The sequence below is a fragment of the Salmo trutta genome, chromosome 17 (assembly GCF_901001165.1).
Source record: "Salmo trutta chromosome 17, fSalTru1.1, whole genome shotgun sequence".
Classification (NCBI taxonomy): Eukaryota; Metazoa; Chordata; class Actinopteri; order Salmoniformes; family Salmonidae; genus Salmo; species Salmo trutta.
The window spans coordinates 48,140,490-48,212,578 of NC_042973.1; the positions used below are offsets into that span (position 1 = coordinate 48,140,490).

A 72,089-nucleotide genomic window follows, 5' to 3' on the forward strand; every position below is an offset into this window, starting at 1 on the left:
CGGAAAGTCTTTCAGTCAAAACCCATACAGTGCTGTGAAGCGCAGAGCCTGAGCTCTGACGTAATGTATAGCATGTTACTGTACAGCCACTGCTTTCCAATTTAGGATCTTATCAGTGCCCAAATCTGACATTTTTAGCCCTTATACGGTTATGAGTGTAAAGGGTTAACCACTAGAGGAATGAATGCCTAAACAGTTAACCATAGAGTTGTTTCTGTTAAAAAAACTTGTAACCAACCTAAATTGAAACATGCAGAATTATTGCGTCAAAATTTGACGGTAATCCATAATATCTCGAATTTCGAAGGGAAACTGAGATCTTGTGGCAGGACACACACAGATACTTTCCACCCTCAGATATGGCGGCCGTGGCGTGGAGTGGTGATAATGAAGTGGCGGGGCTTGGCAGGACCAGATGTGTGTGTGTATGTGTGAGGTTGGGTAATGGTTGAGAGCTGCGGGGGAAGAGGACATCAAAGAGAAGCTGTTTAATGTGTAGAGAGGCTGCGCTGCAAGTCATTTTTTCTTTCCTTTTTGTGCTTTTTCTTTTCAGTTTAATGGCTAAACTGGAATGTTGGAGGTGTTGTCGGAGGTGTTGTCTACAGTTTAATGAGGGATTTTTAGTGCTTGCAAGTCCTACAAAACTAACTATAATGGCCTGGTGTGGCAGGGATGCATTTGGGGTAATGAAAAAAAGACCCTACAGGTTAAAAAAATAAAGACTACATGTTCACATAGCAGACATGGGCCTAGGGCCTTCGTCTGTTACAGGCAGGTGCTGAGGTAATGGCCCAGAGAAAGGGAGAAAGAGAGAGAGTGGAGAGAGAGAACAAGAGGTGAGACAGACACACACAGAGAGAGCAAGAGAGTCACAGAGAGAGCGAGAGTGAGAGAGAGGGAGAGAGACAAAGAAAAATAGAGAGAGGGGAGCAATAGAGGGGAGATAGAGACAGAGATAGAAAGTGAAAAGGGGAGAGTCAGAGAGAGAGAGAGAACCGTCCTGTCTTATTAAAGGGCAGGTTCATTCATGGCAACAAGAACTTCCTGCCTGGCTCGATTTGTTTCAGCACAAGAGATACGCCAGGCACGGCCCCGCTACTTTAGCAGCAACCGTGCAGACTGAGTAACCAGAGAATGCCCGGCTGGGCCAAGGGAGCCTAACCACTCATTCACACCACACAGGATGGAACACAGAATGTGTAGGGGTTACATAACTTAGCAATGTAGTCTTGGGGAGAGAGAATAAAGTAGACGGCGCACCTATGTCCAGATGACATGTGCATGCCCAAATATGGGCATCCGGTCAGGACATCCTGGCGGGAAGTTATCATGTGCTTATGCCCATATAAGTGCATCCTGTTCCTGTTGTCACGTGTTAGAATGTGTGTTTATTTATGCACATATTGCATCTATTCCTTTGAAGTTGTCATGATGATTGATGTGTAGGGACCTCGTTGAACTGGTGGGGGGATGTGTTTCAATATCTCAAAGAGGATGGCCCCACACCCCCTATTTTATTGCCCTTAGGGCTGTTGTCTATGAAGCAGGAATGTCCGGGGGGATTGTGCTGGTGGCAGACGCATCATAAATAAGACCCAGAAAAAACACAAGCGACCATGATAAACCACTAAACAAATGAAACATGGATTTTGTGATCAGTGGCAAAGCAGTGATGACCATAACAACGGAAGCAGGACCGCGGCTGAAACACAGAGAAAGGTCCGAGTATAAAGCAACAATATACGATGTGCCAAAAAAGCGGTTTCTAAATGTGTATAGAACCCAAATACCGCCCGCAACCGTGCTGAAAGATCAAGTGATGATGTCTAATGGACAGCAATGGGGTATCAGTTTGTTTACCAGGCCTGTAGAGTGAAACTCTATACCGTAGCCAAAGGAGAAGAAAATACAGACCAGACTTTAGGAGTGGACGATGGGCCTGAAGACTGGCAGGTTTTTCGCAAGGTTGTGTGTCCCGAACTGAGAGTTATCACAAAGGGGTATAGCGTGTTCACAGGCTACGAGACCCGTTGGGAAGGTACCCCTGACAAGGTGAAAATACAAAGAAAGAATGGACTTCCATGTGGATGCATGGAGTTCTATATCAGCAACGAGGAAACCCGCAACCAAAACATTTGTGATGGTGGCCTGACTGGGGATTTTAGGTTGCGCATGCTTATTCCTTTTAAAAGTTGGGATCTAATGGAAGTGAAAATGTTAGAGTTGTTGGACGCAATTTTTGTACAGAGCCAACAGCGGCAGAGCATTGTTCGGCTAAGGAAGTACATAATATATACGAATCCTGAGGATTATGATTCAAAGGAACCCCAAGAAGGGTCATTCTCAGAAGGGTCAGCCCCCAAAGAAAACTAAGTACACGGCTGCGTTAACCATGCCCTGATACCCAAAGGACTGGTTCAACAATAAAAGGAGTGCCCATAAAGCCTCCGGTTCTTCATTTCAGCATATACCATGGATATTCATACAACATACCAGGACTCTGATACGTCATGGGTGACAGACCCTAAGGACTCTATGCCTCGCAGCCCACCATTCTACTCCCCCCAGGCAAGACCCCCGACACCCCCTACATGTACACAGCCTGAGGATGTGTTTGATGGGGTGGTCAGTACTATTTTTGTGGACACCATCAAGGCCTCTGTAGCCGCACCTTTAGACGTGGTGATTGGAGAGTATATAAGAGAAAAATGCATCGGTTGTGAGATCAATCACCCCTGTCAACGACGTCATCCGTGCCTATACGAACCCCCAAGGTACTACTTCTTCAACCATTTTGATGAGTTGGTGAAAAGACTGTGGTCCAGCCGGTTTATACCTTCGCTGGTCAGAGCCCTGGGGTCTATGGGTCTTGTGCCGTCTATTCCCAGAGTTTACGGGGTAACCGAGGCTTTCCTACATGAACTGAAGGAGGCAATCTACATCCACGAGAAACTCAAAGAAATCCGACACACCCTGGTGGACGACAACAAATACAAGGAAGCTGTGGTGGCTGATGTGATGACTTTCTGGCTCAATAAACCGCAAGAGACCGAGTAACAATATTTATTTTTATTTAGATGTAAAGCAATGGGTAACTATATGCATACGATATTAGAGAGAATAAATACTTTTTTCTTTTGAGAGAACTTACAAATGTTATGCAGCAAATGATTGAAAATAAAGTGAACAATATATCGTTCTACACCACACACAATACCTGGGCTAATGCAGAGCGTGTGCTAAAAATGGAGCAAATCATGAATCATGTACGACATACTGGCGAGAGTCTACAATGGACACAAATGGTATCCTGTCTTGTGGATGATTCTGAAGAACTAGAAACAACATTGTCTAAGATTTTACTTTATTTGTTTGAAAAAACGTTTAATTGTAACATGTATCATATTTGTTGTCTATATACTTATATAGCGGATGTGTGTTTTAAAAATTCAGCGACACAAGCCTGTAAATCTAAACCAAATATACAGGGTGTTGCATGCCGGGATCATTGAGAAAACGGGGTCAAGTATCCTGCTACGAATCCTGAATTGTCTGTATACGTAATACTTGATGTTTGCAAAAATAAAAATTCTAAATGAAAATGAAATGTTGTTGTTATTTGATGGGGCTCATTAATGTTATTGTACCTCAGAGAGGCAAGAAGGGTAGCGGAGCAGATGTTGAAAAACATTTATTATACCCCCTCTAACCCGGTTCTTATGGGGGTAAGGAGCGTTTACAGAGATCTATAGCCGAAGAAACAGGTAGCCGCTTAGGCGCTGCTCAAGTGAATGAATGGTTGGCAGAGCAGGATGCTTATACTCTGCATAAACCTTTGCGAAAACAATTTCCCCGAAATAGAGTTTTTTCTACTTATCCCTTATCCCAGTTTCAGGTGGATCTATGTGACATGCAGGCCCATGCAGATAAAAATGATGGAAATCGCTACATGTTAACGGTTATAGATATTTTCTCTAAAACAGCATTTGTAAGGGTCTTAAAAAATAAGAGCGGGCAGAGGTGACCCGGGCCTTTGACTCTATCTTGAAGGAAGGAGGAGTCCCCAAGAAATTGCAGACTGACGGCAGAAAATAATTTTTTAATAATACTTTTCAGAAACTCATGAAGAAGCACAATATCCTCTTACATCTAGACGTTCCGCTAGCGGAACACCTGCTCCAATATCCAATGATAGGCGTGGCGCGAAATACAAACTCCTTGAAAACCCGAAAACTTCCATTTTTCAAACATATGACTATTTTACACCATTTTAAAGACAATACTCTCCTTTATCTAACCACACTGTCCGATTTCAAAAAGGCTTTACAGCGAAAGCAAAACATTAGATTATGTCAGCAGAGTACCCAGCCAGAAATAATCAGACACCCATTTTTCAAGCTAGCATATAATGTCACAAAAAACAAAACCACAGCTAAATGCAGCACTAACCTTTGATGATCTTCATCAGATGACACTCCTAGGACATTATGTTATACAAAACATGCATGTTTTGTTCAATAAAGTTCATATTTATATCAAAAACCAGCTTTTTACATTAGCATGTGACGTTCAGAACTAGCATTCCCACCGAACACTTCCGGTGAATTTACTAAATTACTCACGATAAACGTTCACAAAAAACATAACAATTATTTTAAGAATTATAGATACAGAACTCCTTTATGCAATCGCGGTGTCCAATTTTAAAATAGCTTTTCGGTGAAAGCACATTTTGCAATATTCTGAGTAGATAGCCCGGCCATCATGGCTAGCTATTTTGACACCCACCAAGTTTGGTACTCACCAAACTCAGATTTACTATAAGAAAAATTGGATTACCTTTGCTGTTCTTCGTCAGAATGCACTCCCAGGACTTCTACTTCAATAACAAATGTTGGTTTGGTTCCAAATAATCCATAGTTATATCCAAATAGCGGCGTTTTGTTGTGCGTTCAAGACAGTATCCGAAGGGTAAAGAAGGGTGACGCGCCCGGCGCGTTTCGTGACAAAAAAATTCAAAATATTCCATTACCGTACTTCGAAGCATGTCAAACGCTGTTTAAAATCAATTTTTATGCGATTTTTCTCGTAAAGAAATGATAATATTCCGACCGGGAAACCCTGTTTTCGTTCAAAGACTGAAAATAAAAACATGGAGTCGTCTCGTGCACGCGTGCGCCAGTCTCATTGTTCTCAGATCGACCACTATCCAAATGCGCTACTGTTTTTCAACCATGACCTGCAAAGTCATCATTCAACGTTCTGGCGCCTTCTGAGAGCCTATGGGAGCGTTAGAAAATGTCACGTTACAGCAGAGATCCCCTGTTTTGGATAGAGATGATCAAGAAGGCCAAGAAATGGTCAGAGAGGGCGCTTCCTGTTTGGAATCTTCTCAGGTTTTGGCCTGCCAAATGAGTTCTGTTATACTCACAGACACCATTCAAACAGTTTTAGAAACTTTAGGGTGTTTTCTATCCAAAGCTAACAATTATATGCATATTCTAGTTTCTGGGCAGGAGTAAATCGGGTACGTTTTTTATCCGGCCGTGAAAATACTGCCCCCTATCCATAACAAGTTAAATTACATTTTGCTACAGGCTCGGATTTGAAAGCTTCAGTTGTTGAACGCTTTAACAGAATGCTTTAACAGAACCCTGAAGTAGCGGATGTGGAGATATTTTACAGCTCACAACACGCATAGATATATCAGTGTACTTCAAGATTTAGTAAAGGGTTACAACTACAGCTACCATAAGAGTTTACGGATGAAGCCCCCCGAGGTCTCTTCTGAAAACTCTTTTCAAGTCTTTAAAAATCTGTATTTTTAAATTCATAGTGGGGGACTTGGTACGTATATCCAAGTTGAGGGGTGTTTTCGACAAAAAATATGAGCAAGGTTACAGCGATGAGGTGTTCACCGTTACCGAATGTCTACAGCACATACCCCTGTCTACAAGTTAAAAGATTATGAAGGGGAGCTTATAGAGGGATCGTTTTATGAGAAGGAACTACAGAAGGTACAGATGGATAAAGACAAAGTCTTTCACGTGGAGGAGATTCTAGATCATAAGAGAGAAAAAAGGGTAAAAAATGGGTGTTGGTCCGTTGGAAAAACTGGCCCCAAAAGTTAAACAGTTGGGTATTAGAGCACGATGTGGTGGAGACATCGGGGGTTAACTTAAACCCTCATGCATGATAAATACAACATCATTTGCGTGTACACAGGAGTGCATCATGGAACACAGCGGCTTCTAACTGACCCTCCCCAGTAATGTGTCTGCACATATATATCGTAATAACCAAAGTTCGAATTATACAACCAATTTTCCAAAGCCTTTAGAGTTATCCGAGGCCTGGGAAGTAGATCTCAGCGAGATTACATACCCCCACAGTTGGTATAATATCAAGGATAAGGACCAGGATTTTTATTGCAAAAGGATATCGGAAGCTGCAAAACTTATAAAGAGGGTTCTATAGAACCGTCGACAGAATCGTCTCAGAGTTGAATGAACTCCTAACCCTGAACAATACGGAAATACTCTTGATCTACAACCCTATTCATAAACGTGTACAAATCTCAGGGGCTGCGGATAGGGGTATGAAGACCAGCGGTAATTTAGCCTACATTTTGGGGCTGGGTCCCAATAAATGGACGTATGTGAAAGATAAATTATTCTCAGGCTCTGCGGATATACATGCAGGGTTTTACAACATATTTGTGTATACCGACATCATATCCTATCAAAGGGTAGGAGACAGTTGTGTGCCCCTCCTGAGAACAGTTCATGTAGAGGGAAGGATGGGGACGTAGTCACTGTCAACTACGACAAGCCACACTATGTACCTGTAAGCAAGAAATATATTGAAAACATTCTGGTTGAGCTTAAAACGGATCAGAACGAAAACATCAAATTTACATATGGTAAAACGATTGTAAAACTTCACTAATTATTATTATTATTATTATTATTATTATTATATATATATCATTTTTTAGATTTTGTTTATATAAACATAATACAAATGAAATAAAATGGTTATGGAACACAACCACCATCTCGACCCTAACCGCTATGTCTCATACTATGTTGATAAAGTGGGTAATGGGTTACCAGGCAATCATGGATCCCCGACCATGTACGGTTTGGGGATAGGCGGTATATTTCGGAACCTCTTTAGGATGGTTTTACCGTTTATGAAGAGAGGCCTCAGCATAGCCAAACCCCATTTAAAATCAGCGGCAAAAAATATAGTAAGTGAGGTTGTAGCCAATGCTATGACCCGAAGGGCGTCACCAGATGCCGAGCATCAAGAAGGCTCGGGGCTTATGATGTTGTCTCGAAGACCAAAAAAGAGACTTCCGTGTATAAGGCGCAGGCCAGCCCCTAAAAAGCAGAGGTTAACCGTTAAAAGAAACTCAGTAAGTCAAAGACGTGGTAAAGTGAGGAGGTCTGGAACAAAAACTACAAAAAGAATGGCTCTTTTACACCGCATGTCCTCAGAAGCTATAAAGACAGAGCTCGATCTTATCACGGCCCCCTTAACCCAATTTTCAATAGATGGGTCCAGTTATGTGGAGATAGGCCCACTCTCTGCCATTACCGACAACGGTCCTATAGAATTTTTCATACCAGGCCACGGTGACAACTATCTGGACCTCAACAACATCTTGGTGCATTTACGTCTAAAAGTGACCAAAAGAGATGGTACTAATATTGCAAACGATGCCAAAGTGAGTCTCATTAATTACCCCTTGGCCACCATCTTCTCCCAAGTGGATGTGACTTTGGGTGAACGCCTAATCAGTCAAAGCAGTGCCACATACCCTTATAGGGCCATCATGGAGTGTTTACTCAACTACTCCGAAGACACTCTCAAGACACAATTCAGCGCCGGGCTGTTTAGCAAGGATACTGCAGGAGTCTCTATGGAATCGATAGACCCTTCCACAGGTGCAAACAAAGGACTGGAGGCACGCGCTCACTACTGTGCCGAATCTCGAGAGTTTCATCTGCTAGGTCCTATACACTCTGACATTTTCTTTCAACAACATTTACTCTTAAATTTGGTTGATTTAAGACTAAAATTAACCAGGGCCAAGGATGAGTTTTGTCTGATGTCTGCCCAAGACGGTAACTTTAGTTTAAAAGTGTTGGGGGAAACGCTTTTTATTAAAAAAGTGTCTGTATCTCCGGCAGTTCGTCTGGTGATGAAAGGAAATGCTCTTTACCCTCTCCAAAGAATTACCATGAAAACCTTTAACATACCAGTGGGCAGTAGAATCTGCAGTCAAGAAAACCTTTTTCTAGGCCCTTTACACTGCTACATGGTTATAGGATTGGTTGATCACGCCTCTAATACGGGCAGCTTACATAAAAACCCATTTAATTTTCAACACTTCAATGCAGAGTATGTAGCTCTCTGTCAGGACGGACGTCAGGTCCCTGCTAACGCTTTCCAACCGCAATTTAATAACAACATATCTGTGAGAGAATTTTACAATCTATTCCTGGCTACCGGGAGGCATCTAAAAGATCTCTCTTTACCTATTGACAGAAATGATTTTGCAGAGGGTTACACATTGTATGTTTTCATTTTATCACCTGATGATGACACCTCAGGAAATCTGTCTGTGGTGTCCCAAGGTAACCTCAGTCTGGAAATGCGTTTCTGTACACCTTTAGCCTGTACAGTTAGCATGATTGTTTATGCATGGTCTGATTCAATCTTGGAAGTGAATGCCCGTAGACAAGTCTTAGTGGATTATTATTATTAAGGATCGTTAAGCAAAGACATGAATACCGAAGATCTGGAAGGGCTCATGAGCCGCTTGATTGGAAAACAATTTTGTGGAGTGTGAGCTTGTGATGAATTACCTATTGAGAGATGGCCGGAGCGGCCGTCCATGTGTATTGTCAATACCCATCCTAAACACATGCCGGGTGAACTTTGGCTAGCTGTGACATTAGAAGACGAAGGAGGAAGAAAAATCTCTACTTTTTTGGATTCCTACGGCTTTCCCCACGGATTTTCACATTTCCCCAAATCTATTAAAGAGTTTTTGACATAAAAAAATCTAAGATCTACTACAGCATCAAACAAGTACAAGATAACCTTTCCACTACATGCGGTCAACACTGTGTATTCGACCTATGCCAAAGAGCCCGGGGAGTTTCTTTTGAAGATGTTATGTCTCTTTATAATGATGATTTAAGAAGTAATGATAACGTTGTAGCTTGTTTTGTTACAAAATATCAAAAGTGTTCAAATATGTGTCCTTTAAGACTGTGTAATCAAGGCGTATGCTCACGTCAAATGTTTCAAGAATGCCACAAATGTTAAATTGCTTCATTTTTCAAATAATATGTATTGAATTTAATTATAGTCATTCAAAAGTAATTCAAAAGTCTAACCACCCTGAGAGATAGGGATTAGGAAAAGGTCCGGAGACGTTCAGGGGGGTAAATGGGTTATCATCATCCCTTTCAAAGGGGGGAGGTGTTGTTGGGACATCTTTAGGGGTGCTGTAGCTCGTTGGAGGTTTCTGCTTTAAAGTTTGAATCTGTTGACAAAGCTTATATTTGGGTAGACCCTAGAGGGGAATGTTGAGGATTTCCAGGGCCTTAAGGACCTGACGCCACCCGGGAGGTCTTCGGTCATCTGCAACCTTGTGGGCTGCCGTGGTATTTTTAAGCAAGTCAAGCATATGTGAACCCTTGACTACAGCGCCCTGAAGGATAAACTCTCCTTTGTCATTCCAAGTAGTGGTCCCCTTTGAGTCTTTTGTCTTGTTCATAATGTATCTAACATTTTTCCTGTTACGTGCCGGAACATGTGTTAACATGTCATGCATAACATTATCTTCAACAGGCATTTGATCTTCAGCCGGGAAGATCGCAGGTACAGGCATTACAGGGGCTTGGCTCTCTCTAGGCGCATCATCTTTTAAAGGTTCCGGTAGGGAAAGTTTTAAATGGTTGGTCTCTCTCTCACCTTGTTTTACCAAGGCCAAATACATTTGCAAGAGGTTTGTGTATTTTTGGACCTTATCATAGGGGTTCAATCCTTTTCGGTTCAAAATATCCTTCATGGCCGTATCCAAATCATTTTCTGCTGTTTGTCTGATATTTTCAGGACCCTGCATTTGTTTTTTAAGTCTATCCAACTCTTGTTGAGGCACCAAGTACATTTTATTTGCCATCACACTCTGTGTTCAACCCCCACGTCTGGCAGCAATAAGGCTGGTGATGAAGGGCACATCTATAGTTAACAAAGGCAGAAGAAAACCCCCAGACTGTTGTATACTATGTCTTTTCTTTTGAAGACTGGCCCTTTTATTGGCAAATAGTTTGATCGCGGTCTTTTGTCTCTTTAATTTTTTTAATTGGGTCAGGGTGAGTGGAATGCATCCTTTGAGAAGATTCAAAGCAATCTCACATAGGGATAATATGAGATCTGAAGAACAGTGACCCAAGATGGCCTTCCGTTCTTTAGCTGTAGCCCCAACTAGGCTTCTCAAGAAGGGCAGGTTTCTTTTTAAACGCAGAGACATAGTGGTAACTTTTTAGGAATGTACGCAGCCGGCTACTCCCATGGGAACAGGCCGGTCCGGAGCCTCAGGTGTTCTGGAGTATTTCCTTTTAAATCCACGATTAAATAAGAAAATGCCGCTTTGGTAGCGTCCTCATAGCTCTCCATAAAGTAGGATTTCCTTCCCGGGTACATCTGCTGAGCTAGAGTGTTAATTTGTAGTTTGTCTCTAGGGTTTTTGAACAAAACCATGTAATTGGCGTTCAAACTAATGGTACGGCTATTTTTACCTTGGTGAAACACATTCTGCACCAAGTAAAGCATGGACAGGTTTCTATGATGAGTATATTGGGTAAAAGCTCGTGCAACTTCAGGATGTTCTCTACCTGCAAATAGCATATCGTCCAAAACCAGCAGATTGTTTTTGTGAGGAGGTAAAAGTTCATCATCAGACAGGGATTCAGGTATTCCTTCAACAAACTTGATTTTATTTTCTTCAACGGTTCATCATACAAAGGTTGATAACACAAATAACACCAAACAATATTGTCAGGCTTCTGAGATAACACAGGTTCAGAATTCTCTAAAATACTTTTTACAAAACAAGTTTTACCGCTATTGGAGGGGTCTGCAATTAAGGCCGAAAATGGTAGTTGCAACTGGGGGTCAAAACCTTCTACAGAAGCCATTATATCTTAAGCTTTAAGACACACTGGTGCTTGTAACATAAGTCAGCAGCCAAAGGGCAATGTGGTCTTGTCAGGTAAAAGCAGTCTCTTGTCATAGACTACCCTGAATCATCTAGTAAGTGGGGCATTCCTTAGATGGAAGCTCTTTTTATCCCTAACAATTTTTTTGTAGGAGCTCAAAATCTCCAAGTCACTATTCCGGTCGTTTATGAACCCCTCGACCAAGCGTGTGATTGATTCCAAGTTTACACGCGGGGTATTTTCATAGTTTTGAGTCACGCCTTTGGCATTCAACACCACGTGATTGTCTTTAGTCCTAAAAGCATAGCTTTTGGGACCACAGGAGGACCATTCTGTGATATGGTCACCATCTTCGAGTTGACTAGTTAACCTCTACGGGCTAGGGGGCAGTATTGAGAATTTTGGAAAAAATATGTGCCCATTTTTAACTGCCTACTACACCAACTCAGAAGCTAGAATATACATATTATTGTTCAGGTTTGGATAGAAAACAACCTAAAGTTTCTAAAACTGTTTGAATGGTGTCTGTGAGTATAACAGAACTCCTATGGCAGGCAAAAACCTGAGAAGGTTTCATGCAGGAAGTACCCTGTCTGACAAGGTGTTGTTGTTCTTGCTTCTGTTTATTGAAGAGTCAGGATCTTAGCTGTAACGTGACAATTCCTAGGGCTCCAATAGGCTCTCAGAACCCGGGAAAAACCTGAACTATGACGAGGCAGCCTCAGGCTGAAACACAGAATCCCCTTTTCCAAGTGGCCCATCAGAGGACAATGGAATTAGGCGCGTGCCCGCTTCGACCCCGTGCAGTATTTTCCTTCGGCTGTTTAGCTAATTGCAGATTCCCGGTCGGAATATTATCGCTTTTCTACGAGATAAATTGCATAAAAATTGATTTTAAACAGCAGTTGACATGCTTCGAAGTACGGTAATGGAATATTTAGAATATTTTTGTCACGTTCTGCGCCATGCGCACGACCGTGATTTACCATTCTGATAGTGTCTAGAACGCACGAACAAAACGTCGCTGATGGAACATAACGATGGATTATTTGGGACCAAACCTACATTTGTTATTGAAGTAGAAGTCCTGGGTGTGCATTCTGACGAAGAACAGGAAAGGTACGACCGTTTTTCTTATAGGAAATGTGATTTTGGTGAAGGCTAAACTGGGTGGGTGTCTAAATAGCTAGCCCGTGATGGCTGGGCTATGTACTTAGAATATTGCAAAATGTGCTTCATCCGAAAAGCTATTTTAAAATCGGACATATCGAGTGCATAGAGGAGTAATATATCTATAATTCTTAAAATAATTGTTATGCTTTGCTTTTTGTGAACGTTTATCGTGAGTAATTTAGTAAATTGTTAGTAAATTCCCCGGAAGTTTGCGGGGGGTATGCTTTTTCTGAACGTCACATGCTAATGTAAAAAGCTGGTTTTTGATATAAATATGAACTTGATTGAACAGACATGCATGTATTGTATAACATAATGTCCTAGGTGTGTCATCTGATGAAGATCATAAAAGGTTAGTGGTGCATTTAGCTGTGGTTTGGGTTTTTGTGACATTATATGCTAGCTTGAAAAATGGGTGTCTGATTATTTCTGGCTGGGTACTCTGCTGACATAATCTAATGTTTTGCTTTCGTTGTAAAGCCTTTTTGAAATCGGACAGTGTGGTTAGATTAACGAGAGTCTTGTCTTTAAATAGCTGTAAAATAGTCATATGTTTGAGAAATTGAAGTAATAGCATTTCAAACGTTTTAAAAATTGCGCCACAGGATTCAACTGGCTGTTACGTAGGTGGGACGAATTCGTCCCGCCGGTCCCATAGAGGTTAAACCACCCAGATAGTTCCTAAGTGGGGGGTTCCAATCACCCTGTTTACTTACCTAGACCACAGAGTCTGTGTCGTGGTAAAGAACCCACCTCTGAAGCTGCTCCATGAGGGCGTACAGTTCAAGTCGGCCATAGGCCGTGGTAAATGCTGCAAGAAACACATTTACATTACCCGGGGGTAGAACCCACTTCTTGTTACGTCTCCATTGCACCAGGGCAATGTCTTGACTCAAGAATGAAAAATGTGAAATTTCGTATTGGTCTGAAAAAACAAATTCCCAAAATTCATCAGGCGTCTTTAATGATCGACGTTGTTAGCATATTGCATCTCTGGGAAAGCTTCCCCCAAAGAGAGTTTAAGTACAATTTCGACACATTTCTTTTGGTTTTGTTGACCTCTATTCTGTCAGGGTCAAGAAGTAGGCCTTCTCTGTCGTGATAGTCTTGAATGTACTTGTCTTTGCTCTCTTGATCTGTGACCGATGCAGGATAGCCTGAAGCCATTTGCTTGCATCTCAAGAAGGTCTTGATGTACTCTTTAAAAAGAGTGTCTGACACTTCAAAGATTTTGGCCACACGATACCCCATCTCTAGCGGCTTAGAGAATTCAACTGTGACCCATACACCTGTCAGGGCTCTTTCATGATCTGAGTGATCACAAGGCTTTTCCTGTTTGTTGTTTTCACTGCAGGTGCGACAAAGGGGAAAGAAAAGTTTTCCTTGAGGTCCCTTGTAAGGCAACACAGGTATAAACAAACCCCTAGGAGGGTAGACAGTTGCTTTGATCATACCAAAATAGTTTTGGGGTAAGTCAAAGTCGCGGTGAATAATTTCAGGATGCCCCATAGGATAGCATGAGGATAAAGAGATGTAAAATCTACATATCTTATTGTCTCGTCGGGTTGCGCTACATACCGCAATGTCAAAGCATTGGTACGGCCTCCATACAAGGCGTGTCGTGGTTCCAAGGGTTCTGGTGTGTCAAAGCTGGAAAGGAAGGCTTGAACATGAGGATCAGACTTTTTGAGTGCGGTCCACTCATGCTCCCACATCACATTCACTTTCAACCCGTAAGTAGCCTGTAAAGATTCCAATTTGTCTTGGAACTCTTGGTACATTTCCCCAAAAGTATTTTGGGTTAGGACACGCATGGCCTGTGGCACAAAGCAAGATTTACCACCGTGGAAGAAACAACCGTTGTACTCAAACACGGTCTCAACACTGTCAATCTGTGTGTATCCATTTACATGATAAGGCCCAAACGCCTTCTCACCCCTATTCAAAGCATGTTGAATAAAAATGTCTTTATACATTTTAGTCATTTAGCAGACGCTCTTATCCAGAGCGACTTACAGTAGTGAATGCATACATTTCATAATTTCTTTTCCGTACTGGTCCCCCGTGGGAATTGAACCCACAACCCTGGCGTTGCAAACGCCATGCTCTACCAACTGGGCCAAGTACTCCAACCATTGAACGGACCCACTAAAGTATGACTTGAATTGGCGTCGGTAGTTGTCAGGCGATGGAATAGTGATAGATGCTGGAGGTAAAAAGTGTGTACGATAGGTTTTCATGCATGCCGATTCAATAGTTGTACAACTCCTGGGGTCAATAACTCTTCTCTGAATCTGAGGCATCCTTCACGAAGTATAACTGCATTGTTGTCACAGTATGACTCCATCTCTTTGTGGAAATCAAAAGTGCTGTGACATACTGTCTCGTACCATGTCATGAATCTCTCTCGCTCTTTGGGAGACATCTGATCACACCCGTACATTTCGGGGCTGGGATAAGATCCAATATAATGTAGATTCTCCTCAGATGTGAAGAAATGGGGAAACCAGACTTTCAGAGTTCTCAAAACCCAAGGCCTCAGGCATTTGAGCCAATCTCATGGGTAAGAAGCTTAAACTGTCAATGTATCTCTGGTTGAAGGCGAGGTCTACAAAACACAAGATTTTACTACCTTGAGCTATGACACTGGTTGCAACGCCTTGCTGTATCAAGGGGTTCAAAAGAAGGTATGAGTCATAGGCGCTAGAATTGTGAGCTATAAACGTGAAGTTTCGGTACTGGGTTTTTCTAAAGTGTTTTAGAAAGAGGAGTGCACAATTGGGCCCCTCTGCTGACCACTTATCACCCTTGAAAGTCATGATAGATACAAAAATAGACAAATGAACACCTGATTGCTGATTAGTCTCAAAATCATAAAAAACGTATTTCTCTGAATGTTCATCTTCAGCCAAGGGTTGAATATAACACATGTGTGGCACTTCTTGAACCACTTCAGCGTCTTTGCTTTTCAAAGGCCCTTTACAGATTGGGCAATGTATGATTCTACACACATGAGGTTTAGAGCTGTCTATTTTAAGGTTGTAATTGCACTGGAATTTTGGACATTTCTTGTTAATGTCATAACTGCTTACAGATTTACAGGCCTTGGGGTGCCATGTTTCAATTTTGTGTTTTTCGTAGCAGTAGGCCGAACGACATGTGCGGTGACAATCCACACAGGGTGTCAGGTATAAGGGTTGCATCGGACATGTTTCATCCAGACATACTGAACAGTTATAACGACAAGAGTGCCCCCCCTTTCGGGTGTAGCCTGTATGACAGGCTGGACACACATATGGTGCGCCTAAAAACGCTGTGATGTTGGTAATAGCATAACAATGGTCGTTTTGCACATAAAAGTACAGAATTTGAGGATGAGGTTGTGGGTTGTTTTGGAATTTCAAGAGAGCTGCATTAGCTCTACTGTGGTACAAAACCACAATGTTGATGTTCAGAAAGTTTTCAAATTTGACTATGTCAGAGAATGCCACTGCCTCCTGTATACCTAGACCAACGGCAATTTGGAGCTCTCTAGCCTTTTGTAACGGCACTAGATCCGTACATCCAGAGTTGAGTAAATGTCATTCCAGCAGGGCTATAAATTGTTCAAGATCTGCTTCGCCATTGGGTAAAATAAGAGATACAGTGTTTTGCATGCTATCTCCACAAATGTCCAACTGTAAGACATCACAAGGTTCGCCATAATCTCTTCCCCTGTCTAACAGTTCGTTCAGAGAATCCAGTAAATTCACATAAAAAAACGCAGAGTCAAGACTCGGATTCAGCCATGTGAAATTGAAAAACTGTCGAATCTCTGTATTGCTGAATTTATTTCGGTACACAATCCGGACAATTCTATCAAGATCATCTCCCTCCTGATTTATTAGACAATTTTCCAATTCCTCAAAACATCGTATTGCATTTCAGACTCTTCGGACATGGGAGTTAATGGCGGTGTATGTGTGGGGTCCGGTGTAGAAGATCTTATGCTCTCATTAATTTGGTTAATTAACGATATGAGTGCATCAGGGATTTGGGATAACGGGTTTTCATCGGTCGTCCCGGCCTCATTCATATGATTAATTAAAGCTATGAGTTCGGTGGAAATCTGGCATAATATGGTTTCATCTATCGGAATTATGTCTGATGTTACCCCTGCATCATTAATTTGGTTAATTAAGGCTTGGAGTTCGTGCGGTATCTGAGATAACAGGGTTTCAACGTTCTGAATTATGTCTGTTGGCTCATCCATTTGGTTAATTAAGAATGTGTGTTCTTGTGGTATTCTGGAAGGATCCATGTTACATATAGGTTTTTAGCGCTTGTATTTGCGTTTTTAAGCAGATTGTTGTTTAACAAATGTGGCATTGTTCTATGCCAGAAGGATAGATCCTGACTGTATTGCCGCTTGAGTAAAGCCACCATTCGTTTCTGTAGAAAGACATTTCTGGATTTTAGAGCCCTGGAAAAGGCTGTGAGAAACCTAGCTTGTTCTATTTCAGGTTTGGGTGTTTCTACAAAAGAATTGGATGAATCAAGGTTGGCCGCTTCACATAACATCAAGTCGTCTACCTCTGAAATGTCATTTAAAACTTTGAAATCATAAGGTATCAGTGTTTTATTGGGGATGTCCTGTGCGCCAAAATCCTCTGCGTGTTCTCGTTGTGTATGGTCTTCTGTGCCGTTATATGCCGGGGCTGAGTCTGAAAGAAAATAATATATACAAAATAGGTTATTAAACATAAAATATATTAGATAAAAAATTTCAAATACATTTCAGATATAATACTATATATTAACAATACATAATGAAATTACCTCAGCTTTTTTGATGCGGGCTGTTCTGACAAATCGCGGAAACCGTGGGCTCTAGACTTTTTTCACCAGGCATTCCAGATTCTACTGGGCATGTCTCGTTGGAGTCTGAAAAAACATTGTTTGTCATTGTTTTAACATATTCAATCATAAAAATGTATAAATAATAATAGAATATGTATAACTAATAACATACACTGCTCAAAAAAATAAAGGGAACACTTAAACAACACAATGTAACTCCAAGTCAATCACACTTCTGTGAAATCAAACTGTCCACTTAGGAAGCAACACTGATTGACAATAAACTTCACATGCTGTTGTGCAAATGGAATAGACAACAGGTGGAAATTATAGGCAATTAGCAAGACACCACCAATAAAGGAGTGGTTCTGCAGGTGGTGACCACAGAGCACTTCTCAGTTCCTATGCTTCCTGGCTGATGTTTTGGTCACTTATGAATGCTGGCGGTGCTTTCACTCTAGTGGTAGCATGAGACGGAGTCTACAACCCACACAAGTGGCTCAGGTAGTGCAGCTCATCCAGGATGGCACCTCAAAGCGAGCTGTGGCAAGAAGGTTTGCTGTGTCTGTCAGCGTAGTGTCCAGAGCATGGAGGCGCTACCAGGAGACAGGCCAGTACATCAGGAGACGTGGAGGAGGCCGTAGGAGGGCAACAACCCAGCAGCAGGACCGCTACCTCTGCCTTTGTGCAAGGAGGAGCAGGAGGAGCACTGCCAGAGCCCTGCAAAATGACCTCCAGCAGGCCACAAATGCGTATGTGTCTGCTCAAACGGTCAGAAACAGACTCCATGAGGGTGGTATGAGGGCCCGACGTCCACAGGTGGGGGTTGTGCTTACAGATCAACACTGTGAAGGATGTTTGGCATTTGCCAGAGAACACCAAGATTGGCAAATTCGCCACTGGCGCCCTGTGCTCTTCACAGATGAAAGCAGGTTCACACTGAGCACATGTGACAGACGTGACAGAGTCTGGAGACGCCGTGGAGAACGTTCTGCTGCCTGCAACATCCTCCAGCATGACCGGTTTGGCGGTGGGTCAGTCATGGTGTGGGGTGGCATTTCTTTGGGGGGCCGCACAGCCCTCCATGTGCTCGCCAGAGGTAGCCTGACTGCCATTAGGTACCGAGATGAGATCCTCAGACCCCTTGTGAGACCATATGCTGGTGCGGTTGGCCCTGGGTTCCTCCTAATGCAAGACAATGCTAGACCTCATGTGGCTGGAGTGTGTCAGCAGTTCCTGCAAGAGGAAGGCATTGATGCTATGGACTGGCCCGCCCGTTTCCCAGACCTGAATCCAATTGAGCACATCTGGGACATCATGTCTCGCTCCATCCACCAACGCCACGTTGCACCACAGACTGTCCAGGAGTTGGCGGATGCTTTAGTCCAGGTCTGGGAGGAGATCCATCAGGAGACCATCCGCCACCTCATCAGGAGCATGTCCAGGCATTGTAGGGAGGTCATACAGGCACGTCGAGGCCACACACACTACTGAGCCTCATTTTGACTTGTTTTAAGGACATTACATCAAAGTTGGATCAGCCTGTAGTGTGGTTTTCCACTTTAATTTTGAGTGTGACTCCAAATCCAGACCTCCATGGGTTGATAAATTGGATTTCCATTAATTATTTTTGTGTGATTTTGTTGTCAGCACATTCAACTATCTAGGATGTGTTGTTTAAGTTTTCACATTATTTTTTTTGAGCAGTATATAATCATATTTCATGACAGTGTAATGGTTAGCTTTTTTTAAAGAAGGATGAAAGAACACAATATGTCTGTCAGGGAATGCTATTCTGATATGTCAGATGAAGAGTTAGACCAGAAAGTCAGGGCCATTAAGGCAAAGATGCCCCATGTGGGCTTTAGAATGGTCAAAGGAAGTCTCCAAGCAATGGGCCATCGTGTACAATGGCGAAGAGTTAGGGAGTCTTTGCAGCGTGTAGATGTTGCAGGTATCATTGCCAGAATTATCCAGCTTCGTTGCATTGCTCGGCAAAGATACTCTGTTCCTGCTCCCCTGTCTCTCGTCCACATTGATACAATGTCACGTCCTGACCATAGAAAGCTGTTATTTTCTATTTTAGAGTAGGTCAGGGCGTGACTTTTTTTCTAGTTTAGATTTTCTATGTTATGTTCTAGTTTGTATTTCTATGTTGGGTTATTGTTTGGGATGATCTCCAATTAGAGGCAGCTGGTCATCGTTGTCTCTAATTGGAGATCATACTTAAGTATGTGTTTTTCCCACCTGGGTTTGTGGGAGATTGTTTTTGAGTTAGTGTATGTTTCACTGCTGCGTCACGGTTTGTTGTTTAGGTTCTTTAGTTTATTTGTATGTATTACATAGTTTCACAGTTTAATAATAAAATACGTGGAACGATAATCACGCTGCACTTTGGTCCACTCCTTCGTCGTACGACAACTGTGACATACAAATCATACATTGATAAGGTACTAAGATGTATAATGTCTCCAAATCAAATAAGTTATTTTAACTTTTTTATTCCTACTTATTCGTAGACAAATGTTCAATGATGTATTGGAGTTGTTCTTCATCAACTGGTAATACATAAATAATGAAGCAGGTTAATAGGTTGAACATGTCACTTCTTATTCCAATGCATTTTTTCAAGATACAACATTGTCATCTTTGGCGGTATAGATGGATTTTCAAGGAAGGCAAGTATATTATTTTGAATACATATTGCATATTTCCTATCACCTAATGAACAACCACAATACCAGTCTGGTGTTAAGCGTAGGCTACCTCTTGTATAGATGTTCTATCTTGACACTGCGGCCAATAACAACGCAGCAACTGCTTTTGGACACTTTATGGATGGAGTCGGCAGAAATGGATGGCCTTCAAGGAAAATATTGATATAGTAGAATGAAAAAAATTATTACTTGTATTATGCATATTGTATACAGTTACTTTCTGTATACAAACCCTTGACATCTTCCTCATCAAACCTCGTAAGATTGCTTTCTGTTCTGTATTGACGTATCCTGAAAATGACATCTGCTGTTTTAGATTGAACAATCATATCTCAGTTATTGTTTTCATATCTACAAAAAAGAAGCTATTTTCTTTACTTTCAGAGTGCGAGCTGATCAAGGGGTCGAACATATAGATATTGCCAGATGTATGTTCACTGTCCGAGAAACAGACCATGGAAGCTTTATTACTGGCAAAAGTGTCCATAACCAGAGGTAATTAAACTGTTGTGTTTTCTTTTTCTCTCTTTTTCTCCCTTCCTCTCTACCTGTCTTGTTGTACATGGAACCTGTCTCACATGCATTAAATAAACTACATAACCACAACACTCAGCCATTTTTACTGGACTATCAAGCCCCTGTTGCTGCCAAGTCATGATTTCCCTGGGGGTTAGTCTTGCAATAACCAAGTGGTGAGACACATAGCCCTCTATATTTAAATGTTTCAGATACACTCAGATAGGTGTCTGCGTCACATCAGTCAGTAACCACTCACAAGACGCACACACAACTTGCATTTCTATAACCTCGGACCGACCTCAGTGTTCACTGTTCATGGAGGGAGACCACAAGACCACTGTTAGAATGGAACGCTTATGGAGAGATGTTTGGAGTGCTGTGACATGCCAGTACTACAACTTGCTGCACAGTTTGGAGGAAGAAGGCTACCTTGACCTGTCGAATTCTGTCCACCTCTTCTGTGTGGGATATGTGTTCCTACCTCGTCTGCGGGCAGATCAGCAGCATTTCACAGAGAGTTGGAATAATCACTCTTTAAGTACAGAGGCAAACCTGACACCTCACCAGCTGTGGCATATCGGAATGCTCCAAATACATGTGTCTGAGCCAGACTATACAGAGGTATGTGTCTGTGTGATATGTGAATGGCTTGACAGATCTTCCTTTAAATGTATCATCACTAACACAGATTTGTTTGTCTTGAGCATTCCAGATTCAGTAGGTGGAGGACAATCTGGAAACACTGACAATGGGGTCATTGTTCCTGACATCCCATGGCCCCTGTCTACTGAGAATATTGCTGTGCTGCAACGTCAAGTGAACCCTAACACTGACTCCTCATCTTTTGGTCAGGACATATACATTCATGCTCTTCAATTAGTTATGAGTCTCCAGCCTTTTTAGGTGCAGTTGTCCCACACTATGTAGGATATTGTTTTAGCCCCGGTGCCACTCTTGATAATGGTGAAAGGATAGAAGGCCCAGCTGTCAAAGTGAGAGAGTAGGCTATTCTGGATAGAGCAGGTACTTTTGTGTATTATATTTCTTGTGAGGTTTTCTGTCCTCAGATATAGAGAGCTGTGAAAGCCTGTCTGCAGATTAACTTCCCTGGGCTAAAAAAATAACCACACAGCCATTTTCAAAGCAAGCATATATGTCACAAAAACCAAAACCACAGCTAAATGCAGCACTAACCTTTGATGATCTTCATCAGATGACACTCCTAGGACATTATGTTATACAATACATGCATGTTTTGTTCAATCAAGTTCATATTTATATAAAAAACCAGCTTTTTCAAAAAATACATAACAATTATTTTAAGAATTATAGATACAGAACTCCTTTATGCAATCGCGGTGTCAGATTTTAAAATAGCTTTCGGCGAAAGCACATTTTGCAATATTCTGAGTAGATAGCTTGGCCATCACAGGCTAGCCATTTTGACACCCACCAAGTTTGGTGCTCACTAAACTCAGAATTACTATTAGAAAAATTGGATTACCTTTGCTGTTCTTCGTCAGAATGCACTCCCAGGACTTCTACTTCAACAACAAATGTTGTTTTGGTTCCAAATAATCCATAGTTATATTCAAATAGCTCCGTTTTGTTCGTGCGTTCAGGTCTCTATCCGAAGGGTGACGCGCGAACGCATTTCGTGACAAAAAAATTCAAAATATTCCATTACTGTACTTCGAAGCATGTCAAACGCTGTTTAAAATCAATTTTTTATGCTATTTTTCTCGTAAAATAGTGATAATATTCCAACCGGGCAACGTTGTATTCATTCAAAGGCTGAAAGAAAAAAATTGAGAATTCTCATGAACGCGCATCTCCAGTGTCACTGTTCCCAGCCTGACCACTCACAAAATCTCCTGCTGTTCTTCGCCCAGAGACAGGAGACACGTCATTCCACTTTCTGGTGCCTTCTGAGAGCCAATGGAAGCTGTAGAAAATGTCACGTTACAGCAGAGATGCTGTATTTTTGATAGAGATGCAACAGAAGGACAAGAAATTGTCAGACAGGGCACTTCATGTATGGAATCTTCTCAGGTTTTGGCCTGCCATATGAGTTCTGTTATACTCACAGACACCATTCAAACAGTTTTAGAAACTTTAGAGTGTTTCCTATCCAAATCTACTAATTATATGCATATTCTCATTTCTGGGCAAGAGTAGTAACCAGTTTAAATCGGGTATGTTGTTTTATCCGGCCGTGCAAATACTGCCCCCTAGAGGTTCCAATGAAGATCAGCAGTTCTCAGTCCTGGTCCTGGGGACTCAAAGGGGTGCACAATTTAGTTTTTGCCTCAGCACTACACAGTTGATTCAAATAATCAAGTCATCAAGCTTCAAGTAGTATTTATGTATTCATTTGTGACGCTATCCTTGATATGATCCTGCTAGTGTCACATGCTACACATGCACATGTATCTATCCAATGTTATCATAATTTGTTATGAGGGTTATTATTCTTATATTATACAAGTAGTATTATTAGAGATGCTTTACATTGAAATACAGATAGAGCTGTAGTAGTCCCAGAGTTAATGATCCAAGGTCAGTTTTGCATTTCACCTCCTGATGATTATGATGACTGTTCGTGTTAGAATAAAAAAACAAAACTTAATCATGCTCTCTCTATCCATCTGTCTCTCGTCTGCAGGTATGTTTTGATGTGAGAGAGGAAGCCAGTCCCGTCATCGTCAGATTGAACTTGTATTTATAATATTATAATATTTATAATGCATGTATAACACCTGGATAAGCAACTTTCAATAAAGCGTTTAACATTCTCCACTGGTTGAAATTTAGTATCTCATTGGAATACCACACCTATCCTGTGTCCTCAGATTAATGCAGATGAAGGGAATTAGATATGCATAGGAATTATATATGCAAACTGTAGTGTACAGTTTTATTTTCCTTATATATGAATTACAAATCAGCCTTTACTTAAATCATGTTTCTAGTCTATTGCATAGTTTCAATGTGTAATCATTGATGTCCCAGGAGTGGTAAACACTGAAGTGTATAATTGTAATACATACATGCAGACACAGCATCATTCAAAGAATGGAGTTTGACACACCTGGTATTGGATATGACTGAAAAAGAATGTCTCACAGAGATTCATACCTGAACCGCACCTTTATTTGCCAAGGAAGAGTACATGATCAGTGAATATATTCAATGTAGAGGCTACAATGTGGGGAGCTCATGCGTGGTAATAACTACAGTACATGTATATAGGACTTGCATCCTTGGCACAATAAAGTTATTATATTTTACTCAATCCATAGGCTTCATTCAGGCTTGAAGTCGATACAGTTGTGATAGCTGAGTTTCATAGGTTCTGAACTAATATTCATACCAAAAGTTTTAGGGTCCATACACAGATCAGCTACATACTGTAGCTAGCTACTCATCCATAGACATACAATTATTTTTATCCTCCACTACACAATAAGCAAATAAATAGCTGGTTACGTATGTTACTTCAGCTGCATTGCATGGCAAATATAAGCAAGGCAAGCTTACACAATTGTACATTAAATGTGCAGTAAATGCTTTAGCAAGCTAGATTCTTTACATCCACTGTTTCACAAGACGACAGCCTGGTTTGCTGTTTTTTTTCAGGAGTCCCTAAAACATTAAACAACACGATTTACAAATTCATAATGTCATAACACTAGCTGGCTAATGTTAGCTAGTCAGCTAACTTGCTCAATAGCGATTTTTGTAAATGAACTTAATGAAAAATAAATATACACAATCATTTGTCTCTACATTAACAAATTCCTCTCAATTGTAAATGTTTTGCCTGACCCGTTATGACGTATTTACTTACATTTGCTTCCACTGTAATGTTTTGTCAGCCATCTTTGCTGAAGAAAGTTACCAAGGACGGGTGGTGCGCGTCAAATTCGTCATTGGAACCACTCGATATGATTGGTCACATAAAAACCTTTGGACCCAAATGCATAATGAGTGCTCTAACACCCCTTGTGGTGGTCTGGAGTAATGAAGCTGTGACGCTGAGTACCTCTAAGTCCTGCGCTGTAAGCTCGCAACTTTTAAAAACTTCTTCAGGCTAGGGTCCTTTTTTTCTCCATTTTTATAATTGGTACCATTGGATAGAAAACACTTTGAAGTTTGTAGAAATTTTAAAATAATGTATGAGACTATAATAATAGATATGGTAGGAGAAAATCCAAAGAAAAACCAACTGGACGTGTTTTTTTTTTGAGAGCCCATGCTCTTCCAATGGCACGTATAGGGTCATATCCAAATCCAGCTCCCAGATTGCATTTCCTATGGCTTCCACTAGATGTCAACAGTCTTTGTTCAAGGTTTCTGGCTTGTTTCTTCCAAAATGAGGAAGAATTATGAGTTTTAGTACTGGGACTCAGAGGTGGAAATCAGTCTGTGCGCTCGTGATGAAGAGGACGCGCACCTGCCAATATCGCTTTCCTATTGAACATACTTCATACTCCGTATTAAATATTATAGTTTAATTACATTTTAGGGTACCTGAGGATTCAATAGAAATGTATTTTGACTTGTTTTAACAAAGTTTAGCTGTAGCTTTTTGGATTCCTTTTTCTGCATGTTAAACGAGTGGATTACTCAAATTGATGGTGCCAACTAAACTGACTTTTTGGGATATAAAGAAGGATTTTATCTAACAAAACAACACTACATGTTGTAGCTGGGACCCTTTGGATTGCAAATCAGAGGAAGATTTTCAAAAAGTATGTGAAAATGTAATCGCTATTTGTGAATTTATGAAACCTGTGCTGGTTGAAAAATATTTTGATGTGGGGCGCCGTCCTCAAACAATCGCATGGCATGCTTTCGCTGTAAAGCCTTTTTGAAATCTGACAATGCAGTTAGATGAACAAGACTTTATGCTTTTAACCGATATAAGACACTTGTATGTACCTAAATGTTTAATTTCCATAATTTTTATGAGTATTTATTTCAATTGCACGCCCTCCAATTTCACTGGAAGTTGTCGACAGGTGTCCCGCAGGCGGTGTCAAACTAGCCCTATTAAAGGAGGAACCACTGTACATGGCAGACCAATTCGAACTCATCTCCCGGCATGTCCAGCACACCCATTATCTCAGCCAGTCATGGCTAGTGGGAAGATTCATGTCTTTTTCCGTGGCTAAACCAAATAGGCTCATAATTTAACAATTTTATTCATATTTACAGATGGCATACACGTTTGTTATTAATGCACATGAAAGTTGACGTTCCAGAAGGCATTCATGCCAAAAAACTTATTTTGATAAAAAAATACATGTTTACGTTCAAATGCCTCTCCTGTGAAATAGTGATGACACTCAGCTGTACATTTCAATGAAACATGGTGAAGCCACAAAACTGCCTACCCTGGAAGCCCGGGTTTCAGACATCAGGAATTGGATGGCTGCAAATATTTTACTTTTAAACTTGGACAAAACAGATATTCTTGTTCTAGGTCCCAAGAAACAAAGTGATCTGCTGTTGGATCTGACAATGAATCTCGATGGTTGTACAGTCATCTGAAATAAAACTGAAGGACCACGGTATTACTCTGGACCCTGATCTCTCTTTTGATGAACATATCAAAACATTTTCAAGAGCATCTTTTTTTCATCTTCGGGAACATTTTGTCCCAAAATGATGCTAAAAAGCCATTCCATGTTTTTGTCATTTCAAGATTAGACCACAGCAATGCGCTACCCTCCGTTACCCGGATAAGGCACTAAATAAACTTCAGCTAGTGCTAAATATGACTAGAACCCCAAAATGTACACTGGCTTCCTGTTAAGGCTAAGGCTGATTTCAAGGTTTTACTGCTAACTTACAAATCATTACATGGACTTGCTCCTACCCATCTCTCTGATTTGGTCCTACCGTATATACCTACACGTATACTATGGTCACAAGACTCAGGCCTCCCTATTGTTCCTAGAATTTCTAAGCAAGCAGCTGGAGACAAGGCTTTCTCCTATAGAGCTCAATTTTTATGGAATGGTCTGCCGATCCACGTGAGAGACACAGACTCAGTCAACCTTTAAGTCTTTGCTGAAGACTCATCTCTTGAGTAGGTCCTATAGTTGAGTGTAGTCTGGCCCAGGGTTGCAAAGGTGAATGGTAAAGCACTGGAATGACGAACCACCCTTGCTATCTCTTCCTGTCCAGCTCCCCTCTCTCCAGTGGGATTCTCTGCCTCTGACCCTATTATGGGGGCTGAGTTACTGGCTTGCTCATGCTCTCCCATGCCGTCCCTAGGTGGGGTGCATCACGTCGTGCCAGGCTTTTTTCGCTATACTCGACTTGAGTGAGTTGAGTCACTGACTTGATTTTCCTGTCCGGTCTTCGTGGGCTGTACTACGCATTGTCTCAGGGTAGTAAGTTAGTGGTCTGTTGATATCCCTGGCAAAGTGGGTGGGGTTATATCCTGCCTGGTTGGCCCTGTCCTGGGGTAACTTTGGACGAGGGCTACAGTGTCCCCCAACCCCCCCTTTCTCAGTCTACAGTATCTATGCTGCAGTAGTCTGTGCCGGGGGGCTGTCTTATCTGGTGTACTGTGTGATCTTAGGTATGTTCCCTCTAATTCTCCCATCTCTCTCTCTAACCCACATTTACTTCTGAGGTGCTGACCTGTTGCACCATCTATAACCACTGATATTATTATTTGACCCTTCTGGTCATCTATGAATGTTTGAACATCTTGAACGATCTGGCCTTACTGGCCATGTACTGGCTGTGTCTCCACCAGAAGAGGACTGGTCTTCAGAGTTTTGTTCCACTCTAGGTTTTTTCCTAGGTTTCCGTCCTTTCCAGTGAGTTTTTCCTAGCCACTGTTTCTTTACATCTGCAGTGCTTGCTCTTTTGGGTTTTAGGCTGGGTTTCTGTATAAGAACTTTGTGACAACTGCTGATTTATATTTGATTGACACACACACACACACACACACACACACACACACACACACACACACACACACACACACACACAGACACACACACACACTCACTCTTTTACTGCCTGCTGCTGCGCTGGCTGGGCCGGGCGGGCCCTGTCACGTTGCACAGAGAGCTTCTTTATAGGTAACAAACCTGTGACCTCAGTCCCATGACACTGACACATCGCTGTGTACAAAAACACAGGAAGTCAGAGAGTGAGGGAGAGAGACAGATAAAAGGTGGGGGAGATCGTTTTGTCAGTGCAAATATATTCACATTGTCAGTTTCCTTTAATAATTTGTGTGTGTATCAGTGTGTTTGGAGATGTGTTATTGCTAATTAGTGCATTTGGCATCATATATGTTTGGGTGATTGTGTGCAGGGAGGGTGGTGTTTGTTTGTGAGCGTGTGTGTGTCTGTATGTATGGAAATGTCTGTGTGAGGATAGCTGTGTGTATTTGTTTGTTTGTGTCAGAAGAGGCCTGAATGCGTGATTGTTGTGTCTGTCGTGGGTTGCTAGTTCCTGACATTTAGTCGAGTGTCAATATATTGATCCCCAACAGGAAATCGGAACTCCAGTCAACTCCTACACTCTCTGGATGCAGGTAGCAGCAATTTGCACTCAACAAGATGTGCCTCCCTTTCTGTTATCATCCGGCCTTCAGTTTTCCATTACCTCTCCTCTTCTGCCTCCCTCCCTCACTTCCTCCCTTCCTCCCCTCACTGCCCTCAAAGGATGTCATGGGATGCTGAAAGGAAGCCAAATATAACCACGACAGTTCACATGACCGCTAAACAAACGTTGCCATTCATTCATGCACTCCCAAACAGAAGGCAATAACGGATCATATCATGCAATGTATGTGTGTGTGGCCAATGTCTTGTCTCATCTTACCTTGTAGAACAGGGGTGTCAAACATACGACCCGCAAACTCATGATACATTATAATGAATAAAACCAAATGGAAACTGTAAAATGATAATGGACCTACATTCATACAGTTAATTGACTATGTCCAGCTCGCTCATAATCACCGGAATGAAAGCTAGACAGTCAGGGAGCATCGAAAATTCCCAAAACTATGAATAGAGAACAATCTTTTGCTAATTTTGACCTCATTGAAGACAGAATGCAGCCCCCGGGACAAAAATTAGTTTGACACCCCTGTTGTAGAATCTTCTCATTGATATGACAGAAGGTTTTTGACAGAAGGTGAAGCGTTGGGAAACAGATTTGAATCCGTCCAGTTGACCTCCGATACAGTACATAACTGGTTTATTTTTAGTCACTAGTGAAGGCAACCCATCTGACCATTTGCCCGTATATGGCATTGTTCTGTGACTCAGTGCATGCCCCACTGGATCTGGAGGTCAAATGGTTAATGAAAGAGCAGAATTATCAATTGTTTCCTCATCATACAACCAATACATTTATTGTTATTTGAACCCTATTTTTTTCCTATTTTTTTTAACTCAAGATACAAACTTACACATACTGTAAGAATAAAAACGACATCTCATATGCCCAGACCCGCTTGCTTACACCCCCATCCATAGTGCCTGCATTATTGTTTTCCACTTGGCCTTAAATTGTATCAATTAGTTTTTCTCGGCCGCCCATGCTATTTCAATAACAAATCATTTGATTTTTCCATTGTGTTAATTGATTTCCACGTTTTTAGTATACGTTTTTTCAAGATGATTGATGGTCTGACCAATCGGAATCCACGCTTCAAGATTGTTTTGATCACGCGGACTGGGATATGTTCCGTGTAGCCTCCGAGAATAACATTGAAGAATACACTCATACTGTGACTGAGTTTATCAGGAAGTGTATAGGAGATGTTGTACCCACTGTGACTATTAAAACCTACCCTAACCAGAAGCCGTGGATAGATGGCAGCATTCGCGCAAAACTGAAAGCGCAAACTGTCGCGTTTCAACATGGCAAGCTGACTGGGAATATGGCCAAATACAAGCAGTGTAGTTATTCCCTCCATAAAGCAATCAAACAGGCAAAACGTCAGTATAGAGACAAAGTGGAGTCACAATTCAATGGCTCAGACACAAGACGTACAGTATGTGGCAGGGACGACAGACAATCACAGACTACAAAGGGAAAAACCAACCAAGACGCGGACACCGACGTCTTGCTTCCGGACAAGCTAAACACCTTCTTTGCCCGCTTTAAGGATAACATAGTGCCACCGACTAGGTCTGCTTCCAAGGACTGTGGGCTCTCCTTCTCTGTGGCCGACGTAAGTAAACATTTAAACGTGTTAACCCTCGCAAGGCTGCCCGGCCCAGATGGAACCCCTAGCCGCTTCCTCAGAGCATGCGCAGACCAGCTGGCTGGAGTGTTTATGGACATATTCTCTTCCTATCCCAGTCTGCTTTCCCCACATGCTTCAAGATGTCCACCATTGTTCCTGTACACAAGAAAGCAAAGGTAACAGAACTAAATTACTATTGCCCCGTTAGCATTCACTTCTGTCATCATGAAGTGCTTTGAAAGACTAGTCAAGGATCATATCACCTCTACCTTACCAGACACCCTAGGCCCACTTCAATTTACCACCCCAATTGATCCACAGATGCTGTAATGTCAATAGAGATGCAACAGAAGGACAACAAATTGTCAGACAGGGCACTTCCTGTACAGAATCTTCTCAGGTTTTGGCCTGCCAGATGAGTTCTGTTATACTCACAGACACCATTAAAACAGTTTTAGAAACTTTGGAGTGTTTTCTATCCAAACCTAATACTTATATGCATATTTTAGTTTCTGGGCAGGAGTAATAATCAGATTAAATCGGGTACGTTTTTTATCCGGCCGTGAAAATACTGCCCCCTATCCATAACAAGTTAAGCTCGAGAACCTGGGTCTTTACCCTGCCCTGTGCAACTGGGTCCTGAATTTCCTGTTGGGCCGGAAAGTTAGGAAACAACACCTCCACTTTGCTGATCCTCAATACTGGGGCCCCATAAGGATGCATGCTCAGCCCCCACCTGTACTCCCTGTTCACCCATGACTTTGTGGCCACGCACACCTCCAACTCAATTGTCAAGTTTTCACACGACACAACAGTACTAGGCCTGATTACCAACAATCACGAGACAGCCTACAGGGAGGAGTTGAGGGCCCTGGGAGTGTGGTGCCAGGAAAATAACCTCTTACCCAACGTCAACAATACAAATGAGCTGATTGTGGACTTCAGTAAACAGCAGAGGAAGCACCCCCTATCCATATGGACGGGACCGCAATGGAGAAGGTGGAAAGCTTCAAGTTCCTCTGTACACGTCACTAACAAACTGAAATGGTTCATCACACAGACAGGGTGGTGAAGAAGGCGCAACAGCGCCTCTTCAACTTCAGGAGGCTGAAGAAATTTGACTTGGCACCTAAAACCCTCACAAATTTTTACAGATGCAACATTTGGGAGCATCCTATCGGGCTGTATCACTGTCTGGTACGGCAACTACACCACCCACAACTGCAGGGCTCTCCAGAGGGTGGTGCAGTCTGCCCAACGCATCACTGCGGGAAAGCTACCTGCCCTGCAGGATTCCTACAGCACCCAATGTCCAGGAAGGCCAAAAAGATCATCACGGACATCAACCACCTGTCAGGCGGTGGGTGTAGCTGGTGCATGAAGTCAGGCGCAGAAGAGCAGAGATGAGTGAACAATGCACTTCACTAGAGAAAATAACACAAAGTAAACAAAACCAATGTGCGAACAATAATGGTTGCCATACAACACGGGTGAACACAGCACAGAGGGTTAAATACATGACCAGTAATTGGGAAATGAAAACCAGGTGTGTGGGAAACAGACAAAACCAATGGAAAATGAAAAGTGGATCGGCGATGGCTAGAAGACCGGTGACGTCGACCGCCGAGCGCCGCCTGAACAAGGAGAGGAACTGACTTCGGCGGAAGTCGTGACACCACCCGAGCCACTGCCTGTTCATCCCGCTATCATCCAGAAGGCAGGGTCAGTACAGGTGCGTCAAAGCTGGGACCGAGAGACTGAAAAACAACTTCTATGTCAAGTCCATCAGACTGTTAAATAGCCATCACTAGCACATTAGTGGCTCCTGCCCTTTATACATAGACATGAAATCATCACCGGCCACTTTAGTAATGGAACACTAGTCAATTTAACCCTGGTGCTTTGCTGAAAAAGATGACATCCATTGTGGTATGGGTCAGATTGACCCGCACAGTTTAAACACACTCGACAGTCAAAGAATCAAGTAAAAAGAGCCAACACATTGTTTTGTCTTGTCAGACCTTTCAGAAAGAAGAAATAAAGAACATTTGATGTGATTTCAGAAACATATAAAACATACACTGCTCAAAAAAATAAAGGGAACACTTAAACAACACAATGTAACTCTAAGTCAATCACACTTCTGTGAAATCAAACTGTCCACTTAGGAAGCCACACTGATTGACAATAAATTTCACATGCTGTTGTGCAAATGGAATAGACAACAGGTGGAAATTATAGGCAATTAGCAAGACACCCCCAATAAAGGAGTGGTTCTGCAGGTGGTGACCACAGACCACTTCTCAGTTCCTATGCTTCCTGGCTGATGTTTTGGTCACTTTTGAATGCTGGCGGTGCTTTCACTCTAGTGGTAGCATGAGATGGAGTCTACAACCCACACAAGTGGCTCAGGTAGTGCAGCTCATCCAGGATGGCACATCAATGCGAGCTGTGGCAAGAAGGTGTGCTGTGTCTGTCAGCGTAGTGTCCAGAGCATGGAGGCGCTACCAGGAGACAGGCCAGTACATCAAGAGATGTGGAGGAGGCCGTAGGAGGGCAACAACCCAGCAGCAGGACCGCTACCTCCGACTTTATGCAAGGAGGAGCAGGAGAAGCACTGCCAGAGCCCTGCAAAATGACCTCCAGCAGGCCACAAATGTGCATGTGTCTGCTCAAACGGTCAGAAACAGACTCCATGAGGGCCCGACGTCCACAGGTGGGGGTTGTGCTTATAGCCCAACACCGTGCAGGACGTTTGGCATTTGCCAGAGAACACCAAGATTGGCAAAATCGCCACTGGCGCCCTGTGCTCTTCACAGATGAAAGCAGGTTCACACTGAGCACATGTGACAGACGTGACAGAGTCTGGAGATGACGTGGAGAATGTTCTGCTGCCTGCAACATCCTCCAGCATGACCGGTTTGGTGGTGGGTCAGTCATGGTGTGGCGTGGCATTTCTTTGGGGGGCCGCACAGCCCTCCATGTGCTCGCCAGAGGTAGCCTGACTGCCATTAGGTACCGAGATGAGATCCTCAGACCCCTTGTGAGACCATATGCTGGTGTGGTTGGCCCTGGGTTCCTCCTAATGCAAGACAATGCTAGACCTCATGTGGCTGGAGTGTGTCAGCAGTTCCTGCAAGAGGAAGGCATTGATGCTATGGACTGGCCCGCCCGTTCCCCAGACCTGAATCCAATTGAGCACATCTGGGACATCATGTCTCGCTCCATCCACCAACGCCACGTTGCACCACAGACTGTCCAGGAGTTGGCGGATGCTTTAGTCCAGGTCTGAGAGGAGATCCCTCAGGAGACCATCCGCCACCTCATCAGGAGCATGCCCAGGCGTTGTAGGGAGGTCATACAGGCACGTGGAGGCCACACACACTACTGAGCCTCATTTTGACTTGTTTTAAGGACATTACATCAAAGTTGGATCAGCCTGTAGTGTGGTTTTCCACTTTAATTTTGAGTGTGACTCCAAATCCAGACCTCCATGGGTTGATAAATTGGATTTCCATTGATTATTTTTGTGTGATTTTGTTGTCAGCACATTCAACTATGTAAAGAAAAAAGTATTTAATAAGGTTATTTAATTCATTCAGATCTAGGATGTGTTATTTTAGTGTTCCCTTTATTTTTTTGAGCAGTATATTTCCTTTCCCACATACAAGCATTTTCTGTTTCTCCAAGTAGGCACTTAGGTGTGATTTGACCATATTGGTCAAAATGATCTCTTCAGTCTTTCTCTCTACATGTTGAACGCAATGTACGTGTGTGCTTTCTGCAGATGTATTTATTGCATTCTACACAAGTGGTGCTGGTTTTACCGTCTTGTCGAGGGGGGCAGAGCTGGCATCTTTTCCATATCACCTGTATCTACTGGATCCATCAGAGATCTGCTGCTCTCGCACTGAGAAGGAAAAGCTTGGGAAAGCTCATTTTCACCCAAACATAATTATAAAAGTGCAACCAGAACCAGTCCAAACAAAATATATCAAAAACACTTGTTTATCTTGGACCTGTTCAAATATCTATACATATGAAAGCCTTCAGGTCAAAATGACCCACAACACCATGTTTGTATACAAAATCTACACAGATATTCCACAACACATCAGTATGTCCATATTTTGAAGTCAATTTCATGACTATAAATGAAAATACATTTAATTTCATGGAGAAAAAGAGAGATTAACTAGTATTTTAGACAACTCAAAAGTGGAAATGGGTCAAATTGACCAGAAAACGAAATAGAAGGGTTTTTAATAATGTTTACATATTTTGCCTTACTCACCTCATATGTACAGTGGGGGAAAAAAGTATTTGATCCCCTGCTGATTTTGTACGTTTGCCCACTGACAAAGAAATGATCAGTCTATAATTTTAATGGTAGGTTTATTTGAACAGGGAGAGACAGAATAACAACAAAAATAACCATAAAAACGCATCTCAGAAATGTTATGAATTGATTTGCATTTTAATGAGGGAAATAAGTATTTGACCCCTCTCAATCAGAAAGATTTCTGTCTTTTATACAGGTAACGAGCTGAGATTAGGAGCACACTCTTAAAGGGAGTGCTCCCAACCACAGCTTGTTACCTGTAAAAAAGGCACCTGTCCACAGAAGCAATCAATCAATCAGATCCCAAACTCTCCACCATGGCCAAGACCAAAGAACTCTCCAAGGATGTCAGGGACAAGATTGTAGACCTACACAAGGCTGGAATGGGCTACCAGACCATCGCCAAGCAGCTTGGTGAGAAGGTGACAACATTTGGTGCGATTATTCGCAAATGGAAGAAACACAAAAGAACTGTCAATATCCCTCGGCCTGGGGCTCCATGCAAGATCTCACCTCGTGGAGTTGCATTGATCATGAGAATGGTGAGGAATCAGCCCAGAACTACACGGGATGATCTTGTCAATGATCTCAAGGCAGCTGGGACCATAGTCACCAAGAAAACAAGTGGTAACACACTACGCCGTGAAGGACTGAAATCCTGCAGCGCCCGCAAGGTCCCCCTGCTCAAGAATACATATACATGCCCGTCTGAAGTTTGCCAATGAACATCTGAATGACTCAGAGGACAACTGGTGAAAGTGTTGTGGTCAGATGAGACCAAAATGGAGCTCTTTGACATCAACTCAACTCGCCGTGTTTGGAGGAGGAGGAATGCTGCCTATGACCCCAAGAACACAATCTCCACTGTCAAACATGGAGGTGGAAACATTATGCTTTGGGGGTGTTTTTCTGCTAAGGGGACAGGACAACTTCACCGCATCAAAGGGACGATGGACGGGGCCATGTACCGTCAAATCTTGGGTGAGAACATTCTTCCCTCAGCCAGGGCATTGAAAATGGGTCGTGGATGGGTATTCCAGCATGACAATGACCCAAAACACACGGCCAAGGCAACAAAGGAATGGCTCAAGAAGAAGCCTGGAGTGGCCTAGCCAGTCTCCAGACCTTAATCCCATAGAAAATCTGTGGAGGGAGCTGAAGGTTCGAGTTGCCAAACGTCAGCCTCGTAACCTTAATGACTTGGAGAAGATCTGCAAAGAGGAGTGGGACAAAATCCCTCCTGAGATGTGCGCAAACCTGGTGGCCAACTACAAGAAACGTCTGACCTCTGTGATTGCCAACAAGGGTTTTGCCACCAAGTACTAAGTCATGTTTTGCAGAGGGGTCAAATACTTATTTCCCTCATTAAAATGCAAATCATTTTATAAAATTTTTGACATGCGTTTTTCTGGATTTTTTTGTTGTTGTTATTCTGTCTCTCACTGTTCAAATAAACCTACTATTAAAATTATAGACTGATCATTTCTTTGTAAGTGGGCAAGCGTACAAAATCAGCAGGGGATCAAATACTTTTTCCCCCCAATGTATATACTGTATTCTATCCTATTCTACTGTATCTTAGTCTATGCTGCTCTGACATTGATCACCCAAAAATTTATATATTCTTAATTCTATTCTTTTGCTTTAGATTTGTGCGTATTGTCGTGAAATTGTTAGATATTACTTGTTAGATATTACCGCGCTGTTGGAGCTAGAAACAAAAGCATTTCTCTACACCAGCAATAACATCTGATAAACACGTGTATGTGACAAATAACATTTTGATTTGATTAGAATAGAATCATCCAGCCCACTACACCCTCATATGCCATGTCTTGAAATATTTTGTTTGTTTTTTTAGGGCTCCCGAGTGGCGCAGCAGTCTAAGGCACTGCATCGCAGTGCTAGAGGCATCACTACAGACCCTGGTTCAATTTCAGGCTGTATCACAACTGGCTGTGATTGGGAGTCCCATAGGGCAGCGCACAATTGGCCCAGCCTCGTCTGGGTTAGTGTTTGTCTGGGGTAGGCCATCATTGTTCTTAACTGACTTGCCTAGTTAATTAAAGGTTAAATAAAAAATTGTGGATTATTTGGTTTGTTTGTCCTGTTCTACTAATTCCTTAATTCATTCAAAATCAAGTTGATATTAGTCCTGATTTAAGCTATATTTAAACACACCTCATGTGACCACACTAAATTCTCTTTCGGTTGATTTCAATCACTACAAATTCGATATAACCAAATCTGGTATATAGAATCAATTAAAGCATTGCCTTGTTGGATTTCCCAGATTAGGAAAATAACAGATGAAAGACTTATTATTTTGACCCATTGAAAAGGAGTCAAAGGCCTAAATCATCATTGGTCATCCCTTTCCTTTGGTCACAGGGCTCTGTTGTCCTGCCTGCCTGTCTGTTGTTAAGCTTTATTTACTTGAACTCTGGGGAAGGGGTCATCAGCCTATTTGGAGCTTTAGGGCAGAATAGCCCCCTATTTAAAGAGGACCACTTGTGGAACTCCCAACAGACCATACCTGTTATGTTGTTAAGATTCCAGGGCATCCTGTGAACACTGGACTGTTTGTGTGTGTGTGTGTGTGTGTGTGTGTGTGTGTTTGTGTTTGTTTGTTTGTTTGTTTGTTTGTTTGTGTGTGCTAGCATGCGTGCATCTGTGTGTGTCTGTTTGTGTGTGTGTGTGTGTGTGTGTGTGTGTGTGTGTGTGTGTGTGTGTGTGTGTGTGTGTGTGTGCAAGCATGCGTGCATCTGTGTGTGTTTGTTTGTGTGTCTCTGTGTGCGTAAGCATGCGTGCATCTGTGTGTGTCTGTTTGTGTGTCTCTGTGTCTCTGTGTGTGTGTGTGTGAGAGAGCGTACGTGCATTTGTCTGTGTGTGTAGAGGCAATTCAAACCAACCCTCCCTCCTCTCACAGGAAGTTCAAAAGGTCACCATGGATAGGGAGCACTCAGCTATCACACACCTGATAAGCAGCAGATTACCCCTTTGCCCTCATCACCAGGGGTATTGTAGGCTATACTGAATGGCCTTTGAACCTTTCTAAAAGCCTGGCAGCCACACAGTGTGAAGCAGAAGGCAACAAAATTGCTGCCACTACATCTGGTAATATTAACATTCACCCTGTGGACTTTGATAGGGGATGTAGGCTGAAATATATAACCCGGTGATGACAGGATACCATAAATCTTATTACTCTTTATATCTGGAGGGAGGATGAATCTGTTCTCCTTTTTTTAACCATGCAGTTCATCCCTTATGTGTCATCAAACATAATTTCCTGGATCTCATATGAACTAATTTGTTTGTGTTAGGTTGAGCATGAATTAACATTACAGCTAGATAATTCATTATTTTCCCCATGAAGAATAAATGAGCGAGGACTTCATTAAAGTTAACCAACCTACTGCCACTGTATGCTAACATCACCTCCTGAAGATAGAACGTACAGTACTAAAACAGTCAGGAGGAAGCAGAGGGAGTGAAATATTGATACTGTGAAAATAGAAAATAGGCATGAGCTCTTTAACAGTACAGTACATGTGTGGGGGAAAAGAGAGAGTGTGAGAGAGAGAGCGAGGGCGCAAGAGAGAGAGAGAGCGGGGGCGCAAGAGAGAGAGAGAGCGTGTGTGTGTGTGTGTGTGTGTGTGTGCTTAGCTTTATTCACTCATCGGCTCTCGGACCAACAGGTTCCAAGACAGATTCTACCCCAAAGCTATAAGACTGCTAAATAGCCAGACTGCTAAATAGTCAAATAATGCTACCTAAACGATCTGCACTGACTCTGTTTCTGCTATGTTGTTTATTTTACTCTCATTATTATCTATCCTAATACCTAGTCACTTTACCCTGCCTTCATGTAAATATCTAACTCAAATACTTTGTACCTCTGCATATTGATCTGGTACTGGTACTCCATGTACTGTATATAGCTCCATTCTTATGTATTTTATTTTATACTATTTCATTTGTATTTTTTTTAATCTGCATTGTTGGGAAGGGCTCATAAGCAAGCATTTCACTGTAAAGTCTACACCAGTTGTATTTGGCGCATGTGACAAATAAAATTAGATTTCACTCCAATTCGATTCACATCAACTAAATGGGATTCATTGACCAGACACCCAATTCACTAAAAACACAAAAATCTAAGAGATAAATATGTGGAGCCACAGAAACTTGCCTTTTTGAATGGATTTGCTTGAGAGTGCAGAGCTGCCCTGTCTCTTGATACCTTCATTGATATCTGTAGTAGGAGACAGTGATAGTGAGGAGGTTATGTTGGAGTTGGGGTCAGACTGAGAGTGAGTGGCGGTCAGACTGAGGGTGACAGCGTGACAGAGGGATGACACCCAGAGGGAGGGAGAAAGTCTCAACTTAAGACACCACGGGGCTGCATCATAATATTGTTTGTCAGGAAACATTAGTCCCCCATTCATTCAACTCAAACACCCCATCTACGCAACACAATCTCACACTCAATTCATGCCAATACAGTGGGGGGGAAAAGTATTTGATCCCCTGCTGATTTTGTACGTTTGCCCACTTACAAAGAAATGATCAGACTATAATTTTAATGGTAGGTTTATTTGAACAGTGAGAGACAGAATAACAACAAAAAAATCCAGAAAAACGTTTGTCAAAAATGTTATAAAATCATTTGCACTTTAATGAGGGAAATAAGTATTTGACCCCTCTGCAAAACATGACTTAGTACTTGGTGGCAAAACCCTTGTTGGCAATCACAGAGGTCAGACGTTTCTTGTAGTTGGCCACCAGGTTTGCACACATCTCAGGAGGGATTTTGTCCCACTCCTCTTTGCAGATCTTCTCCAAGTCATTAAGGTTTCGAGGCTGACGTTTGGCAACTCGAACCTTCAGCTCCCTCCACAGATTTTCTATGGGATTAAGGTCTGGAGACTGGCTAGGCCACTCCAGGACCTTAATGTGCTTCTTCTTGAGCCACTCCTTTGTTGCCTTGGCCGTGTGTTTTGGGTCATTGTCATGCTGGAATACCCATCCACGACCCATTTTCAATGCCCTGGCTGAGGGAAGGAGGTTCTCACCCAAGATTTGACGGTACATGGCCCCGTCCATCGTCCCTTTGATGCGGTGAAGTTGTCCTGTCCCCTTAGCAGAAAAACACCCCCAAAGCATAATGTTTCCACCTCCATGTTTGACGGTGGAGATGGTGACGGTGGAGATGGTGTTCTTGGGGTCATAGGCAGCATTCCTCCTCCTCCAAACACGGCGAGTTGAGTTGATGCCAAAGAGCTCCATTTTGGTCTCATCTGACCACAACACTTTCACCAGTTGTCCTCTGAATCATTCAGATGTTCATTGGCAAACTTCAGACGGGCTTGTATATGTATTCTTGAGCAGGGGGACCTTGCAGGATTTCAGTCCTTCACGGCATAGTGTGTTACCAATTGTTTTCTTGGTGACTATGGCCCCAGCTGCCTTGAGATCATTGACAAGATCCTCCCGTGTAGTTCTGGGCTGATTCCTCACCATTCTCAGGATCATTGCAACCCAACGAGGTGAGATCTTGCATGGAGCCCCAGGCCGAGGGATATTGACAGTTCTTTTGTGTTTCTTCCATTTGCAAATAATCGCACCAAATGTTGTCACCTTCTCACCAAGCTGCTTGGCGATGGTCTGGTAGCCCATTCCAGCCTTGTGTAGGTCTACAATCTTGTCCCTGATGTCCTTGGAGAGCTCTTTGGTCTTGGCCATGGTGGAGAGTTTGGAGTCTGATTGATTGATTGCTTCTGTGGACAGGTATCTTTTTTACAGGTAACAAGCTGCAGTTAGGAGCACTCCCTTTAAGAGTGTGCTCCTAATCTCAGCTCGTTACCTGTATAAAAGACACCTGGGAGCCAGAAATGTTTCTGATTGAGAGGGGGTCAAATACTTATTTCTCTCATTAAAATGCAAATCAATTTATAACATTTTTGCCATGCGTTTTTCTGGATTTTTTTTGTTATTCTGTCTCTCACTGTTCAAATAAACCTACCATTAAAATTATAGACTGATCCTTTCCTTGTCAGTGGGCAAACGTACAAAATCAGCAGTGGATCAAATATTTTTTTCCCCTACTGTATGTACAAAAAGCATTTCAGTAGATTTTGTGCTTTTTGTGTGGCTTAATTCGTGTGAAAATACATACATTTTTGTGTGACCTAATTTGTAGGAAAATACACATTTTTGTGCAACTTAATATATAGGAAAATGTTTTTTTGGGGGGGTAAAACTTCTGAACGATCTTTTGAAAGTTATTGGAGCAACGCATTTTGGGTAATGGTGTTCTACACTGCCTTTAATAGTGTCCCACATGTATTTATATATATAAAAATGCGTTAACAACCCAATATTGTTAATCAACCAGGTTATTACCGAAATATGTATAATATAATAGTAGCCTTGTGTTTTTTATTTTATTATGCCAATGCTGTTTTTTTCTGTGCTTGTTTTCACTTAATACTTTGGGATACTGGTGCTGCTGTTGTTAGAAAATAAACGTATTTATATTTTTTGGGTGGAATTGATGAAGGTATTTGATTGGGGAACGGGGATACATTATCATGATGGGAAATTAATTCAGTAATAAATGTGGGGAAACCTGTTTGGTTTAAATTCCCCTGGTGCTACTGCATGATATTTGCAACTATAATGAGTCTGAACTATGATTAATTAAGCCATATCAATGCAGTTAAACAGCTTAATGTAAAATAATGAATTATGTTGGCTTACACTTATGATGAATATTATGGTTCGTGCCAATCATGTTATATACTTAGGCTATTGTTACAAGGCATATGCCAGCATTGTAGGCCTACTGCCTCTGCCCAGAGGCCTACTAGGCTTTCATGGCAACGGCCGATAGAGTTCACTTTGTCATGTATGAGCCCCGTTTTAAGCTGATATAATTTGTATCATTATTATATGGCTATGAAACCCTTGGTTTCAGACTGATCATTTCTCACTGGAAATTGCTGCTGACATTGAACATAGCTTAGAGTTAGGCTATTTAATTAGTTTCAGACTCTCCTATACCACTATTCCCAATATCTTATGCCCATAGGTCGTAAATAAACAATTTTTAAGATGACATAACTTGTATCATTATTATGGTGCTGTGAAACCTATAGCTTTATTTATGGAGAGCAATTTCCATTTCATAACAGGTAGTGTCCATTTATTTACAGTGGTGTTGATTAATTATTGCTTTCTTCAGTGGAAATACAGAATATGTATAAAAGTGCCAAATATACCAAAAGCTAACTCAAGCAGAGATTTACTATTTAACCCTGTTAATCATTACTGAAACATGCAAACTACAAACATCTAACCAGTTAAAGATAATGAATACATGACAACAAGATACAAATAATTCTTACAAAAGTCAACAGTTATCTATAACACGAGTACAAACCAATTGAGTGTGTGTGTGTGTGTGTAAGTTTTTGTGTGCATGTATTATGGTGTGTATTATAATTTCCCATCATAAAAATGTATCCCTATTCCCCAATCAAATACCTTCCTTGATACAAAATTTGTTTAAAATAAGAGTCTGCCTTTTTTCTCCAATCTGGCAACCCTAAAAGAAATTGACATAGCCTTGTATAAAATGCATTACGAAAGAAATGGTGTAATATACAGGAAAAAGTGGAACCTTGTAAACCTGTTTGATCTAGGGGGCAGTATTGAGAATTTTGGAAAAAAATATGTGCCCATTTTTAACTGCCTCCTACACCAACTCAGAAGCTAGAATATGCATATTATTGTTCAGGTTTGGATAGAAAACACTCTGAATTTTCTAAAACAGTTTGAATGGTGTCTGTAAGTATTACAAAACTCATATTGCAGGCAAAAACCTGTGAAAAATAGATTAAAAAAAAGTGAATTTTGTGACTGTACTATTTAGTGTCATTGTTTTATAGATACCATAGTGAGAAAGGATTCAGTTCGCAACTCCTACGGCTTCCACTAGATGTCAACGATCTTTATAAAGTTGTTTGAAGCATCTGTGATGAATACAGACCGAATTAGAATGCTTGTAAGTTGACACGTCATCACTTCATTTTTTGCGCCTGCGCATAAATCTGAGAAGAGTGTCTTTGTCATAATCGTTTATTCTAGACACTTGATAGGTTGTGTGAAAATATTACTGATGTTTACTGATGTTTCATGTTAAAAATGGACCAAAAGATTAATGCTAAACAACGTTTGACATGTTTGAACAAACGTAAATAGATTATTTACTAGGTTTTTTTTAGCTTTTCGGCGTGACTTTACACAACCCACCACGTTTTGTGGGAGCCTACTGAACGCTAACTATTTGGTGTTATTTGGACATAAATTATGAACTTTGTCAAAAGAAACCACATTTGTTCTGGACCTGGGATGCCTGGCAGCGCCTTCTGATGGAGATAATCAAAGGTAAGGGGATATTTACAATGTTATTATCGATATTAGAAGATGCTAAATGTATAGCTTAGCTTATAGCTTAGCTTATTGTTAATAGCATAGTACCACGTTTATTGCAAAATGTGATTTCCCAGTAAAGTTATTTTGAGATCTGGCCATTCGGTAGCAATTACGAGATGATAATATATTATTCTTTGAATGACAATATTATAATTTACCAATGTTTTCGAATAGTAATTCCGTGATTTGTAATGCTGGATTCACTGGGAGCATTCGAGCCGAAAAAAATTCTGAATTTCACCGCGACTGTAAATGCTGTTTTTGGATATAAATATAGTAGTGTCATCTGATGCAGATTGTCAAAGGTAAGTGCATAATTCTAGCTAGTTTTCTGTCTGTTGATGCCCTTCTTTGAATTGGCTAAACTTTACACACAGCTATTGTCAATGTACTCTCCTAACATAACCTAACTTTATGCAATCTCCGTAAAGCCTCTGAAAATCGGACAGCGTGGTTAGATTTAGGAGATATATCTTTCAAATGGAGGAAAATAGTTGATTATTTGATTATTTGAAATGATTACTCTTGCAGTTTTGAATTCCCCGCCATGGTCACATGACAATGAATCCCAATACCGGGATAAGATCGGGATAAGATCCTCAACAGGTTTTAAATGCATTATGAAGAAAATTGGCATAATTTTTGGTTTTAACAACGTACAGTAAGGCTACTATTATATTAGAATTATTTTGGTGACAACCAGGTTGATGAAAAACATTGGGTTGGAAACACATTTCTTTTTTTATATAAATAAATGTGGGACACAAAAAAAGGCAGTGTAGAACACCATTGCCCATCACACATTGCTAATAACCATACTACATACTTACACTGCATAATATGTACTCATCATCGCATACTATTTAGCACATACCATTTAGTATGCAGTATGTCTAGGCCGCAACGCAGTAATGGTTCCTGACTGGCTGAGTAGGTGGGGCCGAGAGCGGGTGGATTTTCCAAATTCAAGTAACATGCATCGCGTTAACCAGCCTGATAATATCTGATTTACAATTAGATTAATTTCTCTAAACTCTGAATAGAATAGGAATGGAGTTATAGGCCTACTGAGGCTGGTAATAGGCACACTATCACTTTCGATTTATACTGTAGCCCATATATCCTATTTAGAACTGAAGACAGAAACAGATCATTTGGTTCCATTTCAACATAATTATTAGTGAAGCCAAAGTGCTGTAACAAACACTGGGTATTCAAAACATTAGGAATACCTTCCTAATATTGAGATACACCCAATTTTGCCCTCAGAACGGCCTCAATTTGTCGGGGCATGGACTCTACAAGGTGTTGAAAATCTCCACAGGGATGCTGGCCAATGTTGACTCCAATGCTTCCCACAATTCTTTAGCAACTAATTGACCGAAGTTGTTCAATTATTTTAAATCCCTTTCGTTCCATTTTTTTCTGTAAGCTCAATGTGCATATTGCACAGTTTCTCTAGAGATAAATCAGATCCAGCCTGAATTGTGCAATGTAGTAGGGAGTTTCCAACAGGCCAATATTCTACATAGTTTAGCGGATGAACTTGGTAATTAAATACAATGACCATAATCCATTGCACATGTACTTGTCTGGTCTGTGTTTCTTTTACGCCTGCTACTGAAGAGCCAGAAGAATGCATGATCTTGAGGGGATTTGAACAGCCGTTGATTTGCGAGGTATCTCTATGTAAGAACACATGATCTAAGTGTAAGAGCGTCTGCTAAAAAATGACTAAATGTAAAATGCAAGTGTCATGCCCGCTCCCGCTCGCACGCCAGGCTCCCCAGCATTATGCAATCCTGCCACCATCAGTACGCACACCTGTCTTTCCCAGTCATGAGCATCAGCATATTATTGGACTCACCGCTTGTTAACTGTCTGTTCCGCATTAAATTTTCAACTCCCCGTAACTGCTTCTCATCTCCAGCGTCGGTCCTTATAGAATGCAGCAGCCATCAAACGAAGCATCGGGGAGTGCTGGCTTTCCGGTTGGTGGTGGTTCCGGGGGCCGCTGCCAATAGAACTGGGGGTGCCTAAGCCAGCTCGTCAGGCTTCCATGCCCTAGATGGCTCGATAGGTTTCATCCCAAGTCAGGCCTCAGCCAGATCGTCAGGTTTTAACGCCCAGCCGGCTCGTCAGGCTGCTCCTCCGCCAGATTATCGGGCTCCCACGCCTCAGTGGGATCAACAGGTTGTCACGCCTCAGGTGGAGCATCAGGCTCCTATGCCTCAGCCAGGCTCGCCAGGCTCCCACGCCTCTGCCGGTTCATCTGGATTTTATGCCCAGCCGGCTTGCCCAGCGCCTGTTCCTCGCCCGGCCCATCAGGCTCACCCAGGTGGGACGCCGGGTGGCGCCCCAAGGGGGGGAGGGGTACTGTCACGCCAGCTCGCGCTCTCCCTCGAGCGCCAGGCTCCCCAGCATTACGCCACCATCAGTACGCACACCTGCCTTTCCCCGTCACGCGCATCAACGTATTATTGTACTCAACTGGACTCATTCACCTGTTTATTACCTCCCCTATATTTGTCAGTTGCCCATCTCTGTTCGCCTCTGCTGCATTGATTGTCTAACGTCTGTGTATTACCCGGTTCTGACGCTGTTATTGTCCTGTTCCATGTCTGTTCCAATAAAATGTTGACTCCCCATACCTGCTTCTCTTCTGCAGCGTCGGTTCTTACACTAAGTGACACAATTTTTAAAACTCACACCCAACAGTACAAACATTAACTTCTGGGTCCCAATTCAAACTTTGCCCTCAGACAACACACACAAGCTGTCAAAAACACAGACTACATGACTGTTTGTTACACACTGGGGAGATTAATTCAAAACACTGTTCCCAAAATGTTTAGAATAGGTTTTCAGATAAATAATTTGGAACATTGTAAAATCACAGCACTGACTCTCCAGATAACCCTTTCAGGAACACCCTGGCGAGAGAAATTCAAAACAGTACTGTAATAAATATCTCTTACATTAGTGGATAAGGGAATACTACTGTATATGCTGTTTTGGTCTAAAACCTGACCTTTGAAATGTCACACTGACACAACATGTAAGGAAGAGTCCATGCACAGTAAAATACCCAATTTCTAAAAGCTTTATTTACAAATGCAGCAAATGTACAGGTTACTCAGCATCAGCTTCAGCATCAGCGTTCTCATCATCTTGTCTTAGGTCTGGGTCCGGCCATAATATCTCATCAACGTCACACATTATGTTTGCTCTTGTCAGGCAGCGTGGGAAAAATGCCCTTGTGTGCCTTAGGTGGACTCCACAGACACATCACCAGAGGCATCCACCATTGCCTCCAGGAGGTTTTGCTGTGCGTAGGGGTTGTGGTCATACACTCTTCACCACCATGCTGAGAAAAAGTCCTCAATCGGATTCAGAAATGGGGAATATGCTGTAAAAAAAAGAACGGTGAACCTGGGGTGGTCATTGAACCAGTCGCGAACCAGTGCAGCCCGATGGAAACTCACGTTATCCCAAATGACAACATATTGGGCTTGCTCTGGTTGCCCTTGCTCCCCTTCCTGATGAAGAATGTTATTGTGCGGCTGGTCTAGAAATTGAAGGAGTTGTGCCGTGTTGTATGGATCCACTTTGACATGGCGTTGGAGGACGCCACGATTGCTGATGGCTGCACATAGGGTGACGTTGCCTCCCATCTGGCCAGGAACTTGTATGATGGCACTGCGCCCTTTTGGGCCTTTTTGTTAGGTTGAACCCTGTCTCGTCGATGAAGATGTACTCCTGTGGGTCAGCCATGGCATCCAGCTCAAAGATTCTCTACAGATGTAAAAAATACACATTTTACTGTATTACAAATACAGTACTTTGGTGTGCTACTGTACTGGAATGAAAGATTATGTTCTGCAGTTACTGTAACACATTACTTTACAGTACTGTATTGATATGCTAAAGAGATGGGCAATACTCTACATACTGTAAAAAGTCTATAAAGTATAGCAATTACCTGCGCATGTTGGAATCGTTAATTCCTTTCAGAATGCACACAGTATAGCTTCTTTGTCCTTATGTGGTTCTTCTGAATGATCCAGGCAATGGTGGATATGCTGATGCTGTCAATTCCTCTGAAGATTACCTGGTCTTCAACTATTTGGGTTTGAATTTCCCTCAAATGGATGGCATTATTGGCAATCCCCATATTCACCAGGGCAGTATCCTGCTCAGCTGTGAGAAGTCTCCGCCTACCTCCAATAGATGGTCGCCTCTCAGTTCTGCAAAAATGACATTTGAACATTACTGACCTATGGTCATCCATTTCTGTGGTAAAAACTAAACTGAGAACAAAGTGGGGATTCAATCTTTAAGCACTACAACATTACATGTATCACATTAACAACAAGGCAATGGGCTGTTTTCCCTTCTGAAAGTACGGACAATGAATGCAACTGTGTAACGGCTTAAGTTGGGTTGCACTAGCTGTCCAGCTTCTCTCATAGTCCTCCCATGTATGAGCACATGATGAACTAGGGTGGCACGGATTTCATCTGAGATTACTTGTCATTGTTGTTGTCATCCTCGTCCTTGTCCTCATCCTCTTCCTCATCTTCGGCATTGTTAGGAACCATTGTTCCAAAGCACATGGAGATGCCTCCAGGCCCTATTTATTGATCCTGCACTTCTGATTGGTGTGTTAATAATTTTGAGGCTTAGTGTTTGCAGCTAGAGAAAGATGTGCTCTTTGAGTTTAGGTTGTGATGACTTGAGTTAATTATATTGAGAGCATGTGTTGGCTGAGTGCAATGAATTATTTATTTGGCCACTTTTGTGTAAGGTGTTTCAGAAAGAGTTTGGAATATTGAAACGTGTGGAAACAGGTGAATAGTGTTTACGGTTATGGGAAATGTGTGTTGGTTTTTGCAATGATGTAAGGGTATGGGTTTTTGTGGTACAGGAACCAGAGGAAGGAACCGTCCTTAGGAAACTTTGCAGTATTTTTTATTTTTTATTTGTTATCTCTTACAAGTGTTATTACATACAGCCAGGAAGAACTATTGCATTTCAGAGCGATGTCAACTTACCAGAACTACGACCAGGAATACGATTTTCCCGAAGCGGATCCTTTGTCCAACCACCCAAGACATTTGAACTGATTCCAGAGGCTGACCCAATACAACGTTGCCACAGAAGAGGGAGACGGAGCGGTCTTCTGGTCAGACTTAGGAGGCCCGCACACCACCCACCGCTTCCAATTAGATCACTCACTAATGTCCAGTCTCTAGATATGCTGTCGGAGTTCGTACAGCCACCGGGATTCTTTGTGCGTCCCGCCGACAGACATACAGTAACTTGCAAAAGTATTCATCCCCCTTGGCGTTTTACCTATTTTGTTGCATTACAACCTGTAATTTAAATAGATTTTTATTTGGATTTTATGTAATGGACATACACAAAATAATCCAAATTGGTGAAGTGAAATTAAAAAATTACTTAAAAAAAATACAAACAAAAAAATTACGGAAAAGTGGTGCGTGCATATGTATTCACCCCCTTTGCTATGAAGCCCTTAAATAAGAGCTGGTGGAACCGATTAACTTCAGAAGTCACATAATTAGTTAAAAAAAGTCCACCTGTGTGCATGATCTGTCACATGATCTCAGTAAACATACACCTGTTCTGAAAGGCCCCAGAGTCTGTAACACCACTAATCAACGGGCTCCACCAAGCAAGCGGCACCATGAGGACCAAGCAGGTCAGGGACAAATTTGTGGAGAAGTACAGATCAGGGTTGGATTATAAAAACATATCTGAAACGTTGAACATCCCACGGTGCACCATTAAATCCATTATTTAAAAAATTGAAAGAATATAGCACCACAACAAACCTGCCAAGAGAGGGCCGCCCAACAAAACTCACGGACCGGGCAAGGAGGGCATTAATCAGAGAGGCAACAAAGAGACCAAAGATAACCCTGAAGGAGCTGCAAAGCTCCACAGGGGAGATTGGAGGATCTATCCATAGGACCACTTTAAGCCGTACACGCCACAGAGCTGGGCTTTACGGAAGAGTGGCCAGAAAAAAGTGATTGCTTAAAGAAAGAAATAAGCGAACACGTTTGGTGTTCGCCAAAAGGCATGTGGGAGACTCCCCAAACATATGGAAAAAGGTACTCTGGTCAGATGAGACTAAAATTGAGCTTTTTGGCCATCAAGGAAAACGCTATGTCTGGCGCAAACCCAATACCGCTCATCACCCCGAGAACACCATCCTCACAGTGAAGCATGGTGGTGGCAGCATCATGCTGTGAGGATGTTTTTCATCGGCATTGACTGGGAAACTGGTCAGAATTGAAGGAATGATGGATGGCGCTAAATACAGGGAAATTCTTGAGGGAAACCTGTTTCAGTCTTCCAGAGATTTGAGACTGAGACAGAGGTTCACCTTCAAGCAGGACAATGACCGTAAGCATACTGCTAAAGCAAGGGGAAACATTTAAATGTCTTGGAATGGCCTAGTCAAAGCCCAGACCTCAATCCAATTGAGAATCTGTGATATGACTTAAAAATTGCCATGGAACCCATCCAACTTGAAGGAGCTGGAGCAGTTTTGCCTTGAATAATGGGCAAATATCCCAGTGGCTAGATATGCCAAGCTTATAGAGACATACCCCAAGAAACTTGCAGCTGTAATTGCTGTAAAAGGTGACTCTCAATGTATTGACTTTGGGGGTGTGAATAGTTATACATGCTCAAGTTTTCAGTTTTTTTGTCTTATTTCTTGTTTGTTTCACAATAAAAAAGATATAGCATCTTATAAGTGGTAGGCATGTTGTGTAAATCAAATGATACAAACCCCCCAAAAATCTATTTTAATTCCAGGTTGTAAGGCAACGAAATAGGAAAAATGCCAAGTGGGGTGAATACTTTCGCAAGCCACTGTAAACATCTCTCCGGGAAGAAGGGCAGAGGTGTATGTTTCATGATTAACCTCTCTAGGGTAGGGGGCAGTATTTGCACGGCCGGATAAAAAACGTACCCGATTTAATCTGGTTATTACTACTGCCCAGAAACTAGAATATGCATATAATTATTGGCTTTGGATAGAAAACACCCTAAAGTTTCTAAAACTGTTTGAATGGTGTCTGTGAGTATAACAGAACTCATATGGCAGGCAAAAACCTGAGAAGATTCCTTGCAGGAAGTGCTCTTTCTGACCATTTCTTGGGGCTTCTACACTCTCTTTATTGAAAACTGAGGATCTCTGCTGTAACGTAACACTTCCTACGGCTCCCATAGGCTCTCAGAAGGCCGCAAAACGGTGAATGATGTCTTTGCAGGCCCTGGCTGAAAAACAGTAGCGCATTTGGATAGTGGTCGATCAGAAAACAATGAGACTGAGGCTCGTGCACGAGGCGACACAATGTTTTTAGTTTTTCGTCTTTGAACGAAAACAGGGTTTCCCGGTCGGAATATTATCGCTTTTTTACGAGAAAAATCGCATAAAAATTGATTTTAAACAGCGGTTGACATGCTTCGAAGTACGGTAATGGAATATTTAGATTTTTTTTGTCACGAAACGCGTCGGGCGCGTCACCCTTCGTCACCCTTCGGATAGTATCTTGAACGCACAAACAAAACAGAGGATATTTGAACATAACTATGGATTATTTTGAACCAAACCAACATTTGTTATTGAAGTAGAAGTCCTGGGAGTGCATTCTGATGAAGAACAGCAAAGGTAATCCTATTTTTATTATAGTAAATCAGAGTTTGGTGAGGGCCAAACTTGGTGGGGTTCAAAATAGCTAGCCCGTGATGGCGAGCTATCTACTCAGAATATTGCAAAATGTGCATTTGCCGAAAAGCTATTGTAAAATCGGACATAGCGATTGCATAAAGGAGTCTGTATCTATAATTCTTAAAATAATTGTTATGTTTTCTGTGAACGTTTATCGTGAGTAATTTAGTAAATTCACCGGACGTTTGCGGTGGATATGCTAGTTCTGAACGTCACATGCTAATGTAAAAAGCTGTTTTTTGATATAAATATGAACTTGATTGAACAAAACATGCATGTATTTTATAACATAACTTGTTGGGGATAGGGGGCAGTATTTGCACAGCCGGATATAAAACGTACCCAATTTAATCTGGTTACTACTCCTGCCCAGTAACTAGAATATGCATATAAAGTTTCTAAAACTGTTTGAATGGTGTCTGTGAGTATAACAGAACTCATTTGGCAGGCAAAAACCTGAGAAGGTTTCATGCAGGAAGTGGCCTGTCTAACAAGGTGTTGTTGTTCTTGCTTCTGTTTATTGAAGAGTCAGGATCTTAGCTGTAACGTGACACTTCCTACGGCTCCAATAGGCTCTCAGAGCCCGGGAAAAACCTGAACGAAGACGAGGCAGCCTCTGGCTGAAACACATTATCGCCTTTGCCAAGTGGCCCATCAGAGGACAACGGGCTTAGGCTCGTGCCCGAGTCGACCCAGTGATATATTTTCTTTCGGCTGTTTACCTCATTGCAGATTCACGGTCAGAATATTATCGCTTTTTTATGAGAAAAATGGCATAAAAATTGATTTAAACAGCGGTTGACATGCTTCGAAGTACGGTAATGAAATATTTAGAAATCTTTTGTCACGAAATGCGCCGTGCGCCTGACCGTTATTTACCATTGGGATAGTGTCTAGAACGCACGAACAAAACGTCGCTGTTGGAACATAACTATGGATTATTTTGGACCAAACCTACATTTGTTATTGAAGTAGAAGTCCTGGGAGTGCATTCTGACAAAGAACAGGAAAGCTAATCAAACTTTTCTAATAGTAAATCTGACTTTGGTGAAGGCTAAACTTGGTGGGTGTCTAAATAGCTAGCCCTGTGATGCCGGGCTATCTACTTAGAATATTGCAAAATGTGCTTTCACCGAAAAGCTATTTTAAAATCGGACATATCGAGTGCATAGAGGAGTAATGTATCTATAATTCTTCAAATAATTGTTATGCTTTTTGTGAACGTTTATCATGAGTAATTTAGTAAATTGTTAGTAAATTCGCCGGAAGTTTGCGGGGGGTATGCTAGTTCTGAACGTCACATGCTAATGTAAAAAGCTGGTTTTTGATATAAATATGAACTTGATTGAACAAAACATGCATGTATTGTATAACATAATGTCCTAGGTGTGTCATCTGATGAAGATCATCAAAGGTTAGTGCTGCATTTAGCTGTCTTCTGGGTTTTTGTGACATTATATGCTAGCTTGAAAAATGGGTGTCTGATTATTTCTGGCTGGGTACTCTGCTGACATAATCTAATGTTTTGCTTTTGTTGTAAAGCCTTTTTGAAATCGGACAGTGTGGTTAGATTAACGAGAGTCTTGTCTTTAAATAGCTGTAAAATAGTCATATGTTTGAGAAATTGAAGTAATAGCATTTCAAAGGTATTTGAAAATCAGGCCACAGGATTCAACTGGCTGTTACGTAGGTGGGACGAATTCGTCCCGCTGGTCCTAGAGAGGATAGTGTCCTAGGCGTGTCATCTGATGAAGATCATCAAAGGCTAGTGCTGCATTTAGCTGTGGTTTTGTTTTTTGTGACATTATATTATAGCCTCTTACATCTAGACGTTCCGCAAGCGGAACACCTGCTCCAATAGCCAATGATGGGCGTGGCGCGAATTACAAATTCCTCAAAAATACAAAAACTTCCATTTTTCAAACATATGACTATTTTACACCATTTTAACCTGTTACATCTAGGGGGCAGTAATTTCACGGCTGGATAAAAAACGTACCCGATTTAATCTGATTATTAGTCCTGCCCAGAAACTGGAATATGCATATAATTATTAGCTTTGGAGAGAAAACACTCCAAAGTTTCTGAAACTGTTTGAATGGTGTCTGTGAGTATAACAGAACTCCTATGGCAGGCAAAAACCTGAGATGCTTCTGTTCAGGAAGTACCCTGTCTGAACATTTCTTGCCCTTCTTTATTATCTCTGTCGTTTACAAAGGATCTCTGCTCTTACGTGACAATTCTCACGTCAACAATGGAGTCTCACAGCCCGGGAAAAACAGGAATGATGTCATTCAAAGCCCTGGCTGAAGCACACGAGAGCAAATGCTGAGTGGTCAGTCAATGGACTAAGCCTTAGGCGCGTGACACGCCCCGCCCCCGGCTTTTGGTTTTTTCCTCAGTTTACAGACAGGCAGATTCCCGGTCGGAATATTATCGCTTCTCTACGAGATAAATTGCATAAATATTGGTTTTAAACAGCGGTTGACATGCTTCGAAGTACGGTAATGGAATATTTCGAAATTTTTTGTCATATTTTGCGTCATGCTCGTGGCCGAGATTTAGCGTTGGGATAGTGTCTAGAACGCACGAACAAAACGTCGCTGTTTGGATATAACGATGGATTATTTGGGACCAAACCTACATTTGTTATTGAAGTAGAAGTCCTGGCAGTGTATTCTGATGAAGAACAAGCAAGGTAAGAACATTTTTCTTATAGGAAATGTGATTTTGGTGAAGGCTACACTGGGTGGGTGTCTAAATAGCTAGCCCTGTAACGCCGGGCTATGTACTTACATTATTGCAAAATGTGCTTCATCCGAAAAGCTATTTTAAAATCGGACATATCGAGTGCATAGAGGAGTTCTGTATCTATAATTCTTAAAATAATTGTTATGCTTTTTGTGAACGTTTATCGTGAGTAATTTAGTAAAATCACCGGAAGTGTTCGGTGGGAATGCTAGTTCTGAACGTCACATGCTAATGTAAAAAGCTGGTTTTTGATATAAATATGAACTTGATTGAACAGACATGCATGTATTGTATAACACAATGTCCTAGGTGTGTCATCTGATGAAGATCATCAAAGGTTAGTGCTGCATTTAGATATGGTTTGGGTTTATGTGACATGATATGCTAGCTTGAAAAATGGCTGTGTGATTATTCCTGGCTGGGTACTCTGCTGACATAATCTAATGTTTTGCTTTCGCTGTAAAGCCTTTTTGAAATCGGACAGTTTGGTTAGATAAAGGAGAGTCTTGTCTTTAAATAGCTGTAACATAGTCATATGTTTGAAAAGTGTAAGTTTTCGGATTTAGAGGAGTTTGAATTTCGCGCCCCGCCCATCATTGGATATTGGAGCAGACGTTCCGCTAGCGGAACGTGTAGATGTAAGAAGTTAAAGACAAGACTCTCCTTTATCTAACCACACTGTCCGATTTCAAAAACGCTTTACAATGAAAGTAAAACTTTAGATTATGTCAGCAGAGTACCCAGCCAGAAATAATCAGACACCCATTTTTCAAGCTAGCATATAATGTCACATAAATCCAAACCACAGCTAAATGCAGCACTAACCTTTGATGATCTTCATCAGATGGCACCCCTAGGACATTATGTTATACAATACATGCATGTTTTGTTCAATCAAGTTCATATTTATATCAAAAACCAGCTTTTTACATTAGCATGTGACGTTCAGAACTAGCATACCCCCCGCAAACTTCCGGTGAATTTACTAAATTACTCACGATAAACGTTCACAGAAAACATAACAATTATTTTAAGAATTATAGATACAGAACTCCTCTATGCACTCGCTATGTCCGATTTTAAAATAGCTTTTCGGTGAAAGCACATTTTGCAATATTCTCAGTAGATAGCCCAGCCATCACGGCTAGCTATTTAGACACCCACCAAGTTTAGCACTCACCAAAGTCAGATTTACTATAAGAAAAATGTTATTACCTTTGCTGTTCTTCAGAATGCACTCCCAGGACTTCTACTTCAATAACAAATGTTGGTTTGGTCCCAAATAATCCATAGTTATATCCAAACAGCGGCGTTTTGTTCGTGCGTTCAAGACACTATCCGAAAGGGTAAATAAGGGTTACGCGCCCGACGCGTTTCGTGACAAAACAATTCTAAATATTCCATTACCGTACTTCGAAGCATGTCAACTGCTGTTTAAAATCAATTTTTATGCCATTTTTCTTGTAAAAAAGCGATAATATTCCGACCGGCAAAGCGTGTTTACGTTCAGAGAGAGAGAAAGTAAAAGCATGGATCCCCTCGTGCACGAGCCTCAGTCTGATGGCCCTCTGATCGACCACCATCCAAACGCGCTAAAGTTTTTCAGCCAGCGGCTGGAATTACATCATTCAGCTTTTTCCCGGGTTCTGAGAGCCTATGGGAGCCGTAGGAAGTGTCACGTTACAGCAAAGATCCTAAATTTTCTTTAAACAGAGCCAAGAAGCTCAAGGAATGGTCAGAGAGGGTACTTCCTGTTTGGAATCTTCTCAGGTTTTTGCCTGCCATATGAGTTCTGTTATACTCACAGACACCATTCAAACAGTTTTAGAAACTTTAGAGTGTTTTCTATCCAAAGCCAATAATTATATGCATATTCTAGTTTCTGGGCAGGAGTAATAATCAGATTAAATCGGGTACGTTTTTTATCCGGCCGTGAAAATACTGCCCCCTAGACATAACAGGCTATCTTGAAAAATGGGTGTCTGATTATTTCTGGCTGGGTACTCTGCTGACATAATCTAATGTTTTGCTTTCGCTGTAAAGCATTTTTGAAATCGGACAGTGTGGTTAGATAAAGGAGAGTCTTGTCTTTAAAATGGTGTAAAATAGTCATATGTTTGAAAAATGGAAGTTTGTTTTTTTTGGAGGAATTTGTAATTCGCACCACGCCTAACATTAGATATTGGAGCAGGTGTTCCGCTAAAGGAAAGTCTAGATGTAAGAGGTTAACACCCCGGCCATCCTACAATCTAAGCTTGATACCCTCAATCTCACACAAATTATCAATGAACCTACCAGGTACAACCCCAATGCCGTAAACACGGGCACCCTCATAGATATCATCCTAACCTACTTGCCCTCTAAATACACATCTGCTGTTTTCAACCAAGATCTCAGCGATCACTGCCTCATTGCCTGCATCCGTAATGGGTCAGCGGTCAAACGACCTCCACTCATCACGATAAAACGCTCCCTGAAACACTTCAGCGAGCAGGCCTTTCTAATCGACCTGGCCCGGGTATCCTGGAAGGATATCGACCTCATCCCATCAGTAGAGTGGTTATTTTTTTAAATGCCTTCCTCACCATCTTAAATAAGCATGCCCCATTCAAGAAATTTATAACCAGGAACAGATATAGCCCTTGGTTCTCTCCAGACCTGATTGCCCTTAACCAACACAAAAACATCCTGTGGCGTTCTGCATTAGCATCGAACAGACCCCGTGAAATGCAACTTTTTAGGGAAGTTAGAAACCAATATACACAGGCAGTTAGAAAAGCCAAGGATAGCTGTTTCAAGCAGAAATTTGCTTCCTGCAAGACAAACTCAAAAAAGTTATGGGACATTGTATAGTCCATGGAGAATAAAAGCACCTCCTTCCAGCTGCCCACTGAACTGAGGATAGGAAACTCTGTCACCACTGATAAATCCACTATAATTGAGAATTTCAATAAACATTTTACTACAGCTGGCCATGCTTTCTACCTGGTCACCCCAACCCCGGTCAACAGCACTACACCCCCACAGCAACTCGCCCAAGCCTTCCCCATTTCTCCTTCTCCCAAATCCAGTCAACTGATGTTCTGAAAGAGCTGCAAAATGTGGACCCCCACAAATCAGCCGGGCTAGACAATCTGGACCCTTTCTTTCTAAAATGATCTGCCAAAATTGTTGCAACCCCTATTACTAGCCTGTTCAACCTCTCTTTCGTGTCGTCTGAGATTCCCAAAGATTGGAAAGCAGCTGCGGTCATCCCCCTCTTCAAAGGGGGGGGACACTCTTGACCCAAACTGCTACAGACCTATATCTATCCTACCCTGCCTTTCCAAGGTCTTCGAAAGCCAAGTTAACAAACAGATCGACCATTTCGAATCCCACCGTACCTTCTCCGCTATGCAATCTGGTTTCAGAGCTGGTCGTGGGTGCACCTCAGCAACGCTCAAGGTCCTAAACGATATCATAACCGCCATCGATAAGAAACAATACTGTGCTGCCGTATTCATTGACCTGGCCAAGGCTTTCGACTCGGTCAATCACCACATCCTCATCGGCAGACTCAACAGCCTTGGTTTCTCAAATGATTGCCTCGACTGGTTCACCAACTACTTCTCCGACAGAGTTCAGTGTGTCAAACCTGAGGGCCTGTTGTCCCGGCCTCTGGCAGTCTCTATGGCGGTGCCACAGCGTTCAATTCTTGGGCCGACTCTCTTCTCTGTATATATCAATGATGTCGCTCTTGCTCTGCTGGTGAGTCTCTGATCCACCTCTACGCAGACGACACCATTCTGTATACTTCTGGCCCATCTTTGGACACTGTGTTAACAACCCTCCAGATGAGCTTCAATGCCATACAACTCTCCTTCCGTGGCCTACAACTGCTCTTAAATACAAGTAAAACTAAATGCATACTCTTCAACCGATCGCTGCCTGCACCTGCCCGCCTGTCCAGCATCACTTCTCTGGACGGTTCTGACTAGAATATGTGGACAACTACACAAACCTAGGTGTCTGGTTAGACTGTAAACTCTCCTTCCAGACTCACAAAAAACATCTCCAATCCAAAGTTAAATGTAGAATTGGCTTCCTTCTAACAAAGCATCCTTCACTCATGCTGCCAAACATACCCTCATAAAACTGACCATCTTACCGATCTTCGACTTTGGCGATGTCATTTACAAAATAGCCTCCAACACCCTACTCAACAAATTGGATGCAGTCTATCACAGTGCCATCCGTTTTGTCACCGAAGCCCCATATACTACCCACCACTGCGACTTGTACGCTCTTGTTAGCTGGCCCTCGCTTCATACTCGTCGCCAAACCTACTGGCTCCAGGTCATCTACAAGACCCTGCTAGGTAAAGTCCCGCCTTAACTCTGCTCGCTGTTCACCATAGCTGCACCCACCCGTAGCACGCATTCCAGCAGGTATATCTCACTTGTCACCCCCAAAGCCAATTCCTCCTTTGGCCGCCTTTCCTTCCAGTTCTCTGCTGCCAATGACCGGAACGAACTGCAAAAATCTCTGAAACTGGAAACACTTATCTCCCTCACTAGCTTTAAGCACAAGCTGTCAGAGCAGCTCACAGATCACTGCAACTGTACATAGCCCATCTATAAATAGACAAAACAACTACCTCTTCCCCTACAGTATTTATTTATTTATTTATTTAGCTCCTTTGCACCCCAGTATTTCTACTTTGCACACTCATCTACTGTCAAATCTACCATTCCAGTGTTTTAATTGCTATATTGTATTTACTTCGCCACCAATGGCCTATTTATTGCCTTTACCTCCCTTATCTCACCTCATTTGCTCACATTGTATATAGACTTATTTTTCTACTGTATTATTGACTGTATGTTTGTTTTACTCCATGTCTAACTCTGTGTTGTTATATGTGTCGAACTGCTTTGCTTTGTCTTGACCAGGTCACAGTTGTAAATGAGAACTTGTTCTCAACTTGCCTACCCGGCTAAATAAAGGTGCACTAAATAAAATAAAAAGGACATTCTCCCAAACCACTGATAATCGCAGAGAGATTCCAGTTTAATAAGAGAAATCAAGAGGAGGGGGAATCAATCTCACAGCTTGTGGCTGTATTGAAACAGTTATCTGAACACTGTGAATTTGGGCGATCAATGAGTGACACTATACGTGATAGGTTAGTGTGTGGCATGCGCAGCGAGGCAATTCAGAAACGCCTTTTAACTGAGAGTAACTTAACATTGCAGAGAGCAATAGAAGTGAGTACATCAATGGAAATGGCAAATAAAAATGCACAACAGCTAAGTGCATCGACCAAAGAGCATAAGGTGTCTACGTGGTTAAAAAACAATCAGGAGGTGGGAAGCCATGCTATCGCTGTGGGAAACCAGGTCACCAAGCAGAGGAGTGTTGGTGCAAAGACTTAGACTGCAGAAGTTGTGGAAAAAAGGGTCATATCGAACGTGCATGATAAAAACAAAAATACACAATCAAACAAAGTACTGAACAAAGGAAATGCGACTTCAGGAAGTACAAAAAGTAAGTGCATAAAATGGAGCACACAGAGGACGAACAAAGTGATACCCTGTCTGAAGGGGAAGAATCTTTGCATGTTTTGTGAGGAGAAACGAGCTCACAGTTCAGTTTGGATGCTTGCTATGGGGTTTTCGAGTCATCATACCGCCGCCACTGAGAAGGCAGGTGCTTGAAGAACTCCATTCAGGGCATTGTGGCATGGTGCGAATGATTGCACGCACCATGCCACACAGCTACTTTTGGTGGCCAGGTCTGGACGCAGCTATCGAAGACAAGGTTAAGTCATGTTCTGCATGTCAAAAGATGAGGAACATGCATCAGCTAGCGCCACTACACCCATGGGACTTCCCAAAGGAGCCTTGGCAGCGAGTCCACATAGACTATGCAAGCCCACTGGAGGATCGTATGTTCTTAGTCGTAGTTGACACACACAGCAAATGGCCTGAGGTCACAGTGATGAAGAGCACCTCAGCGGAGAGAACCATCGAAGAGCTACGGTCAATCTTCAGTCGCATCGACTTGCCAACGCAACTCGTTAGTGATAATGGCCCCCAACTGGTGTCTGAAGAGTTCCGGTCTTTCATGGAAGCAAATGGAATTCAGCACATCAAGTCAGCGCCGTATCACCCTGCAACGAACGGCCTCGCTGAAAGGTTTGTCCAAATGATGAAGCAAGCTTTAAAATCATCACAAGGGAATGGCTCCCTCAATAGGCGTCTAAACACCTTCCTGTTAACCTACAGAAACATTCCCCACGCTACAACCAAAGTGGCACCAGCGTCAGCCATGATGAAAAGACAGCTTCACACGTGACTCCACCTCCTGAGACCTCCAAAGACGAAACAGGTTGTACAGACACAACAGAGAGCACAGGTGGAGAGACGGAGCAAAGCAAAAGACAGAAGCTTCATAGCTGGAGAGAGAGTTCTTGCTCAGAACTACTGCAAAGGTCCAAACTGGTTACCAGTCACAGTGGTTGCACAAACAGGGCCTGTGTCTACACAGTTCACACTCCTCATCTGGAGGAGACACGTGGATCAACTGTTGCCAGGAACCAACCTCAGAGATGACTCATGTCAAGTGACAAACCAAGATCAGCTACTGGAGACCTACCATGACTACGAGCTATCACCTGAACATCCACTGCAGCAACCTAGAAATGTGGAAAGTGCTCCAGACTCACCTGAACCAGCCAGAGTGCCTACTCAGGGTACTGTTGCACCCCAGTCTGGGCATACACCATCACCACTCAGACTCAGAGATAATGTGACTGTAGACTCACCTGTATGTCGTCATTACCCTGCAAGAGAAAGACGACCCCCTGACAGGTAGACTAGTTAGTTCAGACTAACCTCCGACATTGGGGCAGAATACACCCCAGGGTTAAGTCTGGGAACTGAGGCAGTCTACCCTCTATCCCTAGTTTAGAAAAGGTTATTCTGAAAAGTTCATTTATTTACATTAAGAGAACTTATATTAGAAGAAAACAATAGGCAAAACAGTGAATATTTACTTTATCTTATGAGTCATCAAAGGTAAAGGGGGAGGAATATGTTGTGTATTGATATTCTAGTTTTGTCCCCTTGGGGCACCTGTAACCCCCCCTTGCTTACCTACATTGAAATGGAATGTTCCTCCTGTGAAACGCATTAAACAATGCCCACGTTAATTTCTCATGTCCTATCCTTATATTAGTTGTATAAGTAATACAGTGTGCTATACAACAGATACTCTCACTGTTAGTTGTCTATGTATTTTGCATATTCACATGGCATGCTCTGTGTTACATACTAATACTAGGCATTTCCGCTTGCAGTTTGTTTTGCATGTTCCTGCTGTGGTCTGCAAGGACCAACAGCCAGTGAAAGCTCAGGTCAATTGAAGAGATATATTTCATGGCTTTTCCAAAATAGCCACTTTGGCAGTGTTAGTTGGTAATGTGAGAAAGTGTGTGTTTTTCCCTCATATTGAATGGAAAGAGTAGTCTATGGATGGAAAAAGGCTTACAGGGATGTAGTGTCCCTGTAATGCTGCTGTGTTTTGTTCTACCCTTACACTATGGGGACAGAGTGTAGCACAGGATGGTTGGTGGCGCCTTAATTGGGGAGGACGGGCTTGTGGTAATGGCTTTAGCAGAATGGGTGGAATGGTATCAAATACATGCCATTCCATTCGCTCCTTTCCAACCATTTTTATATGAGCCGTCCTACCCTCAGCAACTTCCACTGGAGTGTAGTCACACACATGGAAAGTGCAGGCTTACAAGTTACATCACGCCTCATAACTAATGCATGCCCTACCTCGTACTCTCTGGGTTGACTTGTGGAGTAGCAAGTTCTTTCTGTCTTTCTGTCTACTCAAAAGTTTCTCAACTGGAGTGAGGAGTTTGTGGACCCTACCCCACCGGACATTTTAGTTGATTTTTTAGGTAACCACAAATGTGAATTCATCTTCAAATAAACCAAACCTTTAAAATTAGACAAAAACTAAAATGTGCCAAACACATGGTGCACATTGGGTACAACGTGGTTGCATTGATAAAGTAAGTGGAACAAGAGTTTGATTGTATATGGAATCTTCAAAAGAAAACATGCTAAATTGCCTAACTCTGGGTGCAAAACAGGTTTGGAAACACTCATAAAATTGTATGTATGATGCTCACTCAGCTGGATAAGGGTTAAGTGAATACTCTAAAAACAGAACAGGATCTAGTCTAGTCAATACCAATACTGGGAATAAAACATGCATTTTTATAGAAATGTTTTCTTATATACTAACAGCTAAAGAAAACGCCTGAAAATGTCATTTTTGTTCAAAACCATTTGAAAGTAATTTCCTTCTAAGTGCTCAAGCAGAAAACTTTGAGAGGGTGCGAGAGAGAGTAGACTGTTGTGTGTACTGTCTTAATGCCACGTTAATGGCCTTGTTTTTATTGTCTCTTTGCAGCTAGGAGCTAAAGCCCTATTCGCACGGGATTAGTATTACTATAGAACATCGGTTATGTAATTAACAAGTCCCAGCAAGTCTGTTTTTTTTCAGTGGACGATTCGGACGAGATTCGTTTTAACAAACTGCCCCTGTAATTCTTTTTTTTCCCTGAGAGTTTGCCGAAAAACAGTAGGTTTTTAAGGCTGGGATAATAACTTTCCAGCCAAGTAAAAATGACTGACATGGCAGATTCAGAAGGGACAAAAATTATGCATGTGGTGATTTATGCTCCTACACAGAATTACATTACTTGAGCCCCACCAGTTAAACGTATCTTGTCAGAATATGACTTTAAGATATAAAAAGATGGTATATAAAGGATGTACTGTACAGTTTTTTTTAAACAAGATAAAATATGTGGAAAGGATGTAAAAAAATCAGGAAACAAAACATTGATATTGGGATAGACGGGAGGTTGTAGGTCAAACAAACATTGAATGCTATTGTCAGTAATTGAGGAGTGTTGTTAAAACTAATTATATACAAAATGGTAGAAGACCATTGTTGCACAGACAGGACTCTTCCAGTATGGAAGATGAACACGTCAGCAGCGTGTCAATGGGCTTCTTCCTGAGGAATCCCTTGAATGATATCATCTTCAGGTGCCCACGGCAGCATGCGTTATTACAATTTTTCTCAATGGCTTAAACACAAAAAGGGTTCATGTTGCACAAAAACGCATACCCTTATGTCATTAACAAAAACAAACACACATTTCCCAAAACCGTAAACACTATTCACCTGTTTCCACACATTTCAATATTCAAAACTGTTTCTACAAAACCTTACACAAAAGTGGCCAAATAAATCATTCATTGCACTATATTTTCATTCAGCAAACCCATGCTCTCAATATAATTCACTCAAGTCATCACAAACCTAAACTCAAAGAGCACACCTTTCTCCAAGTGCAAACACAAAGCCTCAAAATTCTTAACACACCAATCAGAATTGCAAGATCAATAAATAGGGCCTGGAGGCATGTCCATGTGCTTTGGAACAATTGATCCTGTTGCAAGACAACAGAGAGGAAGAGGACGAGGATAAGGACGACAACAACAACAACGACAAGTAATCTCAGATGAAATCCGTGCCACCCTAGTTAATCATGTGCCCAAACATGGGAGGACTATGAGAGAAGTTGGACAGCTAGTGCAACCCAACCTAAGCCGTTACCTCCATTGTCCGTACTTTCAGAAGGGAAAACAGATCATTTTTATTGTTGTTACTGTGATACATGTAATGTTGTAGTGCACATAGATTGAATCTCCACTTTGTTCTCAGTGTAATTTTAACACAGGTCAGTAGTGATCAAATTTCATTTTTGCAGAACTGAGAGGCGACCATCTATTGGGAGGTAGGCAGAGACTTCTCACAGCTGAGCAGGATACTGCCCTGGTGAATATGGGGATTGCCAATAATGCCATCCGTTTGAGGGAAATTAAAACCCAAATAGTTGAAGACCAGGTAATCTTCCAAGGAATTGACAGCATCAGCATTTCCACCATTGACCGGATCATTCAGAAGACCCACATAAGGACAAAGCAGCTGTACCATGTACCTTTTGGAAAGAATTCGAACAGAGTAAAGGAGCAACGATTCCAATATCTGCAGGTAATTGCTGTACTATACAGAATTCTTACAGTATGTAGAGTATGGCCCATCTCTCCAGCATATCAATACAGTACTGTAGAGTATTGTGTTACAGTAACTGCAGTACACAATCTTTCATTCCAGTGCAGTAGTAAACTACAGTACTCTATTTGTAGTACAGTAAAATGTGTGTTTTTTTACTTCTGTAGAGAATCTTTGAGCTGGATGCCATTGCTGACCCACAGGAATACATCTTCATTGACGAGACAGGGTTCAACCTAACAAAAAGGCACAGAAGGGGACGCAACATCATTGGTCACCGTGCCATCATACAAGTTCCTGGCCAGAGGGGAGGCAACGTCACCCTATGTGCAAGCCATAAGCAATCGTGGCGTCCTCCACCGTCATGTCAAAGTGGGTCCATACAACACGGCACAACTCATTTAATTTCTAAATCAGCTGCACAATAACATTCTTCAACGGGAAGGGGAGCCAGGGCAACCAGAGCAAGCCCAATATGTTGTCATTTGGGATAAAGTGAGTTTCCATCTGGCTGCTCTGGTTCGCGACTGGTTCAACGACCACCCCAGGTTCACCGTTCTTTTTTTTTACAGCATATTCCCCATTTCTGAATCCGATTGAGGACTTTTTCTCAGCATGGTGGTGAAGAGTGTATGACCACAACCCCTACGCACAGCAAAACCTCCTGGAGGCAATAGTGGACGCCTCTGGTGATGTGTCTGTGGAGTCTATCTCGTCTCAGGTCAGGCCATAATATCTCATCAACAGCAAACATAATGTGTGATGTTGATGAGATATTATGGCCTGACCCAGACCTGAGACGAGATGATGAGAACTCTGACTCTGATGCTGATGCTGTGTAACCTGTGCGTTTGCTGCATTTGGAAATAAAGCTTTGGAAATTGGGTATTTTACTGTGCATGGACTCTTCCTTGCATGTTGTGTCAGTGTGACATTTCAAAGGTCAGGTTTTTGACCAAAACAGCATATACAGTAGTATTCCCTTATCCACTAATGTAAGAGGTATTTTTTACAGTACTGTTTTGAATTTCTCTCGCCAGGGTGTTCCTGAAAGGGTTATCTGGATAGTCAGTGCTGTGATTTTACAAAGTTCCAAATTATTTATCTGAAAAGATATTGTCAACATTCTGGTAGAAGTGTTTTGAATTAATCCCTCCAGTGTTTAACAAACAGTCATGTAGTCTGTGTTTTTGACAGCTTGTGAGTGTTGTCTGGGGGCAAAGTTTGAATTGGGACCCAGAAGTTAAATGTTTGTACCGTTGGCTGTGAAGATTTGAGAAAATGGTTATTTGTTCCAGGAATTGTGCCTAAGCAATTGTGAAAAACTGTAGCCATGGTTGCCAACAGAATGAACGGAAAGGTCAGGCCTGCCAGTTATTCTCTAACTACCGTTATAAAAATCATGGATCTTTTATGATCCAGTGCTTTGGTTGAGAGCGGAGGTGCTGAGGCTACATGCTGCGCTGAGCTGGTCCTTGATGAGCTTGATGTTTTATTGAGTAGTGTGTGTGCATGTATACGTGTGTGTGCCTAGGTGTGATAGTCTGTGTATTATGTGTGTGTGTGTGTGCAGTGTGCGTGTTCAGAGTGTGTGTGCGTTTGTGTGTCATCTCCAGAGTGCTTAGGTGGAGCACAGAGAGCACAAAGAACAGGAGTTGACGTGATTCCGCTGCATCTTGTTGTGTTGTTGCTTCAACAGTCAGTAGCAAGACTTAGAGATTAGCTTACATACTGTGTGTGTGTCTGTTGACTCATGTCTCCTATTGTTCTGCAGTTGTAAGACTTGGCGATGAGTAAGTTCACTCTGTGTGTGTGTTGTTTTTGTGTATTTGTGCATGTGTGTGTGCGTGCTAATCCTCTGTTGTTGTTTTGCTACTGCTTTTGACTTTAATGTGAATAATTGTTTCAGCAGCCATTCGAGAGCTAAAACTTGTTGTCAGCTCAGAAAGGTAACACTACACTAACCAAATCAATTGAATGGTTGCTTAGCAGCACAGAGTAATGTTTTTTTATATATATCAATGGACCTAATGTCACGCCCTGATCTGTTTCACTTGTCATGGTGATTGTCTCCTCCCACCTCCAGTGACTCCTGTTTTCCCCATTAGTCCCCGGTGTATTTATCCCTGTTTCCCCTTCTCTCTGTGCCAGTTCGTCTTGTTTTGCCAAGTCAACCAGTGTTTCTCCTAGCGCCAGTGGCTCTCCTAGTCTCTGGTTTTTCCTAGACCTACTGGTTTTGACCCTTGCCTATCCTGACGCCTACTCCGTCTGCCTGTTCTGACCTCGAGCCTGCCCATCCCCTGTTACAGTTTGGACTCTTACCTAGTTTAAAACCTCTTACATCTAGACGTTCCGCTAGCGGAACACCTGCTCCAATATCCAATGATGGGCGTGGCGCGAAATACAAACTCCTCTAAAATCCGAAAACTTCCATTTTTCAAACATATGACTATTTTACAGCATTTTAAAGACAAGACTCTCGTTAATATGACCACACTGTCCGATTTCAAAAAGGCTTTACAGCGAATGCAAAACATTAGATTATGTCAGCAGAGTACCCAGCCAGAAATAATCAGACACCCATTTTTCAAGCTAGCATATAATGTCACAAAAAACAAAACCACAGCTAAATGCAGCACTAATCTTTGATGATCTTCATCAGATGACAACCCTAGGACATTATGATATACAATGCATGCATGTTTTGTTCAATCAAGTTCATATTTATATCAAAAACCAGCTTTTTTACATTAGCATGTGACGTTCAGAACTAGCATACCCCCCGCAAACTTCCGGTGAATTTACTAAATTACTCACGATAAACGTTCACAAAAAACATAACAATTATTTTAAGAATTATAGATACAGAACTCCTCTATGCACTCGATATGTCCGATTTTAAAATAGCTTTTCGGTGAAAGCACATTTTGCAATATTCTCAGTAGATAGCCCGGCATCACAGGGCTAGCTATTTAGACACCCAGCAAGTTTAGCCTTCACCAAACTCCGATTTACTATTAGAAAAGTTTGATTACCTTTGGTGTTCTTCGTCAGAATGCACTCCCAGGACTTCTACTTCAATAACAAATGTTGGTTTGGTCCAAAATAATCCATAGTTATATCCAAACAGCAAGACACTATCCGAAGTGTAAATAAGGGTCACGAGCATGGCGCATTTCGTGACAAAAGATTTCTAAATATTTCATTACCGTACTTCGAAGCATGTCAACTGCTGTTTAAAATCAATTTTTATGCCATTTTTCTCGTAAAAAAGCGAGAATATTCCGACCGGGAAAGTGTGTATACGTACAAAGAGAGAGAAAATAAAAGCATGCTATCCCCTCGTGCACGAGCCTGAGTCTCATAGTACTGTTACTGGCCACTATCCAAACGTGCTAATGTTTTTCAGCCAGAGCCTGCAAAGCCACGATTCAGCTTTTTGCCGCCTTCTGAGATCCCATGGGAGTCGTAAGAAGTGTCACGTAACAGCAGAGATCCCCTGTAATGGATAGAGATAATCAAGAAGGGCAAGAAATGGTCAGACAGGGTCCTTCCTGTACAGAATCTTCTCAGGTTTTGGCCTGCCAAATGAGTTCTGTTATACTCACAGACACCATTCAAACAGTTTTAGAAACTTTGGAGTGTTTTCTATCCAAAGCTATATTATATGCATATTCTAGTTTCTGGGCAGGAGTAATAATCAGATTAAATCGGGTACGTTTTTTATCCGGCCGTGAAAATACTGCCCCCTAGCCATAACAGGTTATGAACTCTCGCCTGTCCCTGACCTGCCTTTTGCCTACCCCTTTTGGTGTAATAAATATCGGAGCTCAACCATCTGCCTCCTGTGTCTCACCTTGTGCCCTTACCCCTGATTTACCAAACAACAGGTAAGTCTTGACATTCCTATGTCCGGACTATACACCAATACCTCCTATTAGTACTGACAACAAAATCATTATCCCATTTACGAGGACCCAATCAATGCAAAATCTGATTTTATGTATTTTTAGAGGTTATAGTTGAAGGGTCATTGGTCTGTCAGTTATAGTAAATTTGATAGCTGTTGTAGCATTGGAGTGTTGGCTCTGAACATCCCTGCAATATACCAAATACATTAACTGCAAACCCCTATCATCACACCATAGCAAAACCTCTTGCCATGGAAAATTTAAATCTTTGATTTGATTGGACAAGTTCAAAAACCTTCCCATTTTGACACACTTTCTCCCCAATGAACATGACCCTGGATTATCTGGGTCACCATCTTCACAACCCACCTTTCTTTACTATAATCCAATCAAGATTAACCAGTTGACAGTTACATTTCAAATTTGTCAAAGGATTCACCCATGGGAAGGTCAGTTCTTATTCATGTATCATTGGTTTGACTGATATGACAGCTAGGCTTAGGCCAGCGTTTCCCAAACTCGGTCCTCGGGTTCCCAAGAGGTGCACATTTTGGTTTTTGACACCTAACACTACACAGCTGATTCTGTTTATTATTTGAATCAGCTGTTTAGCGCTAGGGCAAAAAACAAATGTACAGCCCTTGGTGTTCTGAGGACTGAGTTTGGGAAACTCTGGCTTAGGCTGTGAACAGCTGTAGTGTGCTTCCTATGCTGTTATGTAAACTGGGTGCAGACAGAAGTGATTCCTGGGGGACAGAAGTGATTCAGGCCACTGGACCTGACAGGAGGACACTGTGTATAAATCTTCATCATAAAGCCTTTCCCTAATGTAAATCTGTCTGTATGAATATTTGTATTTACCTAGACATATGAGACAGAAATCATTTCCCAATGGATACAAGGAAGTCATGTTTCTTTCTGTATAGAAAACTGTCAAGCACTGTCAGGATGTCACAGTTATACTTTAAATAAACATTTTATAGCCTTTTAAACATCACAAGTTGGTATAAAATCATCATTACCTTGATGACTTCATGCTTATGAGTGTAAAGTAAGTTATATGGTGGGGGTAATGGTGTGTTGGGGGATGGGGGATGGATAAGGGATACGTGGATAAGTAATGGTAAATGTATTACCATGATGGGTAAAGTGATGTAATATGTTCTCTGACGCAATGGGAAGCTGCCAATACTTCACACCAACCCCACATCAGAGACACCGCAGATGTTGTCAGGCCTTTGGTGGTGTGGGTGGAGGCTTGATGGAGATGAAGACCATCCACACTAGCCCACATAAAGGACTCCCACAGAGAGGCATGGCAACACAACTAAAAAGGATTTCCTGCAACTCATATTATTGACTGTCAGTCAAGATTGATGTAGATGGGTTGTGGGTTGTCCCCTTCCTTCACCCCAAAGATACTTGGATATAGGATGTGGTTCCAGTTCACATGAGAAACAATCCTCTTCCTTTGACAGAAGAGCGGTGAGAGAAGTGTCTTTTTACAGGAAATAAAGATGTTGTCATTACCTCATTTAGGTTGACATAAGCCTTTAGAATGAGTAGAATGAGCAAACTGTGTTGTAAATAAGTCATGTTCTGGGTTTGGTCGGCTGTACTTTCGCTGTGACTCAGGTTGCATATCAATATTTACTCATCTTCTCATGAATAGTTTACCAGTACTGTGAGGTGATTAATATGTGAGTGTGTGTGTGTATTGCCCTAACTAGAGAAAAACAATTATGGATAATTTTTTGAGGGCCTTGTGAGGTGGCTTCCTTCCATTCCACAGTCTGTGCTCATTGGCATTGGCGATAAAGGTGTGTCCCTGATAATTTGGTCAGTATAACCCAACCACAACTGAAATGCTGTACCAATGATTTATGTGCTAGTTTAAACTATTGGTCACATTTTGGGGAAATGTGTCAAGTACAAGCCGTTAAGCAACGTAGCAAATGTTAAAAAATAAAATGATGGTGACAATTTTCCTCTCCAAAAATGAGCATAACAACATATTGGTCCATATTATTAAGCTGGTATGTTAATTAGCAATAAGTAAGCTTCATATCACCTCTAGCACAACTGATGCAGCATAGTGGCTATATAGAAATAGGCAGAAGCATGGGGTTGCCCATCTGTATTTTTGCTAGTCAGTGCTCCAACATTTTTCAGTCATGGCCCCCTTTTATCATGAGGGAACATCTTTTGCCCCCCACCTCCCACTCTGTCTGCCAAATTTTTTAACTTTGCTCTTGTTTTACTTAGGTTGGTGGGTGGAGCCGGGAGCATCGTCAGTGAAATAGGACACCTGGGCTCGGGTGTGTCCCATGGACAAATACACCTTTCCCCCATACATTGAGGAGACTCTCCACGCAGAGAGCTTCTTTGTGTTTGTTTGTTTTGGCACCTCTCAACACTCTTCATTATTACCATCTATGCACACATCCACTCACACTACTGAATACACCCACCATTGTTACTTGGATATAGTTTACTTTATTTAATAAATATGTTTTATTTCTTTATCTTTGCGTTGTCTCCCTCTTTGTTACGGGCTACGAGCCGGTTCATACCAACTGCCTGAGGTTCAGAGAAACAGCAGCCTCTGGGATAAGTCCAAGCTCCCAACTGCCAGCCCTCCAAGATCCCTCCCACAGTTCCCTAAGAGCTGCACTCTACTACAAACATTATCAGCACAACTGAAGTTGTGTTTTGGGAGCCAATCTCTTGTCATATCCCCACAATGTTTCAATAACCTAAATATATGTTTTTAGGAACTGTATTCTGAGAATGTCCTTGTAACATTAGGTGAATGTTTTTTGCACCCACATTTTTTGGGGGGTAGAATCATCAACACAACTGGACAGTGTTTGTGTTATGAGAACATATATTTTGTGATATACCCACAATGTTCTCACCCGACTGTTCCCACAACCTAATGAAACATGCTGGGAACCTTTAAAAACAGATACAAATGTTCTGGGAACATTCTTGTAACATCAGGTGAATGTTTTTTGCACCTTAAAATAAACATCTGTAGAATCCTCAGTTTTTGTGTTTTGGGAACACATCTTTTGTGATGTGTCCCCACATCGTTCTCATCATACTCTACCCACAACCTAATGAAAGATTCTGGAAACCTTTAAAGAACAGATTAAATGTGTTCTAGAAATGTTCTTGCAACAACAGACAAATGTTTTATACAAACATTATATAATCATCACCACGGCTGGACAGTTTTTGTGTTATGAAAACATTTTCTGCAACCTTACAAATGTTTTGGGAACCTTCACCAAACCAATTTTGGTTTGCTGGGCAGTTGCTTCAAAGACAATAATAATACAACCAAAGTTGTCTTTGAACTCACAAAATTAAGCCCAATATAACCGGGTCCAATCATAAAATTAGTACTGTATAGTGTAAAGGCACAGAATGCTAGTAGCTATGACCTGCCTGTCCCCCTGCAAGTTACATGTCTGCATATAGTGCACTACCTTGACCAGGGGCCATAGGGCACTAGAGAATAGGGTGCCATATGGGATGTAGCTCTAGTCTCCCAACATCCTGAACGGCATACTTCTCCCAGCAGCTCCGAGGGTTAGGTGTGAGATGACGCCGGAGGTGCAATGAGATATTCTTAGTCCCCCTGTCAGCGTTCCTGCCATTTTTCTGGCAGGGTCTCTGAGTGGAGCCTCAGCCCGCCTGCCTGTCACTTCGCCAGTATGCCTGATTTCTGGTTTTGGGGTATGAAAAGCAGGGTCGGGTTGAGAATTCTGCCACTTTACTGTGTGTGGACAACATAGCTGTAAATATGAGAGTGTTTAATAAAGATGGAGAGACACATTAATAAAGATGGATTTTTAAGCCTTGAGACAATTAAGACAGGGATTGTGTATACAGTATGTGTGCCATTCAGAGGGTGAATGACACCTGTCGAAAAGATCTAGTGAAATTGGAGAGAACGCAATTCAAATAAATAATCGTAATATTAAACATTTATGAACATATAAGATACTTGTATTGGTTAAAAGCTTAAATTCTTGTTAATCTAACTGCATTTTCCGATTTACAATAGACTTTACAGCGAAAGCAAACCATGTGATTGTTTGAGGACGGCACCCCGTGTCAACAACATATTTTTCAACCAGCACAGGTTTCATAAAATCACAAATAGTGATTAAATGATCACTTACTTTTTGAAAATCTTCCTCTGTTTGCAATCCCAAGGGTCCCAGCTACAACATGCATGGTCGTTTTGTTAGATAAAATCCTTCTTTATATCCCAAAAAGTCAGTTTAGTTGGCGCCATCAATTTCAGTTATCCACTCGTTCAACATGCAAAGCAATCCAAAAAGCAAAACTTTGTTAAAACAAGTCAAACTACGTTTCTATTAAATCCTCAGGTTCCCTAAAATGTAATTAAACTATAATATTTCATACGGAAAGAAGTATGTTCAATAGAAAAGTAAAATTAGCAAGTGCGCGTCCACAGACTGATTTCCAACTGTGACTCGTACCAAAACTCAAAAATCTTCCTTGTTTTGGAAGAAACAAGCCTGAAACCTTGACCAAAGACTGTTGACATCTAGTGGAAGACATAGGATTTGCAATCGGGGAGCTGGAATTGCATAGGACCCATAGCTTTCCATTGAAAGAGCATGGGATCTAACAAAAAATTGTTGGTTTTCCTTTGGATTTTTGGCTACCATATCAATTGTGTTACAATATCGTACATTATTTTAAAATTTATACTCAATGGTACCAATTATATGCATATCCTGGCTTCTGGGACTGAGTAACAGGTATGTACTTTGGGTATGTCAGTCAGGCGGAAATTCTGAAAAAAGGACCCTAGCCCTAAGTTAAACAAATCAAAATATCTTCAAATAGCCACCCTTTGCCTTGACGATAGATTTGCACACGTTGGATATTCTCTCAACCAG

The 72,089-nt window shown here is 41.8% G+C and overlaps 1 long non-coding RNA gene across 1 annotated transcript; it reads right to left on the bottom strand.

Moving 5' to 3' along the window:
- Positions 1 to 17,288: 17,288 nt before the first annotated feature.
- Positions 17,289 to 44,470, bottom strand: LOC115152332 (uncharacterized). The gene is made up of 2 exons (XR_003867466.1): positions 44,435 to 44,470; positions 17,289 to 17,336 (listed from the first exon to the last, which is right to left on the bottom strand). It is a non-coding gene; the product is annotated as an uncharacterized LOC115152332 (long non-coding RNA).
- Positions 44,471 to 72,089: the final 27,619 nt, after the last annotated feature.